The sequence below is a fragment of the Thermobia domestica genome, chromosome 14 (genome assembly GCF_964235325.1).
Source record: "Thermobia domestica chromosome 14, izTheDome1.hap1.1, whole genome shotgun sequence".
NCBI lineage: Eukaryota > Metazoa > Arthropoda > Insecta > Zygentoma > Lepismatidae > Thermobia > Thermobia domestica.
The window spans coordinates 159,046,264-159,118,352 of NC_137467.1; the positions used below are offsets into that span (position 1 = coordinate 159,046,264).

The following is a 72,089-nucleotide window of genomic DNA, read 5'->3' on the forward strand; positions in this document are numbered from 1 at the left end:
TTCCCGCTAAACAGTAGGAGCCCAAAAATTGGGATTAGAGCAACTAATTAGCCCATAAATAGCCCATAATTCTGAGATATGTTCCGTGCGTTTTGGTATTGGTGGTTGGTCTAACTTGACACGCGTGCGATTTTTTCACAATTCGAACCAAGGAGGTCTCAGGGATCGTCTACCGGGACATGTAAAAGAAGAAGAAAATGACCAATATTTGTGTCGAATCCATATTTATCGGGGTTGCTCAGATGTATAGTGACACGTGTCTCCATAGTGTTTACGTTCAAATTCAGCCTCCATCGGCCTTCCCAATGAAAACACATGTACGTTGTTATATATATATTCACACAAAATATATCCAATTTTAGAAATGTTTCTTAATTGTTCTTTCGTTGTTCAGTTTTTTACATTGATATTTTATCTGATCCGTGCGAACAACGGGCATAACAGCTAGTACGAAATGGTAAAGTGTTTGTCATGGACCAAATTACAATGAATTCAATTATATAGATAATTATTATAATTATCATTGATAATTATATCTTTGTTGAATTATAGATACAATTTCAGTGGAAAAATAATAAAATTTGAGAGTCTCAAGTCAACGTAAACTAGTCCACGGTAAAGGAAAAAAGTATAAAATTTTCCATATAACTAAGCGTACCGTCCAAACTTAAAATTTCCATGTAAATAAACTTACAATACAAATTAGATGTCTCTTTTTCTCCCAACTTGATTTCATTGTGCTCTGAACACTAAACACAAGCTTCAGCAATTATTATAATAGAAAACAGTGGATATATAATGCGAAGCACTGTATTTTATTCTCAACTAATATCGATCGTTTTCGATTTTTTTTTTTTTAACAAATCAACTCACTACCAATTTCCCATACGTAGAAAGTCCTCCCTTCTATAAAATAGATTTTTTTAAAAAATGCAAGTATATTTTCTGTTTATTTTTAGCTCCATAAATTGATGTCGAGTTTCGTGTCGAGCCGAGCATGACAAATAGCAACCTAGTTCAGCTCGTTTTAACTCGTTTTGAAATCATGATCTGAATTTACTGGAAAGCAAAAGCCATGAGAAATGTAAGCAGTAATATGGAATACTTTTAGTGGTGCTCACGACAGGGTTGCATTTTGTCTCGTACTTTTAATACATCTCCAGAGGTACTGTTAGTGCATCTCGTATCGTATCGATAGCGAAACGACTATAGATTGTTAAAACAAGACAGCGTCATATGCAGTGAGCACCGGTGTCATTAACTTGTTCCGCCACCAACGAATTTCGAGATGGTTTCTTTTGCATCGTTTTGTGTCATTTTGTACGCCTATTCTCACTTTTTGTGCCATCGCAAGTGGGTCAAACTGGGTCTACAAATATGGCGGAACAAGTTAATGTTGTTCCGCCACCAACGAATTTTGAGGTGGTTTCCCTCATATCGTTTTGTGTCGTTTTGTGCGAATACTTCCACGTTTTGTGCGTCATGGGAAGAGGATTAACATAAATGTCCAAGGTGGGACGAAAATGACCTACTTTTCCGCCCCCAACGAACTTCAAGGTCGTTTTCGCATCGTTTAGTGCCAGTTTCTTGCCGTTTTGAGCGCGTATTTTCATGTTTAGTCCATCACTGTGAGTAGGTCAAAATGGGCCTCGAAGGTGGGGCGAAAATGACCCACTGCTCCGCCACTAGCGAATTTCCAAATCCTTCCTTTTACATCGGCTAGTGTCTGTTTTGTGCCGTTTCGTGCCCCTATTTCGACATTTTGTGCGTTACCGAAAGTGTGTAAAAATGGACCTCCAAAGTGTGAGGAAAATGACCCATTGTTCCGCCACTATCGAATTTCTAGGTCGTTTCTTACGCATCATTTAGTAACTATTTTTTAAAGTTTTCTGCGCCTACTTCCTCGTCTTGTGCACCACCGGAAGTGAGTTAACCGGGCCTTCAAAGTGGGAGTTAAATGACCCACTGTTCCGCCACCAACGAATTTCGAGGTACATTCTTTCACATCGTTTTGTGCGTGCTTTCTGCCGTTTCGTGCACCTTTTCCCACGTTTTGTGCGTCACCGGAAATGAGTCAACACGGGCCTACAAAAATTTTGGAACACGTTAATGCTGTTCCGCCATCAACGAATTTCGAGGTGGTTTCTTTCGCAACGTTTAGTGCCATTTTTGTGTCGTTTTGTTCACCTATTTCCACGTTTTGTGCGTCACCGGAAGTGGGTCAAAATGGACTTCCAAGATGGGACGAAAATAAATCGCCCCACCTTCGAGGCCCATTTTGACCTACTCCCAGTGACGCACTAAACATGAAAATACGCGCTCAAAACGGCAAGAAACTGGCACTAACTGATGCGAAAACGACCTCGAAGTTCGTTGGGGGCGGAAAAGTAGGTCATTTTCGTCCCACCTTGGACATTTATGTTAATCCTCTTCAAGTTTCGCCATTATCGAATTTCGAAGTCGTTAATTTCACATTCTTTCATGCTTGTTTTGTGCCATTTTGTACGCCTATTTTGACGTTTTGTGAGTCACAGAAAGAGGGTCAAAATGGGCTTTCAAGGTGGGATGAAAATGACCCACTGTTGCGCCACTATCGAATTTCTGGGTCATTGTTCAGTGTTCAGTGCATTGTTCAGTGCATTATTTGTATCGTTTCTGCGCATATTCTCACTTTTTGTGCGCAACCGAAAGTTGGTGAAAGAGGACGTACAAATATGTCAGAAAAGACAAATTCATCCCAATTTCAAGGCTCATTTTGGCCCACTTCCACTGACGCACAAAACAACTCAAATCACGCTCAAAAAAATCTGAAGTTAACGACCTCGACATCAGATGGTGACGGAACAGCATTAACTTATTCCGCTATACTTCTACATCATTTTGACCCATTTTCGTTGTAGCACTAAAGTGGAAATAGGTGCAAAAAACGGTACAAAACAAACACTATACGATGCGAAAGAATCGACTTCCAAATTCGATAGTGGCGGAACAGTGAGCCATATAACTCATACTTCAAAGACCCGTTAAACTCACCTCGGGTGATGTATAAGACAAGAAATGGGTGCAGAAAACTTTTCTTAAATAGGTACTAAACGATACGAAAGAAACGACATAGGAATTCGATATTGTCGGAACAGTGGGTCATTTTTGTCACACTCTGGAGGCCCATTTTGACACACTTCTGGTGACGCACAAAACGTGAAAATAGGGGTACAAAACGGCACAAAACAGGCACTAGTAGATGCGAAAGGAAAAACCTCGAAACTCGGAAGTGGCAGAGCAGTGAGTCATTTAACTCCCACTTTGAAGGCGCGTTAAACTCACTTCCTGTGACGCACAAGACGGGGAGTTAGGCGCAGAAAACTTTTTAAAAATAGGCACCAAACGATGCGAAAGAAACGACCTAGAAATTCGATAGTGGCGGAGCAGTGGGTCATTTTCGTCACACTTTGGAGGCCAATTTTGACCCACTTCCGGTGACAAAACGTGAAAATACGTGAAAATACGTGTTCAAAATGGCAAGAAACTGGCACTAAACGATTCGAAAGAAACGATCTCGAAATTCCTTGGTGGCGGAACAGTGGGTCATTTTCGTCCGACCTTTGAGACCCATATTAATCCACTTCCCATGACACACAAAACGTGGAAGTAGACGCTCAAAACGGCACAAAACGATGTGAAGGAAATGATCTCGAAATTTGTTGTTGACGGAACAACAATAACTTATTCCGCCACATTTGTAGGCCCATTTTGACCCACTTCTGGTGACTCACAAAATTTGGGAATAGGCGCACAAAGCGACACAAACCACGCACAATGTGTGGGAAACAAAGCACCTCGAAATTCGTTGGTGGCTTGGTTGGGATAACCGATCGACTGGGCTCAATTGAACCGATGGCTTGAGCCGGCTCGGTAGAGACATATCATCGACTCGGCTCGATTGGAGCCAATGGTTCGAACCAGCTCCGTTGAAACGAGTCCATCGGCTGGGTTCGAGTCAGCTCAACTGAGCCAATGGCTCGAACCGACTCGGTTGGGGTAAGCAATCAGCTCGGTTCGGTTCGGTTCGGCTCGGTTTGGTGAGCTGTTGGCTGGGCTCACTTCTCAGTTCGGCTCGATAAGTGAATGACTGTGAGCGAGTCGGTGAGTCATTGACAACCCTAAACCCGGGTCGAGCAGTTTTGAACATGTTTGGCTGCAGTCATATAACTTTTAACAATTTTTGGCTCGAGACCGAACACTTACTCCTTCTGAACTCAAACCTAGAACCTCGTGACCGATGCCCTTGCCTCCTGAAAATTTCTTGACGACCGAGATCGACAGTCAACTAATTTTTAGTATTCAGATACAAATCGCCTATGTTTATACAGGTACACGCTGTTATAATAATAATTAGTTATATTAGTAGTAGTAGCATCATTGATAATTATATTGTCTATGTAGGATACTTGACGAGAGTAGTACTTGAAGTTACACAAAGGATTTAGCTTTGACTCATTTTGGCTCGGCTCGACACAAAACTCGGTCCGAATTCGATTCGAGTTGGGGGAAATTTTTCGAGCCGAGTTCTCGAGTCGAGCTCAAACATGTCTGCTTGAGTCCAGTCGAGTTTTAAACAAAGCTCGCTCGAACCCGCTCGTGCCCATCCCTATTGTATGCATGACGGGCATATAGAGTTCTTTCGAGAGGTATAGAACCATAAAAATGTATTTAAAAATTACTGAGTTTCACGGCTTTCTTTCCAGGGGGCGAAGGGATGGTAGTTATCCGGCATTTCTTATAAGTACCTTATTTGAAATATGTAAAACAGTAACAAGTGGACAACACAATATACACACATCTCCTTATCTTCAGTTTTAGTTGCTGATTTCAATTGCAATTAATAATTAAAATTAACAATTACAAGTTTCAATTATCAATTGCAATTAACAATTAAATGTTTCAATTGCACCCTTTGCGATTGACAATTCACAATTAAAAGTTTCAATTACATGGTGACCAATTAACAATTAACAATTGAAGAAAATTTAATTGCAAATTTTATGATAGAATTCAATTACAATTGAAATTAATTGTTAATTACAAATTGAAATCAATTGCAATTGAAATCAAATGTAATTGATTTTCAGAGCAATTACTTTCAATTGATTGATCAATTGCAATTGATTTGAATTGATTTTGCCCAACACTGATACAAACTAATAACAGTATTCCCATAATAATTTTGTTTGCTGAGCCCAGGGCTGGATTAACCCATCTGAAGGCCCAGGGCAAGAAAAAATATGTTGTCCACACTGATTTCACCTCAGGCCGGTAGCCAGCCCCAAAATGTAGGGGGAGTGCGGTAGTAGTTACGGGGCCCTGACCCAACCATATTATAGTTCATAACCATAATATAATTCCTTGGCAAGCCTTCCGTGAAAAGTTTAGGGGGCCAAAGAAATTTAGGGGGCCCTGCCCACCCTAGCTCCCCGTCAATACAGGACTGCTTCACCTAATACATTTCTATAAAAGTACAGTAGAAAAGTTAAGGGAATTGGTTTCATTTTTTTTTTTTTTGGTCATATTTTATTTTATGATGAAGATTGTATCTTCATGATTCTTCTTAGATAGCCAGTTGAGACTTGGATCAGAGTGGGGGCTCGTGACCACCTCGAACGTGCAGAACAGTCTAATGTTATAACAAGAGTTAGATTATTATATAAGAAAGAAAGAGTAAAAATAAATATACGAGTTCGTTCAATTGTATAAAAATAACGAACACTTTAGCTTAAAGAGTTCAAAGGCTCATCGTAACAGAAACGAACATTTCCATTAGATTTTAACCTGCGAAAAGTCAATGTATCATGTTTATCAACCATTCTTCAGAGATCCTGCTTTACATTGTCCGGAAGCCTTCTCTTTCGCCCAGCTAATAGTCTCTTCTCCTAGCCTTTTTGAATAGAACATGGTGACTTGGTCCGTATTTCCCATACAAGCAACGCCCCATGCTTATCTTATACGTATAAACTTTACTATTTCTATAATACTAGGTAACCTGTAGTTGTTGTGAAATAAAAGCTAGCATAGCGTTTTAACTCACCTGAATGTATGCCTCTTTTGCCACGAATATTTTTTATCAACATGTTATTTTCGAAACCCCGCAGTTCCCGTTCTTGTATTCGTGTTATAGATCAACTTCCACATTCATAGAAAATTGGGCAGATTGAGCTCTTATTGATTTTAATGTGTTCGATATTTGTTAAGACAATACAATGTTTTACAGTGGGGTAAACTTTAGTACATAAATAATATCTAAAAGTCAAAAATTAAAAACAGTAATTGTTTATTACTCGGGATTGATGACTAAAGGGAACAGCAGTGCTTTCTCAACATTAGATGCGAGCGAATTGAAGTACGAATTTAGAGTTTACACGATTCCGTTTATTAGAAAAGCTTCCCTCCCTGTGAAGGTCAGCGACTTGCTTTCCTCTTCTGTAGTGGTAAGTGGTGGGAGGTAAGGGAGTTTCCTATCAGGTTGCCTGGGACAGACTATAGTAGGAGTGTTTTTTTCCTTTTTTTTCATTCGAAATTGTAATTTACAATAATAATTTACTTCACAACTGTCTTTACAACAACTATCATCAACCGATGTCAATGATCCCTGCCGCCCGGAATTCTCAGTCACATCTTAATTTTTACTATTTCTGTGTTCGAAAAATTCGTTTTTTTTTTGTCCCAAAATGATCTTCACCATCGCTATTGCCATCTAGAAAGCATTCCTCATCAGAACTGGCATTTTGCAAACTCATTGACCATCTGATCAGCACACAAACTATGATGAAAAATCTTTCGACGTTTTGGAACACTCATGACAGCAATAGTTGCGCGGGCAACAGACGTAGCCCATGAAATTTCCAAACAGAATAATAATGAGCTCCTTTCGATTTTACGTTGGACCATACAGTAAACGCGCAGAATGATAGTTGTTAGAAAGGTACACAAACACCCCTTGTCTTAGCATCTCGAATTGCTTTGTGCCAAGGAAAACAAAAACGCTGGGCTAGAATAGTAGCCCGCGCGCGTATTCCAGGGTTAAAAAAGGGAAGCAAAAAGAATGTTCAGCTGTCATAGCTTAGTATAAACCTCTTTCAGAAATGTTGTATTAGTATACACTTTGTTACTCACTTTAAATATAAACTGTTTATTAATAGCTATATTCAATTCTCTGGTTTGATTTGATGCTGTTTCTTCTTCCACAATATTGTCCTATCATAATCCAAAATTTCTGGTTCTAATCTTCTTCGATTTAAGGAATTCATGATTTATTTTGATTTTGAAGAGTTTTCCATTTTTATTATTATTTTTTTTTTTTTTTTTGGGTAGAAGTGAAGAACGATATCACTTTCACTTACGAGCTCAAATAAATAAAATAAAATAAAATAAACATAAAAAGTCAAGTTCAATTCCCACTCCTTCAATGATAAAGACTTATGACTGTAAAGAAGATTCCAGAGGAGCAAATAAGACAAATTTTAGTCTTTTTTTGTGGGAAGTGTACTTCCAATTCCCTATGAAGTTGTTAAAGCTCAGTTAATATATTTTTGTTATACGTGGGGTTCTAGTAAAACAATATTTCTTTAACATTTTCTTTTCTAGGTAATTTCTGAATTATGTAGGGAAAATGTTGTTCGGAACTTCAAAATTGGAACGTCGTGGGTTGCTTAAAAAAACAAGTTTCGCACAACATACTGTGTGTATTTCAAATGACTGGAAACACAATGGAACAAATTGAATCCCAAATCAAAATTGTGTTGGAATCAATTTGATCTCAGGATAGAGATAAAGCTAATAGCACTGAAGTTTAACTTTCAATTGAAATTAGTTGATTGATTGATTGATTGATGAGAGTTTAACGGCCCTTCCAGCACCGATCCTACACGACGGAAGATTTACTACTTAAAATAGGATCCTAGATTTTGACTTTTGTCCAAGGCTTTGAATAATCACAGAGAGGAGTGATGAAAAGAGGTTTCCACGTTTTAATCTTTCTCTAAGATATTATGAAAAATAAGCATTTACGACGTTAGGATATGTATAGAAACATCTAGAATTATATAAACTTTGGATGTTGAACTCACCTTGACGAATTCCTGCGTACATCACTAGTCTCTGGATCGGACCTGCAGCCATGTGCACAGAAAGCACAAAGGTACCTACCTGGTTATGAAGGAATATACAAAGTCCAATTGTTCTACAATAGACAATAAAGTGAAGGAATAATAAACTATCATAGGTTATGGAGATTATACTTCATAATGTATGCATTTTTATTTAATTTGAGTTCATCGAGATGAGCCCGAGATTTAACCCCGACACTAAAAGATAGCCACATTCAGTTCGAGGCGAAAGTGAGATAGAAACGACCAATTTTCCAACTCGAAATGTGACACAGGCAGTCAAAGATATTTGTCAATTGGGACGAGAATGAGGACAAAGAGAAGAAAGGTGGGATTCATCAAGTTCACATGGGATTGAAGCAAGAATCTTTTGATCAAATATAAACCTTCACGACTGATAGTCTTATCATATCAAAAATGCAATGAAATCATCTTTACGGACTAAAAGGCTTGGATTGATCAAGGTTAGCATAGATCATACAAAATAAATTGAAGTAACAGGAATAAGTTCCTACAGGAATCAACACTGCTATAACAGTTCCTACAGATCCCTTGCCAGGCGAGACAATGCTCAATCTCTTTTCGTAAGTCCCTTCATGGACAGTAGTTGCTCTTGAGGCGAGAAATCTCAAAAACGAGGAGACGAGCGTCAAGACAAGAAGTACATTTCCAAATTTGAGACGAGACGAGAGAGATAAAAAATTCTCTTTTTCGAGGCGAGAATAGAAATTTCTCGATGCTAGTGGGTAACACTGCTCTGTCTGCGTTTCATGTTTCAAACATTGTTTTCGTTTTACATAATTTCTAGTTGATAGAACTATAAATAAATAAGGTTATTGTACAAACAGAAACAGGAGTCTATATTAACATTTAAAATGTGTAAGTCTTTACACAATGGATGGCAATAATATGGTTTATACGTTGTTGTATCACATTATTCGTGGGCCTCCTTTGACTTTTTGTGACATGGAACGATGCTGACAACATTTAGATAAACTTAAAAACAAAATCAGGGCATAAATTTAGAAATCGAGACGAGATAAAAAAAAAATATGGATTCCGAGAATCAATAGACTACAAAAAAATCTAGGAGAATCCAGATGAGACGAAATCCTTATTTCTTGTTTCATTTCGTTGTCAATACTAATGAATACTTCCGGAAATTAAACATTTAAAAACTAAAATTGGGAATGAAATCGAAATAAGTTTCTAAGGAATAAGGTTCCTTTCAAAGATCATTTCAGATTATAACAGGGTCAGTAACTTCGAAATAAGTGTAGTTTACATTTGAAATCAAAATTACTTAATAAGAGATGCAAATTTGGAAATGAAATGATACGTCAATGTATCTTTCCCTTCTTTTTGTGCTTTTCTTACTTTTTACCATTCGTTAAAGCAAAGATATATAAGTAAAGGGAATGAAAAGTGTAGCAATGTTAATTTCACGTCAGAAGGCTTTCTCTTATTACAAGAGGAATTCTACAGCTGATAGGGGAATATGAGACGATGCATGACAAGTGGTAATGACTGTGTTTTATTCAGTCAAAAGCAACATAATCATGAAGTAGGGATGGAATGGGAAGAGGCATTACAAGACGTTCCGAAAGACGAAGAACGTACATTGATCAAAACTGAAGTGACAACAGTGATGACAACCTAGAACATTAGAAAATCCAATATTAAAAGTCATAAATTCCAACTTTTCTCTTAAATCTCCCACATGCTATATTAATTATAAAATATTTAAAAATGTATAAAATATGAATATTGGAACTACTGTATATCATTTACTTTCTTATAAATTTTTGTGAATTATTGGTAAATTTCAAATTCTAAATTCTAACAAGTATTTTCCTTAATTAAAAGAGACAATTGAAATTGTTCTTAAGAACAAGCACACTTTGATGTCTGATTTTAGGGTTTCTATTACGCTTTGATGCCATAATGTTCTATTGAAAGTAATGGAACAAGACAAACTTCATTCTCCCGTTATTTCATGTTGTATGATTTAGAAATTCAGTTCCTGGTTTGATGATTTACCTTCTCCAGTTCATGATTATTTAAACTACAGAGCACGATTTACGTTCGCTGTTGCTTTATTTCATATTCACAACTTAATGCATAAGTCGTTTTTACCCTAACATGCACTTTTCCATATCAAACGTTGACAATTACTACTGATTTCAGTTTTATGGAAACGTCATTTAGCTTTTTAACACTCATACAGAAATTTGTGGGCGTCGATTAAATATACAACTGAAAAATATCATACATGCTGACAATTTCAACGTAAATTCCCTGTATGTCTACTTGAAAAATTCATATCTCAAAAAATGGGATTTTTCCACGAATTGGCAGCACTGATTATCATGTGGGAGTGCTCAATCATTTAAAAAATAATGTAAAAGCAAACATGTCTAAGGGGTGATCGATAACGCTAACGAACTATTGAAATTTGGGTGTGAAATCGAGATGTCAATGGTTAGAATATTTCAAATTATTGAAGTTTCGAATGCTATCAGTTTTGAACATTATCGAACTTTCGGTTATTATCAAAATTAGAATTTTATGGAAAATTCGGGTATTATTGAAACTTCGAATATCTTCGAAGCTTCAGGTATTATCGAAAGTTCGACCATTATTTCTATCGAAGTTTCTGTTACTATCGAAAGTTCGAGTATTATCGTAGTTTCGACTGTTATTAAAAGTTCGAATATTACCGAATTTCGGATGTTTGAAAGTTCTAGTGTTATCAAAATTTGGGATATTTTTTTATATATATTTGCTTATTACAGGAATTTCTAGCATTATCCAAACTTTGAATATTACTGATATTTAGGTTATTGTCAAGCCATTACAAAATTTCGTTGGTCGAATATTTAAAAGTTGTAGATTTTTACTAAATTTTTCATTCGTGATTTCTTTTATTTTATTTTTCTTTTTTTGGTGGACTCAGACGTGGCTCTTATGAGTGAGGCTAATAGAGGCCATGGACACAAGAAATATAGATGTCTGGCTGTCATTGGAACCAAGGACTCCTAAGTCCAGAATAGAGCAATCTTGACCCTTTGCTACCATGACCGGCATGAATTCTTAAATGACGGTAAAAAAGCGCAAAATTTCTAATATGTCAGGTATGAATGAAAAAGGTGCTTATTAATTTCTCGTATTTTACCTGTAATTTCAGAGGTCTAGAATTTACCAACGACGAATTCAGGAAAGGGGGTGGACGTTAAGTGTTAACATGGCTCTCTTAAAAATCTGGTGATTCGTATTCAAGTTATATAGCCATCGACTCATCCAGTCTGACGTAGTTCTTTTTCTGTCCTTCTTTAGCCCCTCTTATCAGAAAAAAATACCTATGTAACGGATCACGCTGTGCTTCTGTGTGTGTGTCCCATCCGAAGGGCACCAGATGAGATTTATCACACACTCTAAATTATTTTATCAGAGAACACAACCAACACTACAAAAGTTTTCACTCGCACCATTTTATTTTAAGATGGTAGCCAAAAGAATATGGAGACCAACGGGAAAGTGACGAAGTACATTCGCAATAATATTCTAAACTTGTGAACCGAATCAACGATACTTTGGACGATAAATTACTTTAGTCACGTATATATTATAGGGACGAACGCCAAAGGGAATGTTCGAAAAATTCAAAATAATAACGACTCATGTAACATTGTCTTCGGAGGAGGATAGGTCCAATTTGCGGTACATGGTCATAGGCTTTTCAAAATGGCAACAAAAAAGGAAATGATGGCCATAGAAATGCGAATTAAAAAAAAGAGGGCGATCCCAATTCCCAATTTCTAATCGTGACGTATTAATGAGGTAAGTGATTGTAGGCATTTCAAGATTGCTGTAGGGGCCGCGGTGGCTCAGTGGTAGAGCGTTCACCTATGGTGCTTGGGGTTCGCTCCCAGCCCCCGCCAAATGAACTTTGTGGTGGACAAACATCGTATGCATGGGTTTCCTCGGGGTTCTCCCGTTTCCTCCCACTTACTTCATTCCAGCATTTCATTCATTATTCATAATCATCGTTTCCTTTAGCTTAGCTTGCATAACCGTGGGACGTACAACTCAAAGATTTTATTTCATTTCATTTTGTCAAGATTGCTGTAAAGAAGAAAATGGCGGGAAATAAGATGATGGCACAAAGGAAGATAAAAATATTGGCGAAAAAGTGGCACTAGCTAATTCCTCATTCACATTCAGTAAGTATTTGGTAGAAAGACATCTTTGGTAATCTAATGAAATTTAGTTTTCTGTTACCATCTCAGTATTCACGTTTCTGATTCTAGTTAAAATTCAATTGGGTAGTGAGATCAAGGAGAACCTGACTCAGGGTGACTGTCCTGATCTTTTGCAGTTTTCCAGCTTACTGTCTCTATCGGGAATCAAACCAGGGACTAAACGTGAGAACATTAGCCCCTTCTACGCGGGATCACACCTACGAATAAATGTAAAGTACACTCATAATCTGGGACTAGTCTTTAACCCATCGTAAACCCTACTTTCTTTCGTGACTTTAAGTTTTTCAGATTTCCATAAATGTTAGGAAAGTCAAGAAATAGTAATTTTTTTCTTTATTTACTTGATTCCTTATCAATGTACGTATAAAACAGCTCTCCCAATTGAGAGAAATGTTTTAAAGTTTCCATATTGCCCACCAACCTATGGTTGAGGCGAACATGAAGATTTACTTGTTACTTAGAAAATTCTTTACAAAAACAATTTTTATACTTTAAAACCAACTAAAGAATATATTACAAAAGAATATATTTTGACGTTGTGGGTTACAAAATGAATTAACAAGAAATGTTGGTTATATGCTGAATTGTATTTTGAAATTTGTAGAAAAATACTCAAAGGAATTATGTCAGTAACATATACTTTTCATTTATTCAATATATTTTAAAAATTAGAAAGGAGCTCGTTAACAATAAATTCGGACTCGGCTATGGTGAAAGTTCGTTTACTTCTTTATAACCATAATATTAATCTCGTAGTGGAAACTTCCTTTCAACGTTCCTCCCCCCCCTCCCTCCAAAAAAAATTTAACTTCTATCGTGAGAAATGTTATTGCATAGTTATAAATGTGTTTTCACACTGAGCCTTAAACAAAAATAAGTGGTGGAAATTACGTCATCTTTTAAGTGCTGTTGTCTTTTGATTTTGAGATATACGCAATTTATTCGATAGTATACATATGTACTAACGACATAAATTCAACTCTAGATATATCATGGGAGAGCCATGTCTCCCACTCTTCCCTAAGCAAAACATGAAATAAAACTAATGTTCGAAATGTGTATTTATCTTTCGGATATTGACCATAGTCTGAGTCAGGTTCGTAACTACTATGGCGCGAAACACCGCCCCGACACTTCCAAGGGGGCCCTACACACTAGCCTCCTAATAGGTCGAATCATCATGCTTTTCAGTTTTGTATTACTCGGCAAAGTTCTTCCACTCTCCCCTTTTTTGGGAGGCTTGACGTGTAGGTCAAGCACCGCGAACAGAAAAGAGGGAACATCTATAACATCTATCTATAATGTCTATATTAAACTATTTGATGTACTAAATTCATTGTTACATTGTCATTTTACATCTTTGCATGTTACAGTATCTTTGCATGTTACAGTATTTCTTTCTGTTTCATGCCAATATAATTCACCTAACTGATGATGCAATTCTAACGACACAACTATTTCAAACAAGTTGCAGTTGTGATATTGGTTCTTCGAAGTAATTTGCTTTGTGAATCAGTTGAAGTCTGAAATAAGCTAACAAGGCTCTTAATTTTGAAGTAGGCTATACGTCATTGGCGTCTAGCATTTCAGAACTTATTACTGCCTATTTGTTGTTTTAGACGCTCCTTATCTCTGTCAGTTCTGCGGAGATGTCGTTCCCAAAATTAAAATTAATAATAAACAAATAAATAACGTGAGAAGCACAATGGGCCAAAATTGATTAAGTAATCTATCACTGCTTTCAATAAATGTGGACGATGCTGAAAAAAATAGATGTACGGGAGTTAGTAAAGGATTTTGCTCACAGAAAAGCAATAAGAAAACCAGTCAATTAATTCCTGCTACACTTCATGAAGACTGATGTTACTGACTGCAAAGAGATAAGTCCGTCTTCCATTCTGAAGCTTATTGAATAAATTATATGCATGACAAACTGGTTTGCATTTATGAATATTTAGGCCTAGTATTTCCATGCGCTTAACTCATTATTCACAGATACAGGGAACTATGGTTAGCTTTTATGTTTCTATCATTCCACAAAAAATGTTAAGGCGGGGGGCCAATAAAACGTAGTTACGCCACTGGTCTGAGTACAAGAAATATGCATTGAATTGCAGCATTAAGAAAGTGAAATAATACATTTATTTTTGCAAGTCATTCAGCACTAGTTTTAACCGATAAAATTATCTCCAAAATAGAGTATTCAATACTTTTTTTTAGTTGCATTTCTTTGAGAATGGGGCATCGAAACAAGTGCATAAGTGATCTGGCTGGTTAAAAGAATGACGAATCAATTAAAAATTTATGTCACCAATTTAAGAGATTATAATTTTATTATAAACGGAGCGTAGCAAGGATTTTGGTATTCCTTAAAATTAATAATACTAATCAGAGCAGAGAGCAAAGCAGTGTTGCCAGACTTACAGCTCGGAAATATCCCAAAACCTGATCGAAATTATGCTAGATTCGGTTAAATTATGCTAGACCCTCATAATTACTAATTCAGGAGTATTTAAAGGAAAAAATTCTAAAATTAAAAATAACAACCCAGGATGTAAAAAAGCCTTTCAATTTTTTCCTTTTTTTGTTCCTATTAACCTAATTCAAACAAAAAAATGATTGAAGTTCCAACACAAACATTAATTCTTCTGGAAACCAGAGGTTTTTTTTTTCTTGTATTTTCTGATATTTTTTTTTTTTTTCATTTTGATAGAAAATGACCTCGCAGTCAAATGATTAGAAAACCCTGAGTGTAGCTACAAAGAAAAGTAAAAGCAAAAATGCATCTCTGGGTTGGAGGGGAAAGGCCTTTGAGTCACCTGTATTTGTGTGCAATATGTTTCATCTTAACATCAAGAAGCTACCGTTTCAAAAGTCGTTTTCTAACTCATTTTCAGAAAAACTAAATGGTTTTTACTCCACGCCCTTTTTCAAAATGCATCGGTAAAGGGATGATCTCCCGTCGTATCAAACTTGCTACGAACAATAAGATTGCCTGTCTGGTTTACAAGGATCCCGGGTTCGATCCCAGCCCCCGCCAAGTGAACTTTGTGGTGGCCAAACACCGTGTGCGTGTGTTTTCTCGGGGTTGTCCTGTTTCCTTCCACTTTCTTCATTCCACCATTTCATTCATTGCTCATAATCACCGTCTTCTTTAGCCTAACCGGCATAACCGTGGAAGTATAACTCAACGATTTCATTTCATTTAATTTCATGTATGGTTTACCGACTGTATGAATCCATGGGAGAGGATACATTTATGTTGTTCTTTCTCTTCCCACAACCAACTTCTCTCTCATCTACAGGTTTTGCGTCTTTTTGATAAACTTGCTTAAATTATCCTAGATTTGCGCAGGATGCTAAAAGCAAGATGCTAGATGCTAAAGACAATCTAAGACATGCAAATTATGCTAGATATGGCAACGCTGGAGCAAAGGCATAAATTACCTACATATGCTCCTACAAAAAATACAAATGAAATAATGTTAAATCGAAATAAAAGAACATACTTACGTGCTTTTTTTTTTTTTTTTTTTTGCTAGCCAGAGGCTAGCATCCTCTTAGAGGGCTACACCCTCTTCTAGGTTGGGGTGTTTATGGGATAGGGCTTAAGGATTAGCAGGTTGATGGGCTAAGTGATTTTGGTATATTTATTATTATTTATTTATTTATTATCACAAACCTGGACATTATGATCTTTGCGATCATAATCATAAAATTGTGGCAAGGTAAACATTTATATATTAAGTAAATGATGAGTTATGTTAAGAATGAAAGGAACCTAAATAAAGAGATGAAAATATGAAGAAAGTAATCACAAAAATAGAAAAATAAAGAAATATAAATATATCGAAAGTAACATGGAGAAATATAGATATTTATATACACATAAAACAAACTTCGAAATATAAATATAAAATATTGTTGGTGTAGAGATTAGTATATGTTCAGCTATGGTTTAGAATATAATGAAGGTGAGTGATGGAGTGAGGTGCGATACACAGGACAACACAGGAGATGTTAGCAAGACAGATGAAGTTATCTTCTGCCTAGGGGCTGCTCTAGGCTGATGAGAACAAAAGGAGCTCTGTTAGAGACAGAAGGACTTACTGTGCTGAAAATGATGGAAATAAGTGAGGTAGATGGGCATGAATTTCATAGTCGTCGAGTAACAGTAAATCTGGGTGTGCAGGTGGCAGTGTATAGCAGTAGAGAGTGAATAGCAGACTGAGTGGGGAGTAGGCATAGCGAGGACGAACAGGATGAAGAGCATGATAGTGCATTGTATCGAGGAGTAATGGCTGGTGAGAAATATATCGGACTGTGATGAACTTCTGACGAAGGGATTCGAGATGAAACGTGATGTCGGGGAATGTGATGAGATTATATAAGTCGCGGGTTGGACTGGGTAACTGGATACGGTGTGCGATGCGGAATGCGTGACGCTCAAGGACACGTAACTTTTCGTAGTATGTAGGAAGAGCGGAAACCCAGGCAGTAAACCCGTAGGTAAGGACTGGACGCATGAAGGCTTTGTATGTGTTAAGAACTGTTTTAGTTTGTAGGCCCCAGGTAGTGCCAGTTAGGCGCTTTAGGAGGTTCAGGCGCTGATAAGCTTTGGCGGCTACTTTCTTCAGGTGAGGTTTCCATGTGAGGTGTGAATCGTAAAGAATGCCCAAATAGGTAACGGTTCGAGTTGGAACAATTCGAGTGTCATTAACTGTGAGGAAGAGCAGTGACGGGTTGCGGTGAACCCTAGAGCGTTTTCGGGGTGGTATGAAAGTAATGGCCTGTGTTTTTGCGGCATTTATTGAAAGACTCCACTTCCGACACCAACTAGTGAACCGATTAATGGCTTCCTGGAGAGCGTGATTGATCTGGTGGATAGTATTTCCTAAGGCCAAAAAAGCAGTGTCATCTGCATATTGAAATAAATATACATCAGGAGGAAGTACGGGGAAATCGGCTACAAAGATGATATATAACAACGGTGAAAGAGCAGAACCTTGGGGTACTCCTGACAGAAGGAAAATAGGATGAGAAAGTTGATTATTGATGCTGACGTAGGAAAGACGACATACAAGAAAGTGATAGATGAAGCGAATATATGTAATGGGAAACTTGAAATGTAGAAGCTTGTGAAGAAGTGCCAGATGCCAGACTTTATCAAAGGCTTTTTCAAGGTCGAACAGAAGTAGGCAGGATGGTTTAACGGAGTTATAATGATTTGTGATGAGACTGGTGAGGCGAAGGAGTTGATCATTGATAGAGTAAGATGGGCGAAAACCTGCTTGGTGAATAGGAAGGATATTTTTTGATTCTAGGTACGGGTGCAATCTTTTAACGATGATGCGTTCTAGAATTTTGCTAAAAGTAGATGTCAGTTGAATAGGTCTATACGAAGATGTGGCAGTGGGTGGCTTGTTTGGCTTCATACTTACGTGCGTTTTTTTTTAAAGGTTAACCCGATCAAAGGGTTACGCCCTTTCTTCGGGACGAGGATTATAGGTATGGGGAATTTTCTTTATTTATAGGGGGCATTGAGGGTTTGGAGCATTATTTTATTTATTTCATTCTTATTTGTGGGCATCTTTTTTATTTTTATTTTTTATTTTTATTATTATTATTATTATTATTATTATTTTTTTTATGAGAGATGAGGTGAAGTGCAGATGGACGTCACAAACACGAGGGTATATGTTAGTATGGACGAGTGAATGGTTATCTTCTGCCCTGGGGCGTCACAGGGCTGATGTAGACAGATGAAGCCCGCTGCTAGCAACATTGATGGAACACTAGTGCAGAGATGGATAAATGCATGGACTAAGATGAGGTGGATGATAGATGGCAAAGTCGGCCTTTTGAGGGTCGTCGTCGTCTAGAGTGTTATAGTATAGAGTGAGAAGATGTTGGAGAGGAGTGGCTTGGTGACGTGGGGGCGTATCATGTATTATGTCCTGTTGAAAGGTGTCTAGGAATATCGGATTTCCGTCTGCAATGACTTTTGTAATATATTTAGTGCGAAGTGTTTCTAAGTATGGAAATATTGTTGGAAAGTTGATTCGGCGATAGAGGTCGGCAGTCGGTGCTGGTAGTTTGATACGATAAGCAAGTCGGAGAGCATGTCTTTCGGAGATGGCGAGTCTATTATATAGTTCATCTGGGGCAGAGATCCAGCAGATATGGCCATGTGTGAGAGCAGGTCGGAGGAATACTTTGTAAGTCGTAATGACTGTGTCGGTATGTAAGCCCCAGGTTGTGCCCACTAGCCGTCGAAGGAGGTTTAAGCGGTTCGTTGCCTGTGATCGAATCTTTTGTAGGTGGGGTTTCCAACTGAGTTTAGAATCAAAGATGATCCCAAGGTAGGTAACTTGTGATGATGGGCGGATGAAAGTGCCATTTACATTAATGTGAAGAAGGGAAGGATTGCGATGGATTCGTGATCGGCAACGAGGTGGGAGAAAAATAAGAGCTTGCGTTTTGAGAGAATTGATAGTGAGGCGCCATTTGGAACACCAGGAGGTAAAGGCGTCAATTGCCTGCTGAAGTGTTTTATTTATGCTTTGAACAGTATTAGATGTGGCAAGAAAAGCGGTATCATCTGCATATTGGTATACTGAGACATTTGGTGGGAGAGGGGGCATGTCGGCGACATATAAAATATATAGAAGAGGTGAAAGAACAGATCCCTGAGGGACGCCACAGCGAAGAAAGATCGGATAGGAAAGGGATTGGTTGATATTGATATAAGTCATACGATTGGAAAGAAAAGAAAGTATACAGCGGATGTATGAGATAGGAAGATTGAAAGAGTGAAGCTTTGCGATGAGGCCGGCATGCCAAACTTTGTCAAAAGCCTTCTCCAGATCGAACAGTAACAGACAAGATGGTTTTGACGTATTATAATGATTTGTTATAGCAGTGGTGAGGCGCAGAAGTTGGTCAGAAATACTAATATGTGGGCGAAAGCCGGCTTGATGTAGAGGGATGAGATTATGGTCGGAAAGATGAGTATGCAGACGGCTGACTAGAATGCGTTCAAAGATTTTGCTAAGGACTGATGTTAGTTGGATTGGTCGGTATGATGAGAGTGCAGTAGGAGGTTTGTTTGGTTTGATGAAAAGGAGAGTTTTTGAGATTTTCCATTGAGGAGGGTAAAATCCGGTGCGAAGAATGAAGTTGTAGATGGTGGCGAGAAGTGAAAAGAGGATGGGAGGAGATGATTTGATGAGTTTATAGGTAATGTGATCAAAGCCGGGGGCTGTGTTTCGTTTTGATCGGATGGAGGAGGAGATATCTTCAGGAGTTATGAGATCGTTAAGAGGAGAAGCGGTAAGTTGGTGGTGAAGATTGGGTTGAAGTTGAGGAGCGTTCGGGTTTGCGAGATGTTCCACACGGCGCGTGAGAGTTGGATGAAGTGGTTGTATGGTTGGGGTAAAAATGTCTTGAAAGAAAGAGGCGAAAGCATTTGCTTTGTCAGTATCGGTTTGAAGCGGATTGTTATGTGAGATGATTGGGTATGAAGTATGACGGGTTTTGCCAGTTAACTGATGAAATTTTTGCCAGAATTTGGTAGGGTGCGAGGTAGTGGATAGAGTGTTGCAGGCTGAGATCCAACGTTTTCGTTTGTAGGCATCCTTACGTGCGTCAACTCCTGACAGCTAGTGTCCCAACTCCTTTATTGAAGCTGGGTGTATTTTAACATTTTACTGGGATGTGCTAACATACGTCGACCAATATGCATTACATACAAACTCTCTAATTAATACTATTAGAGAGAACAAAATACTGCAAAGAGAATGTCCAGACGGTCATATCAATAACACAAGTTAAAATAAGGTACAAGATCAAATATGGTGCCATCTGTTGAGCAGACTACAAACATAGAAAGCTATTCTTTCTACATTACTACATATATTAGGGGTTCGTACAGGTTTCATATTTTACATGATTACACATCATTACAAGGTTGTCCTGAGAATTATCCCGTTAACTGGCAGCCTTACGTTTAACAATCTCATTCTTAAATTTAACACCTGTAAGTACCAGTAAATCAATAGATTCCGTCACTAAAATATTTATTTTAATTAACAATACTATAACCGTTGCAAGAATAGTCCCTAAATCACATTTGGTGACCAGTAACAAAGCAAAATCAAACTCGCAGCCAGCCACAGAAACAATTCGTTAGGGGGACAAATCTCAAAATTCTAAACCTCTCCATACGAATATTTTTTTTAGATCTTGTATGAATAATAATCGCTAATCCAGGGTGCGAAATCGCGGGGGGTCGGGGAGAATTCCCCCTGCCAAACATTTTATGCTTGCATTTCCCCCCACCAAAATCTGTAGGTGAGGGAAGGACAAATGGAAAGCAAATATCAGAAATTAATAAAAATTAAAAAACTTCATAGTCACACCTTCTAAATTGTGCTAAAATAAATCAGTAGCATGTCTATAACTTCCTTATAGGCTACAAGGGATTTCTATAAGGGAAAAATAATTAGTGCACTGCAGACAAGCGTCTGATACAGGGAGTAATGATAGGGAGTTTGATCAAATAAAGGGGCAGTAATTCAGGATTTAGTAGACGAAGTGGAAAGAAGGTTTCGTTCAAATGATTTGCTAAAATGCTTTTCAGTGTTTGAAAGTAAAGATCATAATAACATGGGTGGTTTATACAGTAACATAGATGTAGGGTCTAAGTAATGCAGTTCAATTATTGGAATTGAATCCTGATACTGCAATGTCCGAATGGAGAGAGTACAAGTCAAGCTCTAAGTCGGTAAATGATTTTCCAGTTTTTAAAGCCTTAACGAGGAAAGTTAGCTCTGTGCCATTATCAACTGCTCGTGTGAACGTGGATTCAGTGTTGCTCATAATATTAAAAGTTCCGAATGAAACCGTATGTTGATGAGTACCTTGCAATCGTTATTGACAATTCAATTCAATGGACCCAGGGGTGGATCCAGGATGCATTTCTGGGGGGCGGGGTTGTAATACTGCTTCTTAGAGCTACTTTTAAGAGCACCAAATTCTGGGATGGGTTTTATTTATATATAAAATAAGAAAGTTTTCTCTTCTGAGGGGGCCGATTGCACCCTGGATCCGCCCCTGAATGGGTCCCTTTTAAAATTATGGGATGCTGTTACTGCTGTTGATACGTGGGTTTCGTCTGACCATCACATGTCTAACTCTCGTTACACACGGGAAAAAAAAGTGAAGAGAAGAAGTCTAATCTTATATTTTTTTCTCTAAAGTAATACGTTATTGCAAACTATATATTAGATCTATAAATCATTCAATACTCGTATTATTATGGCTCTCCCCACTGGCCTAGTGGCTAGCACGCGCGTACCATCTTTGGTGTACGGAGTCACGGGTTCGATTCCTGATCTGCGCCTCAGAAAAATTTGAACGATTACGGTAGTTCGGATTCTGCCTTAAACTGTAAGTCCACATCTCATAGCCTCGCTGCTGAAAAGGAATGCTAAACTTAAATTACCAAATCAATCGTATTATTGTGCTTGTGCTTTCATTTTCTAAAGTTTAGCGTCCTACGAATATCCACCAAGGCTAAGGAAGGCAGTTATGATGAGATAGATGATAATGGTGGATTAAGAAAGTGGAACGAAACGGTAGGACTCTGAGAAACCCCCCCATACAGAGTGTTTATATACCACAAGCAGAATTTTCCGCGAGTTAGGATCCCATGCATCTGAAGTGAAGGCTCTACCACTGAGATAACGCGGCTTTTCGTTGTGCCTTCAAGTATTTATGTTGAAATCATATGTTATTTATAATAATATATTCTTCCTAATAATGCGATATAGATACATAGTATTATTTAAACTTATATAGGTGGTTGGATATCTGAGCGACCAAACTGAAAGACTAAATACAGTGAAGAAACTGAATTTCACAAATAATAATAAAAACTATACTCTGACTCTACAGTTTATGGGACTCTGTGGCTGGTCAGGTGGAGCGCTTCAACTTCGTATGCCTAATGCTTGCTTAGCACATCGGTTCTCACGCGCTATTATTTCTGACTTCTAGATCTCACACCACTATTTTCGTGAATGTAGTCCTCCTTATGATGGAAAACACAAGGGGACTGTGCTCCCACGGGAGTCTAACCCTGGGCCATACGTACCGAATTGTATATTAAATGCAGTAAATAAGTCTACTAATTTACGTAAAATGAATAAATACCGTTATTAAAGTATTTTAAAAACGACGACTAGTTTGAACATTTATTATTATTATTGTTATAATAATAATTATTATTAATAATAATAATAATAATAATACATGAATAATTCAACTTTTTGGAGCCCCCATTTCATGTGTGAAGCACAGTGAGGACCGCTGAACTTCTTCCTCCCCCCCCCATTTTCAAATTATTTCGCACCCTGCGTAGGAATATATTTTAAAAATATTGTTCGTGAGATATGTTGTGTCATGGTATTTTTATGTGTATTTTTCAGTGAACATTTAAGAAACATGAGACGTAGTAATGACGTGACACTGTAAGTGGAACTTCCTTTCGATTTTGGAAAAACACGCCATTTATTCAATAGTATATCAATGCATTGACGGCATAAATTAAACTCTAGACATATCATGGAACAGTCGTGTTCTGAGATTTTTTCTAAGAAAAACATGAAATGAAGCTAATGGTCAAAGCATGGATTTCCGTTTTGGATACTGACCATAGCCTGAATCTAAGAAAAAAAAATGTATTGAATTGCAACATTAAAACAATGAAATAAAAAATTTATCTCTGCACAAACCTAGACCGAAACATTTATCTTCAAATAAAGTATTCCATTCCTTTAACTTGTAGTTTTTGGCAATGAGACATTGAAATTAGGGCACAAGTGATCTAAGTCTTGCTGTTTAAAAAATGGTGATTCTATGAACAAGTTTAAGTAATCTCTTTGAAGTTTTCGGAAATAAAATGAGCGTGATAAGAATATTGGTATTTGCTATACTTTACATATACCAATAAAACACACACAATTTTATATTTGTGTTTAATTACTGTATAGGGCAAAGGCTTAGATTGCCTATTTATGCCCTTCTAAAAAGTGATAAAAAAGGAATATCAAAATTGGTCGCTTTTGTGGCAGTTTTTTTTATTTTTACATGCTAGCCAGAAGAGCTAGCCACCTTTAAGAGGGTTATGCCCTCTATTAGGAATGAGGTGCAATGACAGGATAGGCTCCGGCTACTGTTGTTGGGCTAAGTGTTTCATTAAATATTTATTAACTTCAAATTGTCAAAAACAAGAGAAAGAAACGGGGTGATTTAAGGAACTTTGATTGTTAACATTTGGTGAGGTGAAAAGACAAGGTTAAATATACATGAAAACATAATGATTACAAATACATGAAATCGTGCATTGAAAAATGAACGTGAAATATAAGAATAGAAATAATAATATAAACATTTCAAAATATTTCAATAAGCATGAAAGATGAGGGGAAGTGCGATACACAATACAACACTTTAGGTGAAGTTAGTGAGACGAATGAACTTATTCTTCAGCCTAGGGGCTGCTCAGGCGTTGATGAGAACATTGGGAGCCCAAGTTAATAAACAAAGGTTATTACTATGCGGGAAATGATGGATGTATAAGAGGAAGATGATCGTGAACAACATATTCTGATATGAATCGCAAAGTCGGGTCTGGTGGTTGAAGCGTACATTTGTGCCATAACGTACCTGAAAAATTTTTGTTTGTGCCACTTCCGTTACAAAGTTATGAGAGTTTTTAAGTGGGTAGGTGGCGAAACAGCAGCCACCATCTTGGAATTTCGAAACAATATCTATGCCAACCGTTTGTGCTACGTTTGTGCAGGAAAGTGCCGCAGAAAATTTCGCTTGGAAAATTTCAGTTACAAAGTTATAAGAGTTTCAAAGTGGGGGCTTGAGAAATAGCAGCCCCCCAAATTGGAATTTCGAAACAAAAATCTCTGCCTGTCGTTTGTGCTACGTTTGCACCGGAATGTACCGCTAAACTTTTCGTTTTTACCATTTCCATTACGAAGTTAGAAGAGTTTAAGGTGCACTGCTGGCGAAAGGGCAACCCCCTATCTTGGAATTTTGAAACAAAACCTATGCCAATCGTTTGTGCTACTTTTTTGTTGGAATGTGCCGCAATAATTTTCGTTCGTACCATTTCCGTTACAAAGTTATAAGAGATTCAAAGTCGGGGCTGGCGAACCAGCAGCCCCCACCTTGGAAATTCAAATTGTTAGAAAATAACACGTTAAAACAGAAATAGAAAGACCTCAAAGAAATATAATGATCAGATTAAGCGGAGTTTTTGGTACTGCTCCCCACAATGCGTTCGCTGTACTGATGGGGTTAAAGCCGATGCATTTATTAATAATCCAACGGGCGGCAACATACTTGCTCAAAAAAGCGGATAAAATAGAGCAAAGGACTTAATTGGGATAGAAGTGGATAACATACAAGATATAGAAAGAGGAATATTAGACAAGTGGCAAAGAGATTGGAATAATTCAGAAAAAGCAAGAAGAACATATAGCTTAATCCCAAACATAAGGGAAAGACTTAAATGGCACCACTTTGATCCATCTGCTGGCCTTGTCCACTTTCTCACGGGACATGGCCCCTATGGCCAATACCTTCAAAGATTTGGACTAAAAGAAAACGGAAACTGTGATTGTGGCCAATTTGGCACACCGGAACATTACATAATATGGTGCCCTCTACTTGAGGATCGAATAAACGACAGGAATATCATAAGAACAAGAAGAATGGAAGATGTTATCTCCGATGAAAGAGACTTCAAAGTGGTAAATAAAATAACTAATGATTTTTCCCAACGGAGTAAAAAACAATATGAGGAAAGGAATTTAGCAAATAGGAACCAATAAGGAATCAATAGATATGAAAGAGAAAGAAGCGGAGTGTGTGAGTTGTGTGTTTATGTCTTTCTTTTCGGACCGGAGGACATCTCCTGGAACGCTGGTATTCCGCGTGCCCCGGAAGGAAACGCGTGAGTGAATGTGGGCTCGACACATCCCCGGCACAAACCGGAATGGAACGGCGTCGGGCCGAAGTGAATTTTGAGTTTCGGTGGCGGGACGTGTTTCTTCAATAAACAAATATATAAGATGTCATGAAACTAAATAACGACACGAATCAATACGAAAGATAACGTGACCCTACGTGACTCAGCTAAACAGGCGCCATTTCCGTTTCCGGTGCAACGGCGGAGGGACACAACTGACCAAAGCCCACACTAAGTGCTCTGAGTGGGTCCTGGGCCCCAAGCCGTTGCTCGAGGGACCGAGGACGTACAAAACAACCGAGGAACATAAATTAGAAACAAGGGATTAGAGAAGAATACACCACAGGGGAATGTAGTGAGTGCAATGAGTGAAGTGAAATAGTGTTAAATTGTGTTTCTCACACAGGAATGAGATAGTGTGCTAGTGTTCAAACTACAACAATTCAGTGTGGATAGTGCTAAATAGTGATAAGCGATGTGTGTGATTAGTGTTATAATTGGAGAATGTGGTAAATTCTCACACAGGAGAGAGCCAAATTACACATATATGTGAAACCAAAACAAACCATACAGGGAAAAACTTGAACAAAACGGAAAAAAAGAAGAAGAGGAAATAGTACGGGAAAGGCTAAGTATAGATCAGAAGCAATGAATGATGAAAATGATAGGACTGAAGTCACGTTCAACTCGAGTCAGAATCAAAGTAGATTAGCTAGATTATATAAAGGAAGATTACTCATTATTAGATAATAATTAGTAGTTAGGATCCTGTTTTTTTTTTCAAATTTTATTGTTTGTTTTGTTTGTTTTCTTGTTTTCTTGTTCAACGTTGTAATTTGTCAAATCCAACCTTGTCCTCGACCTTGTCTTTGTCCCCGTTCCTGAAATAAATATGAAAGATGAAATAAAGGTTGAAGAATGATATTGCAATGATGATAGCCCGTTTCGGTTCAAATCTTCAGGTGCCGATTCCGAAGAGGCGCGTCTGAGCAATACAAAAAATGTACCATTTCCGTTACAAAGTTATAAGAGTTTGAGGTGTGGGCTGGCGAAACTGCAACCCCCTACCTTGGAATTTTGAAACAAAATCTATTCCAATCGTTTCTGCTACGTTTGTGCCGCGATGTACCGCATAAAAATTACGTTTGTAAAACTTCCGATAGAAAGTTATAAAACTTTTAAAGTCGGGAGCTGGCGAAACAGCAGCCCCAGATCTTGGAATTTCGAAACAAGATTTATTCCAATCATTTGTGCTACTTTTGTGCCGGGAAGTGCCGCACAAATTTTCACTTGTAAAATTTCAGTTACAAAGTTATAAGAGTTTTAAAGTTAGGGGCTAGCGAAATAGCAGCCCCCACCTTGGAATTTCGAAACCAAATTCTATGCCAGTCATTTGTGCTACGTTTGCGCGGGAATCTAAGGCAAAAATTTTCGTTTGTACCACTTCCAATAGAAAGTTACAAGAGTTTTAAAGTGGACGGCTGGAGAAACGGCAACCCGCCATCTTGGAATTTCGAAACAAAATCTATGTCAAACGTTTGTGCTACTTTTGTGCCAGAAGGTACCGCAATAATTTTCGTTTGTACCATTTCCGTTACAACGCTATAATAGTTTTAAAGTGGGGGGGGGGCAGGCGAAACAGCAGCTCCGAACCTTGGAATTCCACAACAAAATCTTTGCCAATCGTTTGTGCTACGTTTGTGCCGGAATGTATCTCAAATATTTTACTTGGATTTTTTTCCGTTACAAAGTTATAAGATGTTTAAAGTGGAGGACTGTCGAAGCGGCAGCCAGCCACCTTGGAATTTCGAAACAAAATCTATGCCATTCGTTTGTGCTATGTAGGTGCCGGAATGTGCCGCAAAAATTTTCGCTTGTACTATTTCCGTTACAAAGTTATAAAATATGATAAAGTTCTTCTCGGGCAATCAGCCAGGTGAAAACTGGTGGATAGGCCAACGTTTCGAGAACTGTCATTGTTCTCATCATCAGGGCAATTATGTAGAGATCAGCGGATGTAAGTAATATATACTCTGGACTGGCGAAAATGCTGGTTCCTGATTGGCTGAAAATGCTGTTTCCTGATTGGCTGATTCAATCTGAAAAACTGGAGCTGTGATTGGCTCGCTAATTTCCGTAGTCCGTGGTACTGATTGGCTGAGGGTTATCTGGATGTTTGTGTGTCGTTTTCTTTGCTGTGGTACTGATGACCGGGTTCCACAGGAGGCTGAGTTGAAATCCAGTGTCTCTATTAACGTTGTTCGGTTCATGAACTATGGCAAGAGATTCAGCTACTATCCTGGTCCAGTAATTGGTGCTCTTGGTAATGATGGATGTGTCCTTAAATAAAACTTTATGGCCTTCTGTTAAACTGTGTTCAGCTAAACCTGATTTTTCTGGATGGAATAATCTAATGTAATTTTCATGTTCTCTGCAACGTTGTTCAATGGTGCGTCCTGTTTGTCCTATATAAGGCTTTCCGCATTCACAGGGTATACGATACACGCCTGGTGTCTTTAAGCCCAAGTCATCTTTGATCGGGAAAAGTAAGTTTCTGATTTTTGGTGGCGGCTTGTGTATGGTCTTAATGTTGTGTTTTCTCAGAATCCGGGAGATCTTTCCAGAAAGTTGTCCAGTGTATGGTAAAACTGCTATATTCAATGGTTCTTCAGTTTCTTCTTTGGATTTCCTTTGTTCAGAAAAGGTCCTTTTCAGGGCCAAACTGATGTCATGCTTCTTGTAATTATTCTGGTGTAGCGTCTTCTTGAGATGATCCAGTTCCCGAGGGAGGGATTCTTCGTCTGAAATGTCTTTCGCTCTATGTGCTAGTGTGCTAATGACAGTGTTTCGCTGTGACTTATGATGAAAACTGTTGCCATTGAGATAGAGGTCAGTGTGAGTAGGTTTCCTGCAGACGCTATGGCCGAGACTACCGTCGGGCTTCCGGAGGATGAGAATGTCCAGAAATGGCAAGCATCCGTCCTTTTCAATCTCCATTGTGAACTTGATGTTACTATGTTGTTTATTAAGAAATTCTAGGAACAAATACAGTGTCTTCTCCCCGTGACGCCAGATGACAAACGTATCATCTACGAATCTATAAAAACATGACGGCTTGAAAGGTGTCAGTTCTAATGCCTTTTGTTCAAAATCTTTCATAAAGAAATTCGCAACTGCTGGTGAAAGTGGTGATCCCATGGCGACTCCATCCGTCTGTTCATAGTACTGTCCATCATATAGAAAGTATGTTGAAGTTAGGGTGATTCTGAATAATTCCACAATTTCCGGTGTGAAGTGTTCACTAAGTAGAAGTAACGTATCTTGAACTGAAACCTTGGTGAACAATGAAACTACATCGAAGCTGACTAGAAGGTCTCCTGGAGCTGTGCGTATTGTTTTTAGTATATTCACGAAGTCGGATGAATTTTTCACATGATGCTCACACTGTCCTACTAATGGCTGAAGCAGAGAGGTGAGATACCTGACTAGGCAGTAAGTTGGACCCCCAATGGCACTGACGATGGGTCTCATCGGGATGTCAGGCTTATGTATTTTTGGCAGGCCATAAAGTCGGGGTGGCTGACTAACGGGTGGCGTGATTTCTTTGCGGGTTTCATCAGATAAACTGGCTTTTTTCAAAAGAGCAGCTACTTTCCGTTCGACTGCATTTGTAGGGTCCCTCTTAAGGCGTCTGTAGACCGTGTCATTGAGTAGCTCCAACATCTTGTTCTTGTAGACTTCTGTAGGCATAAGTACAGTTGCATTGCCTTTGTCTGCTGGTAATATGGTGGTGTTGGTGTCTTGGCGGAGATTTTTGAGAGCTGTTCTTTCTTCTTTGGAAATATTAGGTTTTGGTATTCTGGCTTTTTTCAGGGCCAAACTTACTTCATGGCGAATTTCGTCTGCTTCTGCTGTTGGAAGAGAGTGTATAGCTTGTTCAATGCTGGAGATTATTTCTGTAGACGGAATGAACTTAGGCGCTGGAGCGAAGTTCAGATCTTAAAGTTATAAAAGATTTAATGTGGGGGCTTTCGAAACAGCAGCTCAGAACATTTGAATTTCGAAACAAAATCTATGCCATTCGTTTGTGCTACGTTTGTATTGGAATGCACCGCAAAAATGTTCGTTTGTACTTTTTCCGTTAAAAAATTTTTAAGAGTCTTAAAGTGGAGGGCTGGCGAAACAGCAGCGTCCGAACTTGGAATTTCGAAACAAAATCTATGCCAGTCGTTTGTGCTACGTTTGTGCCGGAATGTACCGCAAAAATGTTCGTTTGTATCGAAAAATGTTCCGATATAAAGTTATAAGAGTATTAACTGAAGCCCCCTACTTTGAGTTTTGAAACAAAACCTATGCGAATCGTTTGTGCTACGTTTTCGCCGGAGTGTAGCGCGAAATTTTTCGTTTGTACTATTTCCGATAAAACTTATAAGAGTTTTAAAGTGGGGGCTGCGGAAACAGCAGCCTCCCACCTTGGAGTTTTGAAACAAAACGTCAGCTAATCGTTTGTGCTTTGTTTGTGTGGGAAAGTGCCGCAGACATTTTCATTTGTATTACTTCCGAGACGAAGTTATAAGAGTTTCAAAGTGGAGGGCTGGGGAACGCCAGCCTCCAACCCTGGAATTTCGAAACAAAATCTATGCCCATCTTTTCTGCAACGTTTTTGCCGGAATGTACCGCAATAATTTTCATTTGTACCATTTCTTTTCCAAAGTTATAAGATTTAAAGTTTAGGGCTGGCGAAACGGCAGTCCCCCCACCTTGGAATTACGAAACAAAACCTATGCCAATCGATTTTGCTACGATTTTGTCGGAATGTATCGAAAAAATTTTTGTTTTTACTTTTTCAGTTACAAAGGTATAAGAGTTTTAAAATGGGGGACTGGCGAAATAGCAGCCCCCAACATTGGATTTTCGAAACAATATCTATAACAATCGTGTGTACTACGTTTGTGCTGGAATGTACTGCAAAAATTTTCGTTTTTACCATTTCCGTTACAAATTAGTAAGAGTTTTAAAGTGGGAGGCTAGCGAAACAGCAGCCCCCAACCTTGGAATTTTGAAACAGAATCTATACCAATTGTTTGTGCTATGTTTGTGCCGGAATGTACCGCACAAAATTTCGTTTTTACCGTTTCCATTACAAAGTTATAATAGATTTAATGTGGGGATTGGCAAAATGGCAGCCCCCTATCCGATACAAAATCTATGCCAATTGTTTGCTCTGCGTTTGTAATACAAAGGAAATTTTTCTGCTACATTCCGGCACAAAGTTACAAGAGTTTTAAAGTGAGGTCTTGCGAAACGAAAGCCCCCCACATTGGAATTTCGAAAAATCTATGCCAATCTTTTCTGCTACGTTTGTGCCGGAATGTACCGCAATAATTTTCATTGGTACCATTCCCGTTACAAGGTTATAAGAGTTTTAAACTGGAGAGCTGGCGAAACAGTAGCACCCCCACCTTGGAATTTCAAAACAAGAGCTTTTCCAATTGTTTGTCCCGGAATGTACCGCAAAAATTTTGGTTTCTTCAATTTCCGTTACAAATTAATAAGAGTTTCAAAGTGGGGAATGGCGAAACGGCAACCCCGCATCTTGGAGATTTGAAACAAAATCTATGCCAATCGTTTGGGCCATGTTGGTGCCGGAATGTACCGAAAAAAGTTTTGTTTGTATCATTTCCGTTACAAAGTTACAAGAGATTTAAATTGCGAGGCTAGCGAAACAGCAGCCTCCCAAATTGGAATTTCGAAACAAAAATCTATGCCAGTCGTTTGTGTTACTTTTGCGCCGGAATGTACCGAAAAAATTTTCGTTTGTGCCACTTCCAATACAAAGCTATGAGAGTTCTAAAGTCGGGGGGATTCGGAAACGGCAGCCCCCACCTTAAAGTTTCGAAACGAAACCTATGCCAATCGTTTGTTCTGCGTTTTTGCCGAAATGTACCAGAAAAAATTTCGTTTGTACCCCTTCCAGTAGAAAGTTACAAGAGTTTTAAAGTTGATACTCTCGAAACAGCAGCCCCCAATCTTCGAATTTCGAAACAAAATTTGTGCAACATTTGTGCCGGAATGTACCGTGAAAACTTTCGATCGTACCACTTCCAATACAAAGCTATGAGAGTTCTAAAGTCGGGGGGGGGGTTCGGAAACGGCAACCCCCCACCTTGGAGTTTTGAAACTAAACCTATGTCAATCGTTTGTGCTACGTTCTTTACCGGAATGTAGCGCAAAATGTTTCGTTTGTACAACCTCCGATACTAAATTATAAGAGTTTTAAAGTGGTGGGGGCTAGAAAAACCGCAGCCCCCCACCTTGTAGTTTTTAAATAAAACCTATGCCAATCGTATGTGCTTCGTTTGAGCCGGAATTTAGCGCAAAAATTTTCGTTTGTACCACTTCCGGTACGAAATTATAAGAGTTCTAATGTGGTTGGCTAGGAAAACGGCAGCCTCTAACCTTGGAATTTTGAAACAAATCCAATGCCTATCCTTTGTGCTACATTTGTGCCGGAATGTACCGCAAAAATTTTCGCTTGTACCATTTCCGTTACAAAGTTATAAGAGTTTTAAAGTGGAGGGCTGGCGAAAGAGCAGCCCCCACCCTTGGAATTTCGAATCAAAATCTATGCCAGTCGTTTGTGCTACGTTTGTGCCGGAATGTACCTGAACAAGTTTTGTTTGTGCCACTTCCATTACGAAGTTGGAAGAGTTTAAAATGGACGGCTGGCGAAAAGGCAACCCCCTAACTTATAATTTCGAAACAAAACCTAAGCCAATCGTTTGTGCTATTTTTTGCGGGAATGTATCGCAATAATTTTCGTTTGTACCATTTCCATTACAAAGTTATAAGAGTTTTAAGTTGGTGGCTGGCGAAACCGCAGCCCCCTACCTTGGAATATTGATACAAAATTAATGCGAATCGTTTCTTCTACGTTTGTGCCTTAATGTACCGCAAAAAGATTCGTTTGTACTATTTCCGTTACAAAGTTATGAGTTTTAAAGTGGGGGCTGGCGAAAAAGCAGCTCCCAAAATTGGATTTTCGAAACAAAATCTATGCCAATCGTATGTGCTATATTTGTGCCGGAATGTACCGCAAAAAATTTCGTTTGTACCGTTTCCATTACAAATTTATAATAGATTTAAAGTGGGGACTGGCCAAATGGCAGGCCCCTACCCGATATAAAATCTATGCCAATTGTTTGCTCTGCGTTTGTGCCGAAATGTACCAGAAAAATTTTCGTTTGTAGCACTTCCATTAGAAAGTTACAAGAGCTTTAAAGTGGGGGCTGGAAGAAAACAGGAGCCTCAAATCTTGGAATTTCCAAACAAAAGTTTATGCTAATCGCTTGTGCTAAGTTTGTGCCGGATTGTACCCCACAAATTTTCGTTTGTACCATTTCCGTTACAAAGTTATGAGTTTTAAAGTGGAGTCTGGCGAAACAAAAGCCGCAACATTGGAATTTCGAAACAAGAGCTCTGCCAATCGTTTGTGCTAAGTTTGTGCCGGATTGTACCCCACAAATTTTCGTTTGTATCATTTCCGTTAGAAAGTTATACGAGTTTTAAAGTGGGAGGCTAGCGAAACAGCAGCCCGCAACCTTGGAATTTCGAAACAAAATCTATGCCAATCGTTTGTGCTATGTTTGTGTCGAAATGTACCGGAAAAAATTCGTTTGTACTACTTCCAATACAAAGCTATGAGAGTTTTAAAGTGGGGGGCTAGGGAAACGGCAGCCCCCACTTTGGAACTTCAAAGCAAAATCTATGCCGTTCGTTTGTGCTACGTTTGTTCTGGAATGTACCGAAAATATTTCGTTTGTACATTTTCCGTTACAAAGTTATAACAGTTTTAAAGTGGGCGGCTAGCGAAACAGCAGCCCCTGATCTTCAAATCTCGAAACAAAATCTACGCGTCTTTTGTGCTACGTTTGTGCCGGAATGTAGCGCAAAAAAATTCGTTTATACCACTACCATTACAAAGTTATAAGAGTTTTAATGTGGAAGTCTGGCGAAGCTGCAGCCTCCCACATTGGAATTTCGAAACAATACATATGGTAATCGTTTGTGATACGTTTTCGCTGGAATATACCGCAAAAATTTTCGTTTGTACCACTCCGATAAGAAAGTTATGAGTTTTAAAGTAGGGGGCTAGGGAAACGACACCCTCCACCTTGGAACATGAAAACAAAATCTATGCCATTCGTTTTTGCTACTTTTTTCTTGGTATGTAAGGAAAAAATTTTGGTTTGTACAATTTCCTTTACAAAGTTGTAAAAGTTATATAGTGGGCGGCTAGCGAAACTGCAGCCCCTGATCTTGGAATTTCGAAACAAAATCTACACCAGTCGTTTGTGCTACGTTTGTGCCGGAATGTACCGCAAAAAATTTCGTTTATAGCACTACCATTACAAAGTTATAAGAGTTTAAAAGTGGAAGTCTGGCGAAACGGCAGCCTCCCACATTGGAATTTCGAAACAAAAGCTATGCCAATCGTTTGTGCTACGTTTTTGCCGGAATGTACCACAAAAAATTTTCGTTTTTACCACTTCCATTGCAACGTTAGAAGAGTCTTAAAGTGGAGGGCTGAAGGAGCGGTGCCCCCCCATCTTGGAATTTCGAAACGAAACCTACGCCAGTCGTTTATACTACTTTTGTTACGGAATGTACCGCAATAATTTTTGTTCGAACCATTTCCGTTACAAAGCTATAAGAGTATAAATGTGGGTGGCTGGAGAAACAGGAGCCCCAAACCTTGAAATTTCGAAGCAAAATCTATTTTTCCTGTACATTCCGGCACAAACCTAGCGCAAAAGATTGCCATAGATTCTCTTTCGAAATTCCAAGCTGTTGGGCTGCTTTTTGCCTAGCCCCACACTTAAAAACTCTTGTAACTTTGTAACGAAAATGGTACAAACGAAGTTTTTTCCCGGTACATTCCGGTACAAACTTAGCACGAACGATTGGCATAGATTTTGTTTCAAAATTCCAATGCGAGGGGCTAACATTTTGCCAGCCTTCCACTTTAAAACACTTAAACTTCGTAACAGATATGGTAAAAACGAAAATTTTTTAGGTACACTCGGGCACAAACGTAGCACAAACGATTGGCGTAGATTTTGTTTCGAAATTCCAATGTGGGGGCTGGTGTTTGGCCAGACCAAACTTTAAAACATTTATAACTTTGGAAGGAAATGGTACACACTCAATTTTTGAGCTACATTCCGGCACAAACGTAGCACAAAAGACTGATGTAGATTCTGTTTCGAGATTCCAAGATCAGTTGCTGCTGTTTCGCTAGCCGCCCACTTTAAAACTGTTAAAACTTTGTAACGGAAAATGTACAAACGAAATATTTTCGGTACATTCCAGGACAAACGTAGCACAAACGAACGGCATAGATTTTGCTTTGAAGTTCCAAGGTGAGGGCTGCCGTTTCCCTAGCTCTCCACATTAAAACTCTTATAATTTCGCACCGGAAGTGGCACAAACGAAAATTTTTGCTGTACATTCCGCCACAAACGTAGCACAAACGATAGACAAATATTTTGTTTAGAAATTCCAAGGTTGGAGGCTGCCGTTTCCTAGCCCCCCTCTTTAAAACTCTTATAACTTCGTACCGGAAGTGGAACAAAGAAGAATTTTTGCAGTAAATTCCGGCTCAAACGTAGCACAAACGATTGACATAGACTTTGTTTCGAAATTCCAAGATTGGAGGCCGTTGTTCCCCAACCCCCAACTTTAAAACTCTTAAAGCTTCGGACCAGAAGTGGCACTACGAAACTTTTTTGCGGCATATTCCGGCAGAAACGTAGCACAAACGATTGGCGTAGGATTTGTTTCGAAATTCCAAGGAGAAGCCTGCCGTTTCCCCAGCCCTCCCAATTTAAAACTCTTATAACTTCGCACCGGAAGTGGCACAAACGAAAACATTTGCATTACATTGCGGCACAAACGTAGCACAAACGATTGGCATGGCTTTTGTTTTGAAATTCCAAGGTTGGAGGCTGCTGTTTCTTTAGCATCAACTTTAAAACTCTTATAGCTTTGTACCGGAATTGGTACTAACCCAAATTTTTGCGGCACATTCCGGCACAAACATGGCAATAACGATTGGCGTATGTTTTGTTTCCAGACTCCAAGGTCGGGTGCTGCCGTTTCCGCAGACCCCCAACTTTGAGACTCTTGTAACTTTGTATCGGAGGTGGTACAAACAGTGATGTGAGGCGGAAAATTTTCCGGAAAATTTTCCCCTATATTTTTCCGGAAAATTTTCCGTTCTAAAAAAATATCAGTAATCAAGTAACAATTCCTCAGCAATCATGAAATTGATTCAATTCATGTATAGAAATGTTAAAAACTGAAAGATCGTTTAAAAAATCTGAAAATTTTCATGGCTCAGACAATTTTCAGTACTATGTAGGAACAAGTTAAAAAATTGTTCATGAATCGAAATATTTCCTGCCTTATATGAAAAAATTGAAGAATTTTTATGAGTCGGAAAGTTTTCATCATTTCGAAGCAAGAAGTAAAACAACTGTTTTCTGAATCGGAAAGTTTTATTGCTCTGTAGAAACAAGTGAGAGGAATTTTCATAGATCGGAAAATTTTCATCACGATGTAGAAACAAGTGGAAAACACTTTTCATAGCCCTGACAAATTTGGATATTATGTATAGTGATGTTAGGTGGAAAATTTTCCACTATATTTAACTGCACATAGAGCTACAAAATTGAATTTCAGTAGAGCAAAGTTAGGCAGCAACAAATTATAATTTTCCAATTAGCTTTCGGGAACCGGAAAATTTTGTATTTCAAGTTGGGAAATAAACTTTTACCACAGTTTTTCTCTCTCTCTATAGAAGAAAATTTTTCACCTCACATCAACGATGTAGGAATAAGTGGACTATTCTTTTACGAATCGGAAAATTTTCCGTTTCAAAATTTTCCGGAAAATTTTAATCACTGTACAGGACAGACAATTTTTCGATTCATGGAAAATTGTTCCACTTGTTCCTACATAGTAACTAAAATTATCTAAACCATGAAAATTTTCAGATTCTTTAAACGATCTTTCACTTTCTAACATTTCTATATATGAATTCAATCAATTTTATGAATACTGACGAATTGTTACGTAATCACTGATATTTGTTAAGAACAGAAAAATTTCCGGAAAAATATAGAAGAAAATTTTCCAACTCACATCTCAACTAAACAACGATGTAGGAATAAGTGGAATATATTTTTATGAATCGGAACATTTTCCGGAAAATTTTCATCACTGTACACGACAGACAACTTTTCGATTAATGAAATTGTTCCACTAGTTCCTACATCGTACTGAAAATTGTCTAAGCCATGAAAATTTTCAGATTCTTTAAACGATCTTTCACTTTTTAACATTTCTATATATGAATTCGATCAACTTTATGAATACTGACGAATTGTTACTTAATCACTGATATTTGTTAAGAACGGAAAATTTTCTGAAAAAATATAGAAGAAAAATTTCCACCTCACATCTTAACTAGACAACGATGTAGGAATAAGTGGAGTATGTTTTTATGAATCGGAAAATTTTCATTGTACAGGACAAACAATTTTTCGATTCATGGAAAATTGTTCCACTAGTTCTTACATCGTACTGAAAATTGTCTGAGCCATGAAAATTTTCAGATTCTTTCAACGATCTTTCACTTTTTAACGTTTCTATATATGAATTCAATCAATTTTATGAATACTGACGAATTGCTACTTGATCACTGATATTTGTTAAGAACGGAAAATTTTCCGGAAAAATATGGAAAAAAATTTTCCACCTCACATCTCGACTAAACAACGATGTAGGAATAAGTGGAGTATGCTTTTATGAATCGGAAAATTTTCCGGGAAAATTTTCATCACTGGGTACAAACGAATTTTTTTGCGGTACATTCCGACACAAACGTAGTCAAACGATCGGCATAAATTTTGTATCAAAATTCCAAGGTTTGAGGCTGCCGTGTTTCAGCACCTCACTTTAAATCTCTTATAACTTCGTACTGTAAATGGTACAAACTAAGCTTTTTGCGGTATATTCCGCCACAAACGTAGCAAAATGATTGGCATTTTTTTCGAAATTCCAAGGTGAAGAGCTGCGGTTTCTGCAGCCACCACCACCTTAAAACTCATAGCTTTGTATTGGAAGTGGTACAAACGACATTTTTTCGGTACATTCCGACACAAACGTAGCACAAAAGAATGGCATAGGTTTTGTTTCGAAACTCCAAGGTTGGAGGCTGCCGTTTTCCCAGTTTCCCTCTTTAAAACTCTTATAACTTCGTACCGGAAGTGGTACAATCGGAAAATTTTCGGTACATTCCGGCACAAACGATTGGCTTAGGTTTTGTTTCGAAATTACAATGTTTGGGGCGGCAGTCCCCGTAGCCCCCCATTTTAAAAATCTTATAACGTTATACCAGAAGTGGTACAAACGAAACTTTTTGCAGTACATTCCAGCACAAACGTAGCCCAAACGATAGGCATAGGTTTTGTTTCGAAATTCTAAGGTTGGAGGCTGCGGCTTCCCAACCCCCTACTTTAAAACTTTATAACTTTTTATCGAAAGTGGTACAAACGAAATTTTTGCGGTACATACCTGCGCAAACGTAACAATAACGATTAGTATAGGTTTTGTTTCAAAATTCCAATGTGTGGGGCTGCCGTTTCGCCAGACTTCCACTTTAAAACTCTTATAACTTTGTATGGTAGTGGTATAAATGAAATTATTTGCGATACATTCCAGCACAAACGTAGCACAAAAGACTGGTGTAGATTTTGTTTCGAGATTTCAAGATCAGGGGCTGCTGTTTCGCGAGCCGCCCACTTTAAAACTGTTATAACTTTGTAACAGAAACTCTACAAACGAAATATTTTCGGTACATTCCAGGTCAAAAGTAGCACAAACGAACGGCATAGATTTTGCTTTGAAGTTCTAAGGTGGGGGCTGCCGTTTCGCCAGACTTCCACTTTAAAACTCTTATAACTTCGTACCGGAAGTGGTACAAACGAAAATTTTTGCTTCACATTCCGCCACAAACGTAGCACAAACGATAGGCATATATTTTGTATGGAAATTCCAAGGTTGGAGGCTGCCGTTTCCTTAGCCCCCCTCTTTAAAACTCTTATAACTTCGTACCGGAAGTGGTACAAAAAAGAAATTTTGCGGTACATTCCGGCTCAAACGTACCACAAACGATTGGCGTAGGCCTTGTTTCGAAATTCCAAAATTGGAGGCTGTTGTTCCCCAGCCCCCACTTTAAAACTCTTATAGCTTCGTACCGGAAGTGGCACTAACGAAAATTTTAGTGGCATATTCCGGCAGAAACGAAGCACAAACGATTAGCGTCGGCTTTGTTTACAAACACCAAGGTGGGGAGCTGCCGCTTCCGCAAAACCTGCACTTTAAAACGCTTATAACTTTGTAACGGAAATATTACAAACGAAAATTTTTGCATTACATTGCCGCACAAGCGTAGCAATAACGATTGGCATAGTTATTTTCAATACTCCTAGGTGTGGCGGCTGCCCTTTCCGCAGCCCCCACTTTGAATCTCTTATAACTTTGTACAGAAAGTGGTACAAACGAAAATTTTTGCGCCGCATTTCGGCACAAACGATTGTCATAGGTTGTGTTTCATAACTTCAAAGTGTGGCGGCTGCCCTTTCAGCAGACCCCACTCTCAATGTCTTATAACTCTGTATCGGAAATGGTACAAACGAAAATTTTGCGGTACATTCCGGTAAAGACGTAGCACAAACGATTGGCATAGGTTTTGATTCAAAACTCCAACGTTGGGTGCTGCCGTTTCCGCAGCCCCCTTTTTAAAACTGTTAAAACTTTGTTTCGGAGGTGGTAGAAACGATTTTTTTTTCGGTACATGCCGGCACAAACGTAGCACAAACGATTGGCGTAGGTTTTGTTTCGAAATTCCAAGGAGAAGGCTGTCGTTTCCTTAGCCCCTACTATAGAACACTTATGACATTCCACCGGAAGTGGTATAAATGAATGTTTTTGCGCTACCTTTCGGCACAAACGTAGCTCTAATAATTGGCATAGGTTTTGTTTCGAAACTCCAAGGTTGGACGCTCCCGTTTCCCCAGTCCCCACTTTAAGACTCTTATAACGTTGCACCGGAAGTTTTAAAAACGAAACTTTTTGCGATACATTTCGGCACAAATGTAGCACAAACGATTGGAATAGGTTTTGTTTCGAAATTCCAAGGCTTGAAGCTGTCGTTTTCCCAGCCTTCCACTTTAAAACTCTTATAACTTCGTACCGGAAATGGTACAAATGAAAAAATTTGCGGTACGATCCAGCACAAGCGTAGCACAAACAATAAGCATATATTTTTTATTTCGAAATTCGAAGGTTGGGGGCTGCCGTTTCCCCAGGCCCTCCACATTAAAACTCTTATAACTTTGTGGCGGAAGTGGTAGGAATGATAATTTTTTCGGTACATTTCAACACAAACGTAGCACAAACGATTGGCATATTTTTTTCTCGAAATTCCGAGGTTGGATGCTGCCGTTTCCCCAGGCACCCCGCTTTAAAACCCTTATAACTTCGTACCGGAAGTGGTACAAACGAAAATTTTTGCTGTACATTCCAGAACAAACGATTGGCACAGATTTTGTTTCGAAAATCTAAGGTTGGAGGTTGCCATTTCCCCAGCCCCCACTTTAAAAATCTTATAACGTGGCACCAGAAGTGGAAAAAAAATATATCTTTGCGGTACATTTTGGCATAAATTTAGCTCAAACGATTGGCATAGGTTTTGTTTCGAAATTCCAAGGATGGGTGCTTCCATTTCTCCATCCCCCAGTTTAAAACTCTTATAACTTTGTATTGGAGGTGCTACAAACGAAATTTTTTGAGGTGCATTCCGGCACAAACGTAGCTGAAACGACTGACATAGGTTTTGTTTCGAAATTCCAAGGTTGGGGGCTGCCGTTTCACCAGCCCCCCTTTTAAACTCATAACTTCGTACCGGAAATGGTACAAACGAAAAATTTTTCGGTACATTCCGGGTCGAACCTAGCACAAACGATTGGCATAGGTTTCGTTTCGAAATTCCAAGGTTGGATGTTGCGCTTACCCTGCCCCAACTTTAAAACTCTTATAGCGTTGCACCGGAAGTGGTAAAAACGAAAATTTTTGCGTTACATTTGGGCACAAACGATTTGCATAGGTTTTCTTTCCAAATTCCAAGGTCGGGGGCTTCCATTTCCCCAGCCCCCCACTTTAAAACTATTACAACTTCGTATCGGAAGTGGTACAAACGAAATTTGTTGCGGTACATTCCGGCACAAACGTAGCACAAACGATTGGCATAGTTTTTTTTTCCAAATTCCAAGGTTGGAGGCTGCCGTTTCCCCTGGCCCCCCAATTTAAAACTCTTATAACTTCGTACCGGAAGTAGTACAAACGAAAATTTTTGCGGTACATTCCGGCACAAACGATTGGCATAGTTTATGTTTCGAAATTCCAAGTTTGGAGGCTGCTGTTTCTCCAGCCCCTTATTTTAAAATTCTAATAACTTCGGACTGAAAGTGGTAGAATAGAAAATTTTTGCGGTACATTCCGGCACAAACGTAGCACAAACGATTGGCATAGGTTTTGTTTTAAAATTCCAAAGTGGGGCTGCTTTTTCCCCAGCCCCCTCACTTTAAAAATCTTATAACTTTGTGACGGAAGTGGTACAAACGAAAATTTTCGCGGTAAATTCCGGCACAAACGTAGCACAAACGATTGGCATTGGTTTTGTTTCGAAATTCCAAGGTTGGAGGCTGCCGTTTCCCCAGCCCGCTACTTTAAATCTCTTATAACTTCGTACCGGAAGTGGTAAAACGAAAATTTTTGCTGTACATTCCAGCACAAACGATTGGCACAGGTTTTGTTTCGAAATTCCAAGGTTGGAGGTTGCCGTTTCCTCATCCCCCACTTTAAAAATCTTATAACATGGCACCGGAAGTGGAAATAACGAATATTTTTCCGGTACATTTCTGCACAAACTTAGCACAAACCACTGGCAGAGTTTTTTTTTCGAAATTTCAAAGTTGGGGGCTTCCATTTCCCCAGCCCCCAGTTTATATCTCTTATAACTTTGTACTGGAGGCGATATTAACGAAAATGTTTGCGGTATATTCCGTCACCAACGTACCACAAACAATTGGCATAGGTTTTGTTTCGAAATTTCAACGTTGGGGGCTGCCGTTTCACCAGCCTCCCACCTTAAAACTCTTTTAACTTCGTATCGGAAGTAGTACAAACGAAAATTTTTTCGGTACATTCCGGATCGAACCTAGCACAAACGATTGGCATAGATTTTGTTTCGAAATTCCAAGGTTGGAGGCTGCCGTTTCCCCAGGCCCCCACCTTAAAACTCTTATAACTTCGTACCGCAAGTAGTACAAACGAAACTTTTTTCGGTACATTCCGGATCGAACCTAGCACAAACGATTGGCATAGGTTTTGTTTCCGAATTCCAAGGTGGGGGGCTGGCGAAATGCACCTGTTAAAAAGGATAGAAAACTTTGAAAACCAAAACGGTTCCCAGGAAATGCTGAGAGGTTTTGGTTAATGTTTATGATTTTATGAACATAGAGGCTGACAATTGAAATCAAATTAACGTAAAAGAAGTGCAAAGGGGAGTATCTGACGCTACCGTTGTTTCAGTAAGTACTCTAAAACGTGTTACGAGTGCGCGAGAAATAAACAGAATTAGGAGAAAGAGCTTTCTTACTCCAAATAAGAAGCGAGCACAACGAAAAACCAAAATCTCATTGAATGAGTTTGAGAAATGCGTTATTCGTCGAACAATTAATTAATGAAATCGATATTAATCACTATCTACCACTTCTTTCAAACCACTGTTGCTACCTCTTGGAGAAAAAAATAAATTTAATGGAAGCACTTGGTGTTTGCAAAAAATAATCTATTCCTTGGATTAAGGTTGGAAACAATAGACAACTACTTGTTGAAAAAGATGCATTTTGGTGAGAGATATTGATTTATTTACAAGTTCTGGATAATTACAGAAGGCAGAACCACCATATGATTAACATGAAAGAGACATGTTAATCTACAAGCAACTTACTTATGTTACTAGCGAAGGTGGAAAAATTATAGTTTCATTTTTCCATCAGTGTTTACTGTTCCCAATAGATGGCAGCATGTTTGACTTAGTAAATGTTTGCCAAATGTGTTAACAATCTTAAAGTGTACTGAACAATTTTTTAAATTTCTTATTTCGTGTAATAGACTTCGTTAGAATGTATCCTTAGTATGGATATTCCTGTTAGCATCTTAGTGTATTATGAAGGAACATCAAAACAAACGGAATTTTATATTGTGTTCTTTAGGACTAGTATCCAAAAAGTAGTGTTTTTCAGTCATACTTACTTTGGGTTAAGCCTAACCTGTCTTGAAGCAGTTATTGCACCTTCCGATGAAGAAGTATTGCAACACGTATTTCTGAGATCGGTGCAAATACGCTTTTTACAGGGTCGACAAAAGGATTATACGCCTTTTGGAGGGTTAAAACCTGTATTTTTGTTATCATATCATATCATCTCATCTCATTTCTTGCTACCGGGATCCGATCATTATCTGTACCTTTGTATACGCCTCCATCACTTCTGTAGGGCCGTTGGCCCGATGCACAGGCTACCACCCGTGGTCCCCCAGCCTAGGGATCAGCGTAGGCGCACTAGGCGGGATTCTGACAACTCGGATCAAACTGTTGACAAGCGCCCCCGTTCTGGGTCTGCTCCAGAGACAGCCAATCTTGCCGATGACGAACAGGATCTGATTATGGACACGCAACCATCTGTTAGTAAACCAACCGCTCCTCCTCAGCCTTCGACTACTCCGATCTACAATTTTCTTCTAACTAATTTTGACACCAAATTCAAGAACTCGAAACATATTTTCCAAAAACTTGTCAAATACGTTCCACGCCTGGAAATAGCCGAAATTCGCTTCACGAACAATGGCGTCATACTGAAATCAACTAATCCAGATTTTCATCGCCATGTCCGTAACAAGGCCTCATTCGAAATTTTTGGTAAAAACGCAAACATTTCCGTTTTGCAACCAAAACGTCAGGCCCAACCTCCACCACCAAGGAAACCACCATTATTATCTGTGGTAATCAAGGGTGTCGATCCCGAGATAACAGACACTGAGGTCGAAGAGGAGCTTACAGCTGAAGGGGTTAGCATTCAGAAATGCATTCGAATCCGCAACAACACAGGCGCTACCTACTTAGTTCGAGTTCTGACCAGCGAACAACAGGCCATTGATCACTTGCTACAGAATGGAGCCTTTATTTTCAAACGCCGTCATAGGGTAGAGCCTTCTCGTACACCTCCGCCACTCCCGATCCGTTGTGAAAAGTGCCAAGTGTACAATCAACATCTGACAGCTAACTGTCCTAACAATTCTAAGTGCGGCTACTGTGGGCAAACTCACCTCACTAAAGATTGTCCGAATGGAACAGCACCGCCACAATGTAATACCTGTAACGAAAAGCACCCTACTTACAGCTATAAGTGCAAAGCCAAACCTCCAGCAGAGCCTACGAAACCGGAACTAGTTGTGCCTTTACGCACTCCCGATGCTCCAGTGCCCCCACATAATTCTCTACGTGAACCAGTTACTGTTGAAGATATGATTCGCTTTTTCAGTCTCACGCTTCAAAATATCCATCCGTTCTTGCGAGCCCACATAGTCGCTCAAGTCATTCATGCGACCAAAGTGTTATATCACCTCGATGTCAAGGCGACTTATTCCGGTCAGACCGTCCATTTTCAAATCAATCCCGTCACAACCCAAGTTTAATAGTTTTTCACCATGGATAGGAGTCTTCTTATAACGTTACTCTACCTAAATATCCAGTCGTTATGTACCAGGAAAGATCTTCTCACTGCTCTTTTACGTGAACATCAGATACATAGTTTTCTATTGAATGAGACTTTCCTGACACCGAAGCACTCTGTCTATTTTCCAGGTTATGATTTCACCCGCCACGATGGCCCTCCAGGGCAACGAGCAAACGGCGGAACGGCTATAGGGATCCAACATAAACTACCAAGTCGAATCATTACTTACAACTTTTCCGAACGTCTTCCGGAACACAATATTGTTACTATTTACTTTAAAGCCAGACCAATCACTGTAGCTACCATATATATTCGTCCCCATGTTCGCATACCAACTTGCTTCTTCACTTATCTGGATACTACCTTCCGCTATTATATTATCATGGCTGATATCAACTACCACAGCAGAAGTGATGCTGAGAAACGTGCATTTTCTAATTTTATCCACTCGCATACGAATAGCGAAATTTGCGCTATACCTAGAGCAACCCGTCCATCTTCAAATACCACTCCAGATGTGGTAATTGCGTCGTCTAGTATCATGCCGTATCTCGAGATCACTGTTCTTGATTCAATAGGTAGTGACCATGATCCTATCAAAGTAGACTTACAGTTTCCTACCGCCAAGAAACCACAACCGGAAGCTCTTTGTACCCAGCCAAATTTTGACCGAGCTAATTGGATAGAGTACCGGAGGGACTTAACGGATACGCTAGCTGGTGTTCCACTTCCAAACGATATCACATCATTTGACGCTACGCTAAGCAAACTCACTACGAGCATTCAAACCGCCAGTGCACTCTTCATTCCTGTTACCACCAGAAATCTCTACAGGCCTAAATTACCCCCTCAGTACCTCTCATTCATTTCCTTAGCCCGGCCTGCATACAAGGAATACCTACGCACTCGTGATGCTGTCACCCTACGCCTCCATCGCCAATATCTTCGAATGGTGCAAAATTACATCCGAGCGTATAAGAAACGTAACTGGATCAGAACTGTCAACACTTTAGCCACAGAAAGTCATCCAACACGTTACTGGAAACATTTCAACCGTCTTATTGGGAAAACCAGTGCACCTCACTATCCGCTAGTGGAGAACAATACTGCCTTGACCACAGATACAGAGAAAGCTAATGCTTTTGCCCGGATTCTTCAAACCACCTTTACACCAGAAGTCCCGCTTCGAGACAGGTCCAATCTCTATCAACGTGTTGCGAAGTACAGCAACCCTCATAATGGGTACCTAAGAATCAATATGGATCATACTCTGGACGATCAGAATCCTTTGACTGCACCTATAACTCCACTAGACATTACCGAGGTCCTACGCCACAAAAAGAACACTGCGCCTGGCTTCGATCGTATCACTTACCGTCACATTAAGGAAGGTCCAGCTCTTTTATTCCACATTTTGGCGTCGCTGTATACTTTCGTTCTCCGCACCGGCTATTACCCACCCGATTGGAAGGTTTCCAAAGTACTCATGTTTCTTAAGCCACATAAAGAAAAGTCAGACCCAGCATCATACAGGCCAATTCAACTGACGTCAACGTTAGGCAAAATATTTGAACGAATAATCGTTCGCAGACTTCATCACCACTTGTCAACCTATGATCTTTTGCCTACACACCAAGCCGGTTTTCGACCTAATCACAGCCTCCTCGATAATCTCTTACGTCTAGTTACTATTCTCACGAATCATTATAATAAAACAGCACCTTCCTGCTTACTTCTCTTCGACCTAGAAAAGGCGTTTGACCGAGTGTGGCACAATGGTCTTATCTATAAATTACATTTTTTTCGTCTTCCTGCGGCCTATCTTCGGATAGTGTATCACTTTCTCACCAACCGTCTTGCATATATTTCAATAAATAACAGTCTCTCCTTTCCAATCTTTCCTTGCACTGGCGTCCCACAAGGTTCAGCTTTATCACCTTTATTATATATTCTATTTGTTAGTGACCTACCTGTTATGCCAGAACCGATTTACACTTTCACCTTTGCGGATGATACAGCGCTGCTCGCTTGCTGTCAAACTCTGCATCAAATCAATACCCATTTACAAAGAGCCATTGATGCTTTCAGCAACTGGTGTAGTCGGTGGCAATTAAACTTAAACTGTGACAAAACACAGGCGTTAGTCATCCTTCCGCATAAGAGGCGTAGTCGAGTGAGACGTAATCCATCTCTGCTTAATATTCAAGTCCAGGGTGTACCCATCCATGCAAGTACTACCGCTAAATATCTGGGAGTGATCTTTGATGCTAAATTAACCTGGAAACCACACCTTCTTTCAATCAAAGAGAAGGCCCAAAACCGTTTAAATCTATTGAAGCGTCTGGTCGGTACCACGTGGGGCTTACATGCTGACACATTGTTAAAAACGTATAAAGCGTTTTTCCGTCCGTGTCTCACACATGGCCACACTGCCTGGGTTAGCGCTGGAGATGAATTTTATAACCGGCTTCTTATCATCGAACGTCATGTGTTACGTCTAGCCTACCGCATCACCTTGCCTAGCCCTACTCGCCTTTTGTACGATAAGCTGACCTTTCCGCATATCACTCGACATCTTGAAGACCTCCGCTCTAGGTACATAGATAAAAAATGGACAACTCAGCATCACACCCTCCTAGAAACCATACACATTGATGCCAGTCTTTCCACTCCTCCTAAGTATGCTTATACGCCTTTACAGCATCTACTTACAATCTATAGTCAGAAACATCCAGAGCATCCGGATCAACATTTCTTTCAATCATATCATCCACCAGAATTCAATCATCACGTTTATCCATCGCTTGCACAGTGACTCTCATTCTAACAAGGGCTTCCCCATGTCGCTCATCAGTGTTGAGTAGCCCCAACACAGAAGATAACCTCATTTGTGACTACTAACATTGCCCTGTGAACTGTGGCGTCCATGCACTTCATCTCATCATCATAACATTACGACCACTCAGATTTCATAATATTCCTTCCTCGTTTGTTTTCATTGCTATTTTCAAACTTATGATTATTGCAGTCTCATTTTGATGTTACTTAGGCTCTGTGTATTTATCATTGTGTCTCCTGCCATGATTACAACAACAATAATAATTCACCTATATGTATGAATAAAGTGAGCTTCTTTATTATTGTTGTTAGAAAACCTCATAGCCCATACATGTGTTCCACTTATTACTGAAATTAAATTTAAGTCCCTCCCGAAGAGACGACGTTATCGTCTGCGGAAAACAGTAAAAAAAAAAAAAAAAAAAAAAAAAAAAAAATGTTTTTCAGGATCCAGTTCTGGAAAACCACATCTTGTAGACTTTTTGGAGGGGCATAAATAGGCATTCTAAGCCTTTGCCCATAATGTAATTAAAGACGCAGAAGAGGAGTTGTTTTATTTAACGTAAGTTATAGCAGGGGTGCCCACAAGGGGGGGCTATGACGCAAACTGCGTCATTGAAATATTTGGGGGGGGGGTAAAAATCTATATAAATATATTTGATGGGGGGGTAAAATTAATCGAAAAGAAGATTTTTTCATGGAAGAACACCCACGGATAGACAATTGGGGGGGGGGTGCGTCATGGACATAAGGGGGGGTGGGCACCACTGGTTATAGAACATATGGCACTGTTAATTTATTTCACTTATGTCGTTATTTCGGTGTTGCATTGCCAAAGGAATGGAAGCAAAAGAAAAGAAAGAAGGAAATCATCTGTTTAAAGATAAATTTCTCAGTCTACATGTGTGCTCTTGTTTAATGCTGCAATTCAATACGTTTTTCTTAGATTCAGATTTGGTCATTTTGCATTTTTGATGAACAATTATGGAAGAAGTGAGTTATTTGGGGAGATCATCTGGTGAGCAATCGTAAGCAAATTAAGTATATCTGGTTTCTGGAAGACTATCTGATAGAACAAGGAATATCTAAAAAAAAAAAAAAATCATGATCTATGACCATGTAGAGCATTTTTGTTTGCGTGCCTCTTAGTAGGATGTTCCAAAGCTGAGAATGGGGTTCGTCTTAAAGAGGGCAGTACCCAGGATTTGTTTGAGGAGGGTATAGGCCATATTTAGAATATTTTGAGGAGGGTATAGGCCATATTTAGGATATTTTCAGAGGTGCATCACTGTATTTTATTTAAACCAGTAACTACAATAAAGGAAACTAACAGTGTCATAGCAGCATTAGGCTGGGACAACAAGTATTTGTGCTAATCTTGATGTTATTTTCGGGCTATGAGAACATGAGCAATTTTGAAATATAAACCAAGAATATTCCAATATCGCACAGTGTGTTTTTCTACGGACGCCATCTCGATGGAGAACAATGTTACAAGAAAGTGTGGGTTTCCAAACTGCAATGTTAGAATTTAATCAAACGTTTGAGCTATACAGATGTAGTCTTGAATGGTAGAGAATATTCTGTGTGGAACTCTCTTGCTTGACATCAGTGTATGAAAGAGTGGATAGTTTTATGACTTTAATCCAAGGAAAATGAGACAGACGGGCAGCTAAATGCTGATACTTGCTTTTCGTACAAGTGTTACAGATTTGATCTGAAGAGTCTGCATTAATACTAAGCTTCTTTCTCGCTCCCCCTGGCCTATCCCATTCTTTAGTTAGTGCGTAGTCTCACCCATTCTACTTCTCTTTAATTCCATCTTTTTAATATTGCTGTTACAGCACTTAATTTCTTCTGCCCTCCTTCATTATATATTTCGTCTGATAATTTACCTTTCTCTCTATGCCCACATTTCGAAAGTTTCCAATTAGATTTCATTAACTGTTCCTGCAGGCCGGATTTCCCAATAGACCTACTAATCCCGGCTCTAGGAACTAAATATTCTGAGATGCGCACGGACAAAAATTGTATAAGAAACCGCCAGAGTGATCATAGTTTAGTTTTATATCCTTATTGTCGAAGGATAGGAGAATGTACTAACAACTTTTGATCAAGATATCTTGCAAATCAAATGCGTAACATTGCATTTTCTTAGGTGATCGCGTGTGAAAGTGAACATGATTTAAAGCATAAATTGAAAGCATGTAGAAAACCGTCACCATTCTACATTTCAGACGCGAAAAATCAATGAATACGTTAGTTGGAAATTGGTTCTATTTTGAAATGGAACTCCAAAATGTTCACCACGTAATACAATCACAAACACTAATTTCTTTATACCGTCAAGTGGGGTGAATACGAACAAAATTTTCATTTTTTTAAAAATTTGTTCACTCTTACGTTTTATAAATGCAAGAGAAACCCTATATTAATTGTTTTAGGTACTCTTCATATTATAATCTTGCTATGCATGCAATAATAGGATTGGCGACTTGCTTTTGACAATTTTTCACCGAGCTTGCGAAGGTTTCCTAGTCGAAAGTTTGGCATTTGTGTTGTCTGTCTGTCTGTGTGTATGTCACACGATAAAAGTCGAACGCGTGAACCGATTCAAATGAAACTTTCACATATTGTTTATTGGTTCAAGTTACAGATCATTCGTTGGGGAACAAAGTCGAACCAAGGGGAGGGAGTGGAACCCCCTTAAAAGTACAAAAATGTAGAAAAACACAGAAAATTAAAAAAATAAAAACGAATTTAATGGTCTATTTTCTGTTGCAAGAGCTTTATAAATCAGCAAATATACTTCGGGGATCTGGAGCTATTTCTTCGAAAAGGGGGGAGGTAAATCGGACAAGGGTGTAGCTAGTGATGGGCAGTGGGAATATTCCCGGTGGGAAGGAATTTAAAAAGTGGGAATATTCCCGGGTTTTTTCCCTGGCCTATAAATTCCCGGGAAGGAATTTATTTCCATTTCTTTACTTTATCTTCCAAATTATAAGAACCATATGACTAATTACTTTATTTTAATATATTATGATTTACTTCTAGGTTTTAAAGAATTTGAGTAGTAGAAAATGGATCGATCTGGAACAGACCTGAGCCACTTTTGATCAACTCACAAGCCCCTGGGAAAATGACCACCATGCACCGTGAGACCACGGTCTTTTACGACCTCCATTTTAGGGGTGTATTCATTCCCTTTTACGAGCACTTTTAAGGGGGTGACCTCGTTCTCTTTTACGAGCTCCATTTTAGGGGGTGAACTCGTTCCCTTTTATGAGCATATTTTTCAACTCCTATGTTAATTACGAACACATAGAAGAACAGATAACACATAACACTACGTAACACACAGCAGAACAGATATCAGATAAGAATATGAAACATAGAAGGGGTGTATTCATTCTCTTTTACGACCTCCATTTTAGGGGTGAACTCATTCCCTTTTTTCAACCCTTATTTTAACATAGGAGATAACACATAAGATTACGAACGCATAAAAGAGAAGATAACACATAAGAGTACGTAACACACATCAGAGCAGATAATACATAGCACAGCTAATAAAAGAACATGGCTTATTTTCAACCCCTATTTTAACATAACAGAAATGACACTGAGATTATGAACACACAACAGAACAGGTAATACATAGCACAGTTAATAAAAGAGCATGGATTATTTTCCAACCCCTATTTTAACATGACAGTGAATACGAAACATAGTGAAGATTAGATAACACATAAGAGTACATAACACAACAAGGGTGTATTCGTTCTCTTTTATGAGCATATTTTCTTTTACGGGGGTAGCAAGACCCCTAACCCTCCTCCTTTCTCATCCAGGACTTGGGACCGGCAATGGCGGAGTTTAAAAAAATAACATCATCATACTCTCATAAATGAATGAAGCATAATATCATTAGCATCAATAGTAGTGAGTGAGAATTTGTTTAAAAAATCCTGCATCGAATAACCAGATGCACGACATGCTAAATATAGGAAACAGTAATGTCCACAAAATTGAGATAAATCACCTTGAATACGTCTATTATTCCATGTATAATACAGACAGTTTCGTTTTAAAAACCTTATATGATGTTGTATATAGGGAGGTATACCATAGCTATCGAAATACTCTCCCACACACATATTAGATATATAAACAGCAACCCAATGTTCACCAGGCTTATCACTAGAATCAGTGTTTATAATTATAGCGGCTGGAAATGTATGAATAAACAAAGGTAACTCATCAGCAGCATACACACCAATAAAATGATCTTTAGGCAAATTTTGTTGTAATGCTTCATAAAACTCAATTGTGTTTAACATTTTCTTTCTTTAATTAATATATATTTTTCTCTGAAAATCAATTTCTAATTCTGAAGAGAATTCACCATAAATAATTGTTGTTACAGGAGATGGTAGTGCTTCTTTAAAATGAACCTCTAAACGTACACTTCCTTGCCGTTGTGGACTAGTATGAAATGCAGCACTTGCGCTTGAATCAGGAGTTAAATCAAACACCAGTAGAGTATAACCATTAGGATATTCAGCACGTGAAATATCATTACCTTGATTAGAATAATAAATACCTGAACCTGTAAATAACGTAGAATATGCTTGTACATATAGATTATTATCAAAATCCGTTTGTAATGGTTTGAAGGGGACTGGATTTCCATCAACATACAATGTAAAAAATGACATACTAAAATGTTGAAAATTGAATGGATTTGTTTGATAATTACCATTAAAAGCAGTATTAGTAACAAAACCAATAATAATACGTTTAGGCACTAGGCCTGAAAATAGATCTGGAAGTGTACTATCCATAATTCCTTGTGGCAGAGTTTCAGTCTTCACTTGCACTTTTGTTATAGGATATTTTACTCTAAATTTAGGATTTTGTAATACTTTATTTTGTGCTATTTTAACGGCCGGTGATACATCAACCTTTTTCACAAGCAATGTTGCATCTGTAATTACAACTTTTCCATCAGCATCTGCGTCGCCCATTAGACAAAATGTAGGTTTAGCTGGAATTAGTTTAATACGCAATTGTACACCATTCAGTAAAAATTTCTCCTGATTGAAAATATCAGCATGAATATAACCTAATAATTCAAATGACTGACTTAAAGCAGTGAGAAGAAAACGTTGTTTAAATCCTACATTAGCATCAGCCACACTGTCCATATGCCCTGCAGTATCTTTAAACCACATTGATGTTTGAAGATGCGTTGATTTAGCTTCAGCATTATAATTTAGTAGTTTTTCAATATACGATCGATATGGATATGTATGTGAAGAGTAGGAAATAAGTTGATTATTTAAATATACTTGCAATTCACTGAACATTGCATTGAGAAAATCATTTACAGGGCCGATTTTCTTATCGGCAGAAGTTAAATTAGAACCATCTGATTTAGTAATTTTACCTTTAACATATAACATTGTGTGCGGTAAGTCAATATAGTCATCCCCATGACCGGGGACTACAAATTCTATTGGTGCATTATCAGCTAATGAAGCCACAGGTTTATATGGAACTATTTTATTACCTATAATACTGGTTTGAGTGGGTAAACCAGCAAATAAATCTAATTCTGATTTCATACACTCACACTGCATTTTTGTCTTTTTTCTCTTTTCTTACTATTATATTCACACATGGTAAAATTTACAATACCGTATTACGTCTACGAAAATGTAATTTTACACATACACTGCCATATTGGAAAGGAAGTGGATTACCTGTACTATCTCTTAAATCAATAATAATTTGATCAAATTGTTTACGTTGCACAGTGACATAATGAGGATTATCAAAAATATGTACATTATTAACACCATGCTCTGTAATATTTGTATTTATAATACGTAACAATGGAGCTACGGTGTCACCCACCATTTGTGGTTCTACAATATCACTGTAAATATACATAAGTGTAGGTAGCGCTTTTTGTAAATCAGGTGGATAACGAGCATGATGAACAACTGCAATATCTTCTTGTTGAATATGATCAAAACCTAGTATTCGGGCTAGTTCAGGAGATAGGCGTACTTCTATATGCTTCTCTTGATCTTTTATTACTCTATTAACCTCAATTCGTTTCACTGATGCTTTGACTTTTAATTGTAAATTTAATATATCACTTTTATGATTAATTTGAGATAGAATATCATCAACATTATAATAGTGTCCTGGTAAGATTTTAGTTATGTTCCAGCTTTCTGTATTCATGAGACGATAATAAATATTATTTGTATATTTGGAAACATTCTGAAATGAACTTGTATAATGCACTTCAACAACAGCTGTTTCCCACACTCCTTTCTCCAGTACAATAGGTTGATATAATTTAGTAGTATAACAAGCAAGAGTATTTTGAGGAAAATATTTCATAGAACTATTGCTAGGAAGTGTGAGATAAAAACTATCACTTTGCTCCATAGTCAATCAATCAAAAATATCTTTGGATCTTTTTATCCGTTTCACACCAGCACCACTAAAATGAACTTTCTTTCTTTTTCTTCTTCCAGATCCTTCCAACACCTGATTTAATTTATTTTGAGCTTTGTTTTTTAAATTTGTTTTGGCTTCTTGCCATCGATCTTGTAAAGACTCTTCAATAGGTCTATTATTATCTAGTACATCTCCTGCTACATTAATTCCTGTACGTATCAATTCTTTACCAACAGTTTTTGCACCTTGTTTTAATAAAGGAAATACAGTACGAAATAAACCTCCTAGAAAACTACCAATGCCATAACCTTCTTGATATGGTGCACCTCTATACACGTTATAATCACTTCCTGCTTGGTGTATGTAGTAATTGAGATAGGGCTCATTCATCTTTCTTTCTTTCTTTCTATATACTTAAAAATATCAATAGATAACAATAGAATATTATTATTATTATTGCTTATAAGTACACCATTTGCGTTTACGGGGTGGAGGACCATCTTCTTCTTCGTCTTCTTCGTCTTCTTCTGTTAGTTTTCTAATATAATCTATTCGTTGAGGATTACCAATGTACTCTAAAGGTATATTGGCTTTTGCTAATAATGTAGCAAAAGGTTTCCAGCCAGCAACTGAAATATTTTTCTTACGACATCTAACAAAATCGGATATCAAATCCACTATATTTGCACCTGGAATTAATTTATTATTAATATTCACATTTCCATTATCGTCCCATTGAATATTTGGATTTTGTTTCAATTTACGTAATAAAGGTCTCGCTTTACGTTTACAAATTTCAGGGAGAGTAGATATTATTTCATCATCCTCCTCCTCGTCCTCCTCGTCCTCTTGTTCTTCTTCCTCCTTAGTAGTGGTAGTGGTAGTTGCTGTTGTTGTAACTGCTGCCGGTTTTTGAATTATATTTAAATATTTTTGTAAGACTTCTCTATATTTTGTCCATTTATCTTCTACATTTAAACTTTTATTATTTAAAATTTCTTTCATTTCATCATCAAGATTAAATATCGTTTGATAATGATGTAATTTTTCTGGTGTGATTAAAATAAGTTTTTGTGCGTTTTGCATAATTATTTAATTAAACTAGATAGTATACCTCCAATAATAGGTGCAAGCAAAGCAGTAAGAAAACCGCCTTTTTGTATAATTATTCGTTTTTTCTTTTGTTTTAATGACGGACCTTTTTTCACCAAATATCTCAGTTCCTTTTTTATTTTTTTAGCTTATTTATCTCTGTTTTATTTAATGGAACATTTCCCTGTAATACGTTATAGGAACATTCACAAATAGAGCGAATTAAATCAGGATCTGCATTTTGTAAAATTGCCTTACGTGCTTTCGGTTTTGACTTTGCTAAAAGTTTTAACATATGTGCATTTTCCTTACTAATCATTTTTTACGGCTATTAAAGCACAAATAGTTGTTAGAATATAAACCATATTACAATTATTATTTTTTTACAGGTACATAAACATAATTAAAAGAATCTGTTGGAAAGATATTTGTTCGAACTCGCTGCTCATCAGAAGTATTTTGTTTTAAATCAAAGAGTAAATAACCATGAGCAATTCGAGTTGCATCTTGATATGCTTCTTGAATAAATTTTGTATTACCTGGATACAATTGTCGTGCGAGATAATTAATTTGAGCTTGGTCTCTAGGATTTTTAAAACAAACAATATAATGACAATTTAACGAAATATCCCGCATTCCTTTTTGTTGATGGAAAATATTCTGTGTGATAAATATTACACTTATATTTCTATGATGACTACCCTTAGTAAATATATCTACAATCCGATGGTCACACTCACGCATTAAATCATCTATAATGACAAGATGTGGACCCTCGTGTGCTTGAAATTCATTATTTTGAGGTAAACCTTCTTTAAACGTACAGTTTGAAATAGTATTATACAACGGTTGCCATTCACCATAACACCATACAATATTTTTAAATAACTTACTATAATGGTCAAGAAATGTTTTAACAAAATATGATTTTCCACAACCTGTGGGACCTGCTACCATACATGTAAAAGGAATTTTCCATTCCATCTCTATTACAGATATATTGAATTTATTTTAAATAGCGTTTTTAAATATTTTGCTTTCTTTTCTCCTTTACATAAAAAAACAGCGTTTGTGGAAGAACAAATTTGGTTTAATATACTTTTTACTTGTGATACTGATAGACCTCGTGATGATGATGATGATGATGACAATTTAACTAAGCAACGAAAATTTACAGTGTTGCTAGAATTTAAAATACTTGTGACGACATGCTTCACCTATAAATTCTTGACTTCTCTTTTTTTTACAATATAGTATGTTTTAAATCGATCCAAGAATTTTCACTTTTTGGCAGACCTAACCATTTCACATAGGCCTTATTATTTTTCTTTCGCAACACTTTTTCAATTAAATATGTGTTTGGAAATTTCGTTAATTGTAATTCGTGTCCGTAAAATCGTCCTTCAATAGGTTTATTATTTGAGTCTACTAAGTGATATGTCGGAGGATTAGTGAAGAAAACTTTAGCAATTCGAAAAATTTCTGTACTCCAATTGCGTGTAAAACCTCTATCAAAACCAGGACGCTTAAGTTTATTAATTCTTACATATTCACCTATCTTAAATTTACTTTTTCTTTTTATCACAGAAAACTTTTTGCAATAGATGTTTGTCAATAGATGTTTTTCATTTTCTTTTTTAACAGCGTCGATAGGTTTCATTTTAATAGTGGAATGAATAGTATTATTATATTTATGTAGTAATTCCGGCAGAATGCCAATCCATTTATAATTTCCCTGCAGTGTAAATTGTCTCCACATTAAATTACGTAACGATCTATTAAATCTTTCAATAATACTTGCTTTCACATCACTGTACGTGGAATAATGTTTAATGTTATTTTGGGTCATCGCCTTCTGAAACTCTGAATTATAAAATTCTCGACCCCTGTCAGTTTGTAAAAATTTAGGGCTTTTGTTTGCTTTTCTCAGTACTGTTAGAAATGCTTGTGTAATTTCTTTCCCAGTTTTATTTTTCACAGGAATAGCCCAAGCATATTTAGAGAATGTATCTATCACAGTTAATAAATATTTGAAATTTCGATTAATTTTTGCTAGACCTTTCAATTTTCCACTATTCATTTCAACTAAATCAGCTTGCCATAAATCATGAATCCCTTTCGTTATAACAGGTATTCGAGGATAGTTTCGTCTTGCACTTTTATGTAATTCTGCAACTATTTGTTCTCGAACTGATTGTGACATTTTTTTTTAATACTAATATATCCAAAAAAAAATTTATATCGTATTTACAATATACAAATCGTACATTTTACATCTTTATTATTATAATACCCCCAAGGAACAGTGTGTATATTACAATTTAAAATTTTTCTTTTGTCATCATACGGATCTAATGCTAATTTTGTCACCTGATTTGTTGTTAAATTATGGTATTTACTTTTAATTTCAAATTGTGTTTTATAGATCGTTTCGTTTTTAAATATACATGATTTATAATCGTCAAACGTAATTTGTTCTTTAACTATATTTTTCTTGATCCCTTTACATTTTTTCAATTCTTTATTTTCACCAGTTTTTATAGCATAATTTTTTGCTCGTAACCCAACATATTCAATCATAGGAACTCCACCTAATTCGTCTTTCATTTTACCCAAAACGTGTTTATTTTTTGTGCTATATAAAGAATTATTTTCAGGATAATTTGAGGTGTCAAAATACTCATTCATATCTTTTATATCGTTATAAATATTGTTAGTTTTAATTTGGTAAATGAAAGAGTCAGTATCCATATATGCAATTCTAATTTTATCTCCATATCGCGGTTTCATTATATTATAATGGAATTCATACATTGCTAATTTGGATAATTCTAAAACTGTCGCTCCTACGTAAATTGGTTTATTAAGGGTTACCGATTTTTTTACCATATGAAACAATGCCAAATTATCAGTCAATTTTACCCAATTTTCAAACTGATTTTGCGCTACTAATTTTTTACACTTTTTTTCATTGTTAATTAATTTTATATCAATTCGTTTTCGTACATTCTCCATTGTCTTTCCGTATACCGAATTATTTAATAACTTATAGAAATCTTTTTCAAATTCAATTGTAGCATTTGCACGGCGTTGAGTATTTTCTTGAATATAAGATGCAAGCCATTTAGATTGACGAAACCATAATATTTTATGTACTTTTACCAATATTAAACCTTGTTTTAGATAAAATTGTAATACTCTATAATGCAAGATATAATTCGATTTCGATTTAAGTGTCAATAGTAATTTTGAATATTTACCATTCGGTGGAACTTCATTAGTTGGAGCACACGGAAAATCAGAATGGTATTCGTGTAAATCAGTTGGATACTCTAAGTCCACTTCTAGAAAAAATCCCCATTCACTATCCGTGGGCCAATTGATAATTTTATGTTTGTCTTGCCAGTTGTCAATTTTATCCTCCCACCGAAAACCACCATATGGTAAATGGTAAATAGTCAATCATTGATAGTCCGTACAGATTGTTCATGTCAATATACAGTAAATAAGATTTTTCTTTTTCCGCATCAAAATCATGTACGTAAGGATTATTAGCTTTGGCATACCTTAACACAGCTTGAGTAATACCTCCGCGAATCGATTTTTCTACAAACATATACATATTGATATCTGATAAAAGTTCAAGTTCAATTTTTGTTCTATATAACATGGCTTGCCATGCCAACCCAGGTGCAGTAAAACAATTAATCGGATCAATACAAAAAGCATTTAAACATGTCTTTCTAAAATTCTCCAACACATCTGCTGTGAGAAGTACATCACATTTTAAATATAGATCGTGGTAGTCCCCTAAATTTTCACATTTAAACACACGCCAAATCAGTTTTGCATATTGATAATCAGTCTCGGAAATTTGTGTTCCATTCAATTTGCTACTAAACGCCTCTCTTCCAGGAAATTCAGTTTCTTTAAATGTATCTAAATTTGTTATGTATTCATAAAAATAAATTCCCTTACGGAGAATTAAAGGAAACTTTTCATCGGAAAAATATTGCTTTGTGTAGACAAATTGCTCAGGTTTTAATTTTGACACCAAATTTTCGAGACTATACGGTAGGAATTTAAATAAGTCTACAAAACGTAACTCGATAGGTCTACCATTAAAATTAAAGTGCTTAGAGAATGTTATGTATTTCTCAGTGCTTTCAGCAATTACAAAAATATTTCCAGGGGTGCAACCTAATTCTTTCACAAATAAATGTGCATCATACCCAGACAAATTATGGAAGAAGACAGGGATAAAATTACTTTGACGCTTAATTTGTAAATTACACTTGTTGCACACCGTGGCAATAAATTGACCAGTTAAATGGTTATGATGTTTAACTTTTCTATTGTCACTCGTATATTTACTATCACAAACTGAGCATTCAGTGGATAGGTTAAACTCCTGTAACTGAGAACTAGTTAATGGTATTAATGGTTTTTCTTGATCTAATATGTTTATGATTTTTCTTAATTCATTCTCCATAGCAGACATAAACTTCATCGATACATTTTCTCCCGATAAATAACTAAATCTGATTTCATATAGTTGTTACTCCAACATACAATATAACCAAAACTGCATGGTATATGTTGGTGAATTTCTACTGTATGAGATCCACTTTGTTTATTTATAGGTTTTAATAAACTTTCCATATCTGCAATTATTATCACATCATTCTGTAATAACAATTTCAATTTTCGAAATTTTAAAACTTCTCCTTGTTTCGGCATGTTAATTTTGGTTGGAGTGTGTTCTTTACATAATTTGTCATGTTCATCTAATTTTGATTTGTTATAAAATGATATTAAACATCGTCTACAAATAAATGTTTGATGACTACCTAACTGATGTCTGACTAAACCATTTAAATTTGTAATTAAACAATAATGAGAGTTTAAATATAATAAATCAATATGTTTACCTACAGCTGTGTTTTCGCTTATATGTAATGGGAAAATAGTTTCATGATCATAATTAATGCCATATATATTAATGGAAATTTGTTCTTTAGGAAATACGGAATTATACATATGTTCAAATTTGCTTATGTGTGCTATTTCGACTGGAAATTTTTCAAATAACGGTAATAAAGTATTACTATATTGTATGTAATTATTCACACGATGTGGATTATCTTTTGTGGGATGCAATGCAGCTAGAATACTATACATAAAACTTCTATTATCGTTATTTTGAATATTTAAAACACATTTTGTGGATAAAATCCATTGAGGCAATTTTATATGACTCTTCAATAACGCATTGATATTTTTTATTAGACAATAATGAGAGTTTAAATATAATAAATCAATATGTTTACCTACAGCTGTGTTTTCGCTTATATATAATGGGAAAATAGTTTCATGATCATAGTTAATGCCATATATGTTAATGGAAATTTGTTCTTTAGGAAATACGGAATTATACATATGTTCAAATTTGCTTATGTGTGCTATTTCGACTGGAAATTTTTCAAATAACGGTAATAAAGTATTACTATATTGTATGTAATTATTCACACGATGTGGATTATCTTTTGTGGGATGCAATGCAGCTAGAATACTATACATAAAACTTCTATTATCGTTATTTTGAATATTTAAAACACATTTTGTGGATAAAATCCATTGAGGCAATTTTACATAAGTTTTCTCTTTATGACTCTTCAATAACGCATTGATATTTTTTATAAGACAATAATGACTGTTGCAATTTTCTTCACAATACAGTAAATCAATATGTTTAAATACACCTGCATTTTCGCTTATATGTAATGGGAAAATAGTTTCATGATCATAGTTAATGCCATATATATTAATGGAAATTTGTTCGTTAGGAAATACGGAATTATACATATGTTCAAATTTGCTTATGTGTTCTACTTCGACGGGAAATTGTATATTGGTTTTTTCAAATAATGGTAATAAAGTATTACTATATTGTATGTAATTATTCACACGATTTGGATTTTCTTTTACTGGATGCAACGCAGCTATAATGCAGTACATAAAACATCTATTATCATTATTTTGAATATTTAAAACACATTTCTTTTTGGATAAAATCCATTGAGGTAATTTTATAAAAGAAGAAGCGGAAAGCGGATCATATTTACTGATTTTAATTTCTAATTGATGGTTTGGTTCAGAACATAAAGACCACCCTGATTTCTTAATTGCCCTATTTTCTTGTTCAACTAAAATTTTATTAAATAGTTTTTCAATTATAGAATTCAAATCTGTACTCGGCAAAATAATTTCGTTACCACTATTTACAAAGAATCTACATGTTTCTAAATCTACTGGTTTTACAAAAGTTGTAGCCAAAGAAAAATTTACTTTAAACGATGTCTTAGTTTGTTCTTGTTGTAATATATCTAAACAGTCTTTTCTTTTATTCTTTAAAAAACATCCACTATCCTCATTTAAATCAGTATCACATTTTAAAATAAAATTTTTTAAATTATTATTAAATAGAGTATCAGAATTGATAATATTTGATTTAACCTTTTTTGTTGCCATTTTTTTTAAAAAACTAACTCTTCAAAGTTACTATAATAATTTTGAACTGAGTTTTTATAATATAATATTAATAGTATTATTATAAAATGTCTTACTTACAAAAGAAAACAAAACCACACTATTAATAAACCACACTAATAATATAAACGCACACACACAAAAAATATCTGAACTTTACGCTTCACACGGTAAACATGAAGTGATTACAAAAAAACATGTCGGTCAGTCTTTTATACCTGTCTGACAGTATTACGTCATGTTGCGCAATAGTATGAGTCATCCTCGGGAATTCCCCTCTTTTTTTTTATACCTTTGTGATTGATTACATTACGTTCAGGGATTCCTATCGTTGAATGACGACAAGTTATTGTCTGTTAAAGAGAAAACTAGGTCAATGTTTTTTCAAATCCGGATGAATGACGTAATGAGAATTATCTACATATGGCGGAAGTTATTATGTAACTGATAACAAAACACGGAAGTTTCGCATTCTTTAAATAATCATCTCTGCTATGTTCAAATATAGGTTAGAATCTTTGCTATAAGGTTCGAATGTATTATCTGTTATGTTCAAATAATGGTTGAAAAATGAGAACGAGTACACCCTCCCTCCGTAGCTATGTATTATCTGTTGTGCTGTGTGTTCATAGTCTCAGTGTATTCTCTGTTATGTTAAAATAGGGGTTGGAAAAGGGAACGAGTTCACCCCCCTAAAAGACCATGGATTCAAATAGGGTGGAACAAGTCTTATGTATCTGCTGTGTGTTCACCTCTGCTATGTTTCGTAGTCTATGTCATGTTGAAATAGGGGTTGAAAACGAGTTCACCCTAAAAATGGACTATGCTCAAATAAGGGTGGAAAAATAAACCCACTGCTATGTTACGTATTCTTATGTCATTTCTGTTATGTTAAAATAGGGGTTGAAAACGAATTCACCCCTAAAATGGTATGATATTCGTACTCAGCATGGTCGAAAACCCCCATATGCCTAGTTTTATCCAAATCGGTTCAAAGAGCGTATCCAATCGCTATGTTACATAGGTATTCATTGTCTTAAAATAGGGGTTGGAAAACGAGTCCACCCTTAAAATGGAGGATGTTGTGTGTTACGTACTCTCAGTGTAATTTCTGCTATGTTCAATTAGAGGTGGAGAAAATGAATACACCCCTTGTGCTATGTCCGCCATGTTTCGTAGTCTCTGGCATGTTGAAATAGGGGTTGGAAAATATGCTCATAAAAGAGAACGAATACACCCTTGTTGTGTTATGTACTCTTATGTGTTATCTAATCTTCACTATGTTTCGTATTCACTGTCATGTTAAAATAGGGGTTGGAAAATTATCCATGTTCTTTTATTAACTGTGCTATGTATTACCTGTTCTGTTGTGTGTTCATAATCTCAGTGTCATTTCTGTTATGTTAAAATAGGGGTTGAAAATAAGCCATGTTCTTTTATTAGCTGTGCTATGTATTATCTGCTCTGATGTGTGTTACGTACTCTTATGTGTTATCTTCTCTTTTATGCGTTCGTAATCTTATGTGTTATCTCCTATGTTAAAATAAGGGTTGAAAAAAGGGAATGAGTTCACCCCTAAAATGGAGGTCGTAAAAGAGAATGAATACACCCCTTCTATGTTTCATATTCTTATCTGATATCTGTTCTGCTGTGTGTTACGTAGTGTTATGTGTTATCTGTTCTTCTATGTGTTCGTAATTAACATAGGAGTTGAAAAATATGCTCATAAAAGGGAACGAGTTCACCCCCTAAAATGGAGCTCGTAAAAGAGAACGAGGTCACCCCCTTAAAAGTGCTCGTAAAAGGGAATGAATACACCCCTAAAATGGAGGTCGTAAAAGACCGTGGTCTCACGGTGCATGGTGGTCATTTTCCCAGGGGCTTGTGAGTTGATCAAAAGTGGCTCAGGTCTGTTCCAGATCGATCCATTTTCTACTACTAATTTGGATAGAAAACAACGTGCCATGGGGGGGGCTCTAACCCGCCTTCATTCGCTAACGCTCGCTCTGCAATACTGTCTGAATTTAATGTTGGCAACGTAATTTAACGTATGAAAAAATAAAACAACCGAATCGGAATAGAATATCGCTAAAAAGTAGGTGCAAAAGCTGGCCCCCAATGCTAAAGAACAGCCAAAATTAGCAAAGTACAAATTTACAAATAATGAAAAGGAACCATTTTGTAAAGTAATTTAGAAACATGTAGAAATAGAGAGAAGTACTACTAATAAACCCTGAACCATCATTAGTAATAGACGTCGGTCTGTCTCCTCTCTCTGACTCGAATTTCTGAAGAGGTACTCGGACTTCGTTTACATGTGAATTAACGTATGGAATTTCGAAAAATAGGTAGAATGAAAGGTCGTGTATGCCAATGTTACGTGCTAAAATATAAAGATAAGTAAGTATCTTGCAGATTTTGTGAACATAAATATGTATGCGCAAATGTTGTTAAATTGGTAAGACATGTATCTTCTAGCATTTACCCAATCTAATTGGTTTATAACATTTATAAATTTAATGTGTTTATAATAACAGTAATAGAGTCAAGTTGAGTAAATCCACTTACATATAAATTTAAATTGTTACTTTATAATTTTTTCACACATATTTAATTGATATAACATGTAAATAAATATACATTTATGCGTACTCTCTAAATATAATAAAGTGTTAATAAAGTAACATAGTACCGTTCAGAATATACATTTTAAAGAATCCTCTGTGGACAACAGTAATAATATGCTTTGATATAAAAATTAATTCCACTTTGAAATCATAATATAGTAATAGAATGCAATTTTTTTTCTGTTTGTACATAAATTCCCGGATAAATTCCCATTTTGGGAATCTTCCCGGGAATCTTCCCAGGGAATATTCCCGAAAAATATCTTCCCGGGAATTTACCCATCACTAGGTGTAGCTAGAAAATTACAAGAGGGGGTTATCTAAAAGTGAAAATTGACGAATACGAATGAAGCTTTCGCAGGTTTATCACGAGGTCTACTGTTCGTTTCACAGAGTGTTTATTGGTTCAAATGACAGGTCGAGTTCGTTGGGAAACAAAATCGGACCAGGGGAAGGTGGTGAAATTCCCTCTTAATAGTGCGAAAATATACAAAAACGAAGAAAACCACAATTAAAAACGAATTTGATGAACTCCTCTCTGTTACAAGAGCTTAATATAATAAATAAGCAATTATGAACTATTGATTCGGAGGAAGGGGAGGGGGTAAAATCGGATAAGGGTGTAGCCAGAAAGTAGAAAAGAGGGTTATTTAAAAATGAAAACGGACGAATCAAAACGAAATTTCCACAGGAAATGACCAAACATATTTCGGACATTACAACCTGTTACTTTGTAGGTGTGTATATGTGGGGGGGAGGGGTAGGATAAGGGTGTAGCCAGAAAATGGAAAAGGGAGATCTAAAATAATTAAAACTGACGAATCAAAACAAACCTTTCACAGGAAATGAGCAAACATATTTGGGGATTACGGCCTATTGTTTCGGAGGGAGGGGGCGCGGTGGCTCAGTGGTAGAGCGTTCACCTCCGGTGCTTGGGGTCCCTGGTTCGATTCCAGCTCGCGCCGTGTGGACTTTGTGGTGGACAAACACCGTGCTCGTGGGTTTTCTCGGGGTTCTCCCGTTTCCTCCCACTTTCTTCATTCCACCATTTCACTCATCTCTCATCATCATCGTCTCCTTTAGCCTAACCGGCATAGCCGTGGGACGTAAAACTTAAAGATTTCATTTCATTTTTTTTTCGGAGGGAGCGGGGTAAAATCGGATAAGGAATAAAATCGCAAGAATACAAAAACGGAGGTGATCTAAAATTGAAAACTGACGAATTAAAACGAAACTGTCACAGCAAATGAACAAACATATATCGGGGATTACGACCTTTGTTTCCGGAGATACGGTGTAGCCAGAAAATGAAAAGGGGGTGATCAAAAAATGAAAACTGACGAATCGAAACAAAACTTTCTACGCAATACACAATGTATAATATACGTATATTAAACGTATAATAAACATTCCAACGTGTATTAGACGTTTAATATACGTATATTATACATTATGTGCTGTGTGGGTTTCACAGAAAACGAGCAGATGTACTTAGCGGATTACGGCATATTTTTTCGGAGGGGGTGGGGGTAAAATAGCTAAGGGTGTAGCCAGAAAATGAAACAGAGGTGATCAAAAATGGAAACTGATGAATCGAAACGATACTTTGACAGGAAATGAACAAATATACTTCGAGAATTACTGTTGTTTCGGAGGAAGGTAGAGGGGGGGTGAAATCAGATAAGGATGTAGCCAGAAAATGAAAATGAATTATCCAAAAATGAGAACTGACGAACCTAAGTAAAACTTTCAGAAATTTATCGCGAGGTCTACTGTTCGAAGAATCTTAATACTAATTAACTTAGTTTAACTTTGTTCACTCCAAAGGTGGCGCTGCAAGAAATTTGACGTGTGGGGCTTCAAGCATTTGTTTTTGACTGCACTTCGATGTTTCATGTGCAAAACTAGTTTTGAAATTTCATAATTTGATTTTAAGACATTTTTGATAAATTAACAACAGCATTTTTGAGAGTGGTAGGTGAACAGGTACATAATGTCTTGAGTTTATAAACCATAACCCCGTGCCAAAAAATATCGCAAATACCCAAATGACCTAACTGAAAAAGCTAAAAGGGCATTATCGTTAACAAACTAACGTAAAAGATGTGTTAGTAAAAAATATGACATACCCACAGCAGTGTTACAGAGACATGTAAACCAATATAACGTGAAGTCTCAAGATCGAATACTGTAAAAAAAAATACAGAAGAAATGATTATTGATGAAATTGTGGAGTATGCAGAGTAGGGTTATTCCCTACAAGAGTATGACATAACACTGGTGATCAAAAGACATCTTAACAAATAAGGGAAAACATTTCCAAAGTTCAAAAATAATTTGCTTGTACGTTTTCTTCAACGTCATTCCGAAAAATCTCAGATATCGAGTTCGTGTGTGGCTATCCCGACGTTCCAGATGTGTTCGATTTCCATTTTGGGTAGGTAAAAAGGAAACTCTCGCAGCCAAAGCCTTACTGTAAGGGAATGATGATAATTCATGTCAGTTGCAATACAATAGGAAAGTAACACAAAAAAATTAATGCTTGTTCCTATTCACCCCACCTGTTCACAGTCTGCAGACTACACAAAGGAGCATGGAGAGATGTATGCTCGGAATAACCCGAAGAGATAGGAAAAGAAATACGTGGATCAGGAAGATGACAGGAGTGACGGATATTATTGCGAAAATAAAGGGACTGAAGTGGCAGTGGGCGGGACATATCGTAAGAAGAACTGATGGCAAATGGACAAAGGCAGTTCTCGACTGGATACCTAGAGACAGGAAACGCCCAAGAAAGCGTCCTAATACAAGATGGAGTGAAGAAATGAAAAAGCACTGTAGAATAGCATGGAAAAGAACAGCAGAATATAGATGGTTATGGGGAAAATTTGGAAAGAACTTCATCCACCAGTGGATCAACATCGGTTGAAAATGATGATGATGAAATTATATATATATATATATATATATATATATATATATATATATATATATATATATATATATAAACTATTTTTCCTCAATGCATTATATCATTGTAAAATGTGCTAAACTGCACAAAAATTGCTAGGAATGATGGATTGCTGATACAACAGGTCCAGGGTCTGGAAGCATCCATCTTATGTCCAGGGCTTGCACCGAACTTCCCTACACTGAATCTTCCATATCCCCGCAAAAATACCATTTCTTGCAATTTGTCCTATTTTTAAAGGACGGTAAAGCCCCTTGACCTCAGAACCTTCATCTATATTTCTAGGTCAAATGGCTAAAGATAGAAACAGCAAAGACAAATGTTGATTATGATGAATGGGAATGAGAATGAAAATTAGAAATACGAAATTTGATATAAAAATCTTTCACCAAACGTGTATTACGAAAATAATTTCTTTAAAAAGTTCATGAAGTCGCCATCTTGAATCCAATATGGTGGATGAGAATGTATTTCACAATCGCTGGGGATAGAAATACCAAATGAAACACACATATTGATTATCAAGATGTGATCACGAAATGATAAATAAAGTGTGAAAAAGTCGTTGTCTTGAATCCAAAATGGCCTCCTAAAATAAAAATCGAAGGTACCAAATTTGGTAGAAATGTTCATGAGAATGGGCAGGTAAAGGGAAGAATACCAAATGTAGAAAAGTTCCCATCGTGGATCAGTATGGCGCCAAGAATAAATAACGAAAGTATATGCACAACCCAATAAATGGATGAAGGCAGAAACACTGAATTTGGTATAAATGTGCATTATGATGACTACGTAAATGGGATAATATGAAACTTTGAAATGGTTTTCATCTTGGATTCAATATGGTCGCAATCACGAAATAGGAACTTTTCCCTGTATATGACTTTAATCGAAACAACTACTAATTGGTATCTGAATTAAAGCAACAAAATGAAAATACAGAAAAAAAAGCGAAGATATTTGAAAAGCCCTCGAAAAAGCGGACGAAAACAAACTACGCTTACATTGTACGGAAATGCTGGCTACTTTGAAATTGTATGTACGGTTGCCATATTGAATTCAAGATGACAACATTTTCAAAGTCTCCAGTGATGTCATCCTAAAATTTTAGGTGGGTATACGCTCTGACATTTATTACACACTCTATAGATGCGGTATATAGACTTCATAAATTTTAGGTAGCCATACAATGGTGTCTCAAAATTTAAGGTGAGTATACGCCGAATACCCTCGTATTCCCTCCATTACATTCTTGCATTCCCTCCAATTTACCTAATGGATTTACCAATTTATCATAATGCACATTTATACCAAACTCTGTGTTCGTATAGCTTCAGCCATTTGGTTTGTGCATACACACTCCTTATTTTATTTAGGCTGCCAAATAGGATCCATGATGGCAACTTTTTCAAAATTTGGCGTTATTTCCTTGACTTGCTCATTCTCAAACATATTTCTACCAAATTTGGTACATATAACTTCTGCACTTTGACTGTACTACTATGAGCAAAATAAATGACGCGTCTCTTTATTTTGAAGTTTTTTTCAAAATATCTCCGTTTTCTTTATATGTTCGAAATTTCGGAAGGATTCCCCAGCAGGAAACGTTAATAACAAGCCCGTTTTACATATTTGTGTTAGATATCAGCTTAAAATAAATAAATTAGAAGCAAAAAACATTAAATCGACCGAAATTACGAGAATTACCAACTCTGCTAAAGTGGGAAATTTTCAAGAACGCGAGGGAATTCTGCAGTTCAACACGAAGCAGCGACATCTATGTCATTGAGAGAAATGTGGATTAAATCTACAAACGAAAATATTAACAAAATATTTCTAATATGTCTTATTATATGCATTATCAGCGAACTCCAAATATATGAATCTATGCCAAGTATTAGAGTTTAGATAGAGCAAATAGTTGAAATTACCTATGGAAAAGGACGAATTGGTAGCACGATCGTAATGAAAAATCATATTTACCGTAGAACATGTTCAGGTTGCATAAGAAAACAAATAGCTCAGTTAGTTAGTTGCGCCTGAGTTTTCGTCGAGGCAACACGTCCTGTGTTGCTCGCGTCTTGGTGCTGATTCTGCTAGTAGTGATAGTTTTTTTTTATTTGTGCGAGTTTTTGCTGTGCTTTTTGGACTTGAGCAGAGTGAGCTTACCACTTGATTTGGGTGATTTCTCCCCGTTTTTGTTCAGTGAAGTGCAAGATTACGACTGATTACGATGGCCAATATTAGGCTTAACACTCTTCGCATTAGTTTTCAACCTGTCTCCAAAGTTCCCAATTCGATTTCGCTCCATGAGTGGATACGAACCACCTTTGAGCTTGCACAAGATGCAGTATTAAGTATTGAACTAGACTTTCCACGTAAACTTCTATATATCAAATTAATTACTCAACAGCTCTGTGAACAGATCATTACTAAATTTGACAATAAAGTTCCGTATATAGATGCAGAAGGTACTTACGACCTTCCGCTTGACTCGGCTTCTCATACAATTAAATTGGTACGTATCCACGCGGTACCTATGGAAATTTCTGATAACCAAGTGAAACAAGTTCTTCAAGTTTATGGTGAAATTCTTAGTGTTAGTGACGAACTTTATACTGATGGACATTATTATAAAGTACGTACTGGCCGCAAAGTTGTGAAAATGATTTTAAAAAAGAATATCCCTTCCTATATTACTCTCAGTTCTCTTCGTTGTTGGGTGACGTATCCCGGACAGACAAAAACTTGTGCGAGGTGTGACAGTGAAACGCATTTGGTGTCCCAGTGTGATCGCCGAACATTTAGCGCCCGTTTAGATCATCGGTCCAGTGATTCTTCTGGAATTTCTACTTTGGGTAGCCGCATTGCTCGACCTATCCTACAACTGAAGGATGCGCCTGCTATTCACAACTATAGTGTGTTTCCGTTTTTGCCGACAAAAAGCGGGCCCGCTATTACTACCATGCCGACAACTCCGGGTGACTATACCCCGCCAGCCCCCTGCGAGGCAGTTTCTGTGTCCCGACCAAGTGATACATCCTCACAGGTCCCGTTTCATGAAGAGGGTATGGCCAGCCAAATTCTTCCTGAGGTTAACCCCCACGCAAATAAGGTAGGTGACTTACCTGATAAGACTGAGTGTCCCGGACCCCAGCCAATGACTTTCGATACTTCAGCACCTGCTCGGCCTGAACCTGTTGTTAGTGATTCCCTTGACGTGGTGCCTCCTCTCTCCGATGTGCTCGACTCGACTGGTAGTGGTTCCCCCGTTACGCCTACATCCAGTGTTGATGACACTCCTGAACCCCCTATTAGTGAACAACTGAAAAAGAAGAAACGTTCCAGTCACGAGGTGAATACTGGGAAAGTTTTGAAAGTGACCGGGAAGACCTATGATTCGACCAGTAGATTAACCCGCACTAGATTACGACAGATGTCTCAATTAGATGCTACTACATGTAATGATGGGGAGGTTGTCCCCGAGACTTTGGATAGACCCGCTACGCAGTGAGAATATGCTAGCGGTCTGTTTGGGACTTTTGTTTTTGTTAATATTACATCTTTTTGTTGCTTTCCTTGGGCCTGCCGGTTCCTTTGTGTGTGCTTTTTCCTCCACACCAAGCCTTTCCTTGCAGCTCTTAATGTATTCTTTTAAAATAGGAACGGTCAAATTTAATGGTCTAACATCTCCTACCAAGCAAAGTGCTGTTTTGGATTTCATTAAATGTTATTCTCTTGATATACTGTTTGCTCAGGAAGTGACCTTGACTGACCTTCAAGGCCTTTATCAGCACACCTTTTTTTCTAACGAAACTGTTAACGGCACGGGTACTGCACTTATATATCGTAATGATATAGAATTTGAACAGTTATACAAACATCCCACCGGCCGGATTATTACTGGAAATGTGGCCAATATCCGGTTTTGCAACTCGTATGCCCCTGCAGGTACACACCGACGGCGTGAACGTCATAATTTCTTTAATTCCGAGGTAGCCTCCGCCTTACATGACAGTTCTCGTTTGATTATATGGGGTGGAGATCATAACAGTATAGTTTCCGCTCAAGATTCCACTTCTACTTCGAACTTCTGCCCTACTTTATTACAGGTGATTAACCAATTTAATTTATGTGATGTCTGGCGTCATTTTCATCCCCACAATCCTGGACATACTTTTTTCTACGCCACTGGATCTTCACGCCTCGATTCTTTTTATATCTCACGGTCATTACTTCCACATGTGCAATCTGTGGAAAGGATACCTGTTTGTTTTTCGGATCACATGGGCCTAGTTATGACTATCCAGCTACCGCTTCAAAAGCTTCTGAACCATAATAGCTTATGGCACCTCAATACCAGCATCCTTTCTGAGCCAGAATTCCAGCAGTTGCTACGCCAACGCTGGAGAGAAATTAATCAGCAACTTTTGCGGCGGAACAATATTATCCAATGGTGGGAGCAACGGGGGAAACCAGCTTTGAAACAAATATGTAAAGAATACAGCAGAGAACGGTCACAGCGATTCCATGAACAATATAATTACTACTCTCAGCTTCTACGCGACTATCATACGGCATTCCTTAACGGTGTACCTGTACTTCCACAAATTAAACAAGTAAAGGCTTTCTTGTTAACATTACACCGCAAAAGACTCCACGGTATTACTGTTCGCAGCAAAATCTCATCAATGTCCCCCACTGAGCCTCCGAGTCTTGTACATATCAGTGCTGAACGTCGCAGAGGCAAACAACAGATTATTCATAATATACTGGATGATAAAGGTGTTTTATATGAAGGAACTAATATTATTCCATACTTTGTGCGCTATTTTGCTGATTTATATCGCAACCATGACGTTCCAGCTAGTAATGACGGTGTTTACGATACCTTGAACCCTCTCCCAGTTGAACTCCAAGCAGAGCTTGATGCTCCCTTTACTGAAGCAGAAATTCAGCATGCCCTCCTCCAGGCAAAAAAGAATAAATCTAGTGGCATTGACTCCCTACCTTACGAATTTTACCAGACATTCCCAGATCTTTTCATTCCTTTTTTTACTGAACTTTTTAATGCCTTTCGTTCTAATTTACAAGTCGGCAAAACATTTACACACAGTATTATAGTGATCATTCCTAAGCA

General features: G+C 37.4%; 1 protein-coding gene across 1 annotated transcript; it reads right to left on the bottom strand.

Moving 5' to 3' along the window:
- Positions 1-26,292: 26,292 nt before the first annotated feature.
- On the bottom strand, positions 26,293-32,013 carry LOC145670060 (uncharacterized). The gene is made up of 3 exons (XM_081738414.1): positions 31,929-32,013; positions 28,204-29,449; positions 26,293-26,350 (listed from the first exon to the last, which is right to left on the bottom strand). The coding sequence occupies exons 1-3, from the start codon at positions 32,011-32,013 to the stop codon at positions 26,293-26,295; spliced, it is 1,389 nt and encodes a 462-aa protein (XP_081594540.1).
- Positions 32,014-72,089: the final 40,076 nt, after the last annotated feature.

What these genes read in the sequence shown, in the direction of transcription:
- LOC145670060 (XM_081738414.1), bottom strand. Translation starts at nt 32,013, where the DNA reads ATGGTACAAGCGAAAATTTTTGCGGTACATTCCGGCACAAATGTAGCA. An exon ending in ATTTGTTTCAAAATTCCAAG is followed by an intron (nt 29,450 to 31,928) that starts GTTAGAGGCTGC and finishes ACTTCGCTCCAG; the next exon opens with CGCCTAAGTTCATTCCGTCT. An exon ending in CACCAGAATAATTACAAGAA is followed by an intron (nt 26,351 to 28,203) that starts GCATGACATCAG and finishes TATTTATTTCAG; the next exon opens with GAACGGGGACAAAGACAAGG.